The 72,089-nt window shown below is 45.1% G+C and overlaps 3 protein-coding genes across 5 annotated transcripts in view; 2 read left to right on the top strand and 1 right to left on the bottom strand.

The window, feature by feature from the left end:
- LOC120699327 overlaps positions 1-631 on the bottom strand; it is a 3,745-nt gene extending 3,114 nt beyond the window's left edge. Inside the window, exon 1 of one of the 2 annotated variants that reach the window (XM_039983288.1) lies at positions 330-631. The gene's annotated coding sequence lies outside the window, so the exon portion shown is untranslated. Of the gene's footprint in view, positions 1-324 lie in introns of both variants that reach the window. The other variant, XM_039983289.1, reaches the window with a different exon arrangement.
- A 38,837-nt stretch (positions 632-39,468) lies between these two features.
- LOC120701497 lies at positions 39,469-41,589 on the top strand. 2 transcript variants are annotated; one of them, XM_039985519.1, is made up of 4 exons: positions 39,469-39,777; positions 39,864-39,914; positions 40,760-40,829; positions 41,410-41,589. In XM_039985519.1, exons 1-3 carry the CDS (start codon positions 39,493-39,495, stop codon positions 40,775-40,777), a joined length of 354 nt encoding a protein of 117 aa, XP_039841453.1. In that variant the 5' UTR covers positions 39,469-39,492; the 3' UTR covers positions 40,778-40,829; positions 41,410-41,589. The 2 variants fall into 2 exon arrangements, with proteins under 2 accessions (XP_039841453.1, XP_039841452.1); XM_039985518.1 differs by having other exon boundaries at positions 41,430-41,589.
- Positions 41,590-48,138: 6,549 nt separating this feature from the next.
- Positions 48,139-48,606, top strand: LOC120700949 (keratin-associated protein 5-4-like). Its single transcript, XM_039985141.1, has one exon. It carries the CDS (start codon positions 48,139-48,141, stop codon positions 48,604-48,606), a length of 468 nt encoding a protein of 155 aa, XP_039841075.1.
- The last annotated feature ends 23,483 nt before the right edge of the window (positions 48,607-72,089 follow it).

Below are 72,089 nucleotides of genomic sequence, written 5' to 3' on the forward strand. Positions count from 1 at the left end.
CAAAGTCAGATACACAGTAATGATAGATAAGGATATTAAATCACAAAATTTCAGAAAATTAAATATTAAGTTTCTTTAGCAGTAGAGACATAAATACTGAAAAATTCGACAAGCACACTGATCCAAAAGTTCATTGGAGTTGACACACTCTATATTTAACAAAAATTCTGGAAAATATCTACTGAAATCGAAGAATATTATTGAAAATTCTACAAGCCAGGGTGCTGCTGCTGCATAAATTGGAGTTGACATATTGTAGAATCATTCACACACAGCACCACTGATGAAAAATAGAGCACCTTGGCAAAAAAAAGGGGAACAAACCTCACCAAGAAAGGACGCAGCAATGGAGAGTGAGGGGAAGCTCTGCACAGCGCCTTGGAAACCTCTGTCGTGGATCCCTTCGCCGTGGGGAGCAGCCAAGCGGGACAACACCGTGGGGAGCGTGATCCAGGAGAGGTCGCCGCCGCGATGGGGTGCTCCGCATCTGCCTTGGATCCCTTCCGTGGGGAGGAGCGGCCGCCCGCTCGCAGCTGCAGCCGCCGCAGGCGCCGCCGCCAACGGGTTGGTCCGCCACCCGCCGCCGGCGCCGCAGCCAACAGGGTGGTCCCCCACCCGCCGCCGGCACCAAGCGGGGACACGGTCCTTATAGTATCAGCGCAACAATTTTTTGCCTTATCAAGGGTTAAGAAATTAACTGTAATGGCCCTCTGAATTTTCAGCGCTGTGTCAAATAAATCCATAAACATAGAAATCAGACATCTAGCCCCTCGAACTTGTGAACCCGTTCACCCCAGGTCCAGCCCGGTTTTGCAGGGCTTGCATGTCACTGTGGGGCCGGGATTTGCTACAGTGACCCTAGATTTACTACAGTAACCACAGTTTTGTTTTCCCATTTTCTAATTTATTTCGGCTGAATTTTCGAAAAATCATAACTCTTCGATACGACATCGGATGAAGATGATTTTTATATGAAAATTGTAGCCCTCGACGAGATCTACAACTTTCTAGTTTTGAAGTTTTCATTTGACGATGTTAAGGTGCTCAAAAAAATTATACAAAATTACAGCACCATAATAATCGCGTACTTTTGCTTGTCGCATTAGAAAATTAATATATTTTTTTTGTTGTCAAATAAAGACACTTTGTATACTGTAGTTTTGAGTTTTTAGATTTGAAATTGTTAAGATGTTGATAAAACAGTATAAAGCCCCAACGTCTTTCGCGTACTTAATATGCTGCTTTATACTGTTTTATTGTCATCTTAACAACTTCAAATGTAAAAACTCAAAACTACAAGAATCTAGATCGTTAAAAGTGTTAAAATTTTGGTATACAAAATGTCTGCATTTGACAATAAACAAAAAATATATTAATTTTCTAATGCGACAAACAAAAGTACGCGATTATTATGGAGCTGTAATTTTATATAATTTTTTAGCACCTTAACATCGTCAAATGAAAAAAATTCAAAACTAGAAAGTTGTAGATCTCGTCGATGGCTACAATTTTCATATAAAAATCATTTTCATCCGATGTCGTATCGAAGAGTTATGATTTTTTGAAGATTCAGCCGAAATAAATTAGAAAAGGAAAAAACAAAATCACGGTTACTATAGCAAATTCGGGGGTCACTGTAGCAAATCCCGACTGCACAGTGACATGTAAGCCATGCAAAAACGGACTGGACTTAGGGTGAACGGGTTCGCAAGTTCGAGGGGCTAGATGTCTGATTTCTATGTTCATGAACTTATTTGACACAACGTTGCAAGTTCAGATGCCCACATTGTATTTTACTAAAAAATAATATATTGGCGAATGGTCACAAGTAGTGTAGTGGTGTGACAGGTTGTTGCTTTCCGAGAGGTTGTGGGTTCGACGCGCCGAGGAGCAACATTTTTTGCAGTATTTGTGGGAGTTTTTGTTTTACCTTCCTGGCCTGGTCATTTGTGGGACCCTGCTTTGCCACCTGGCGGGAAAAAAAAATTCATGTGCAGCGCGAAATTTTGTCATAGCTATGCATTGTTATATGACAAAATTTTCAAACATCACGGGGGGAACATCATAGATAACACAACTAAAAAACGATTTGTAGCAACGCCTCGTTTTTTAGGGGTAAACCAAAAAGTCATCCGTTCCTATAAATGGCGCGAGAGTAATATAGAAATAGTCCGCTCATAAAGATGACATCTGTAGGGGCGGCTGACCCCTCTGCCGCCCCTAAAAATGGGCCATTTTTAGGGGTGGGCGGGTCAGCCGTCCTTACAAACAATCATTTTTAGGGGTGGTACACTCATTTTCAGAGGCGGCTGAGGGGGTGAGCTGCCCCTAAAAGTATCATTTGTAGGGGCAGCTCATCCGCCCACCCACCCCTAAAAAGGTATATAAAAATCTGTGACTTTCTTCCTCCTCCCGACCCTCCATTATTGGCTCGGGAGAGGTGCTCCCCAAGATTTTAAAAAAGGAAAAAATGGGGGGGGGGGCGTTTTCAACTCGATTTCCTTAAAGTTTGGGGCTCTAGGAGGTAAGTTGATGCTAATTTCTTGTCATTCCTAAGCTCTTTTGTTAGATTTGTGGCTCAAATGGTGCTCTTTTTCTCTCTAACTAGCTCTAGATCTCCATGGTGTGGATTCGCCATTTGAGAAAATATTTGCCTCAAACTTTTGGATGAAGTTGTGCTATTTTAGATAGAGAACAAGATTATCTGATCATTAGTATTGGATCTACATATTTTAGCCTCATTTTTAAGTAAAGTACTCACTAGATCTATGGAGGAGAGCGAAGAAGATTTGTTTTTTCCCTATTTTTACTCACATGCATGATAGATTTTTTTTGCAAGAAATTGTGGTACAATAATATGTTTGGTTTTTTTATTCTTATTTAGTACTATCTAAATTAAATTTTATTAATATCTATGCTTATAGATTAGTATGTATATTTGCAATGCCATTTATGGTTATTATACTTGGAGAAATGAATTTATGTTTTCCCTAAGTATTTGCGTAAGTAGTTATTTTTTTAATTCATTTAAATTATTTATTACTGTTCAGAGATGGATATGACATGGATGTACACTACAAAAAGGAGAGACGCCTATTTTCGTGGAGAGCTTAACAAATTTATTCAAGTTGCCGAGAACCACGCAAGAAATGAGAAGACACAGCTGATGCGTTGTCCATGCTTTGACTACCAGAATTTGAGAGTATTCAGCAACCCAACTACAATCAGATCGCATGTGATAGTGAGGGGTTTTGTCAAGGACTACATGGTCTGGAAGCAACATGGCGAGACTGATGCTCCACCTCCGGCGAATAATCCATTGAGTCAAATTGTAGAGGACGAAGATTTTGACAGAATGATTAGTTCTTATTTTCATGATGGCGGAGTTGATGATGGTGTTAGTGGATCCCATGGTGATGATGGTGATGCTAATGATGTTGGGGTTAGTGGATCTCATGGTAATGATGTCGAGTGTCCCATGGATGGTGATAGTAGTGACGATGAACTTGATGATGGTAATTTTCTCGGCCAGTTGTTGCACCACACTAAAGCGGATGTATTGGTTGCTAGTGCCCGGGGGTTAGCAAACTTCGAGACGGTGAAAAATTCAGCTGAGGAACTTATTTATGACCGCTCGAAGGGATGCCTGAAACATTGGACCGTGCTTCGTTTCATACTTGAGCTGTCGACTCTGAAGGCTAAGCATAGCTGGTCAGATGGTAGTTTCAATGATCTGCTGCGTATCTTGGCTTGGTTACTTCCAAAACCAAATAAAGTGCCAGCCAACACATACAGAGCAAAGAAGCTTGTCAGCCCGTTCACCATGGGTGTGGAAAGAATCCATGCCTATCCTAATCATTGTATATTGTATCGTGGGGACACTTTTAAAGACCTGAAAAAATGTCTATGTATGTTCCGCAAGTCGCTACAAAAACAATGTTGCATACTGTGGTGATGACAATCAGGATCCAACCAATGTGAATAAAGGGAAGGGGAACATGGAGAAGAATAATAGTGCTGCCTCCGTTGAGCCAGATGACGCTACTTTAGGCATATCTGAGAAGCAGAGCAGAATTCCAGCCATGGTTATGTGCTACTTACCAGTTTCCGATCTCCTTAGGCGTTTCTTCTCGAACCCAAAGGATGCTGAGCTGATGCGCTGGTGGGATTCTGATAAGCGCAAAAAGGGTGACGAAAAGCTCCGACATCCAGCTGATGCTCGGCAGTGGAAGGAATTCGATGACAAGTACTATCTGGAATTTGGGAATGACCCAAGAAATGTTCGGTTCACGTTGAGTACAGACGGAATGAATCCGTTTGGTGAAAGAAGTATCACCCACAGCACATGGCCAGTGATACTGATGATGTACAACCTGCCTGTTGGGTATTTTAACGATGTGAATTAGATCCGCAAGCGCACGGATACCGTCGTAGCTTTAACCCGTGAGTATTGAAGGGTATCATTTCCACAGGGAACGTGCGTGCACTAACTCCTAACTCGGTCGGTCCAAGGACACACCAAGACTCGCTTCGGGCACCGGCTTACCCCTGAAATGGTCAGGAGACTCCGTCCAACGACTCTACGCTATATCCGAACGTGGAGGATTACTAAGTACCAACATGGATGACACCACCTACAGCCTACCTCACAGACCGTGGGATATAAGGCAAACGAAGTAACCCTTAGCCTAGACACCACGCCTACGCTACTGTTTACTACTGCAGCCTAACTACGTCTAATATCCCATAGCAAACTACAACACTCCATATAAATACGGAGCGATGAACCCATGAGTAAGAGAACTGATCTCACCCATACGAAAGTACTATGCAATACAAGAATCATAAATACTAACTTACTCATACCAGAGGAAGCCAGCATCCGTAGAGATACAAGTTGGAGAAGAGCGCCGATAGGCCGGTGTGCGTGGATGGCACCGTATCGTCTTTCCTTGAAGGTTCTCGAAAGGTAGTCTACCTTGGGTATAGATGCTTCTTGGTGGAAGGACATAGGTACCGAAGTAAGAAGTTCTATAATCATTTTGATGGCATGCCTGAATTTCATTCTGCTCCGGTACATCGAGATGGGCACTATGTTTTCGAAATGGTTCGGACCATCCATGTCATTTATGGGAAGAAGGAAGATGGGAGGAAGATAAAGAGAGATAAGGAACCTATCGAAGGCGTACCCTTCAAAAAACAATCCATCTTCTACAAGTACTTGCCGTATTAGGCAGATCTTGAGGTCCGCCTTGCAATCGATGGTATGCCCTTGGTGAGCTCCTATCCTTCATCCCCCTTCCCTTCTCTTCCCTTCCCCATCCCATACCGCCGGCCAGCGGCCGACCGGCCATGCCGCGGCCGTCACGAGCCTCCTCCCCACGCGCGCACCCTCGCCGGGCTACCCAGGCCACGGGCAAGCCAGGCTGCCGCACCACCAAGCCGCCATGGCGCCCCGATTTGGCCAAGCCGGGTGGCTTCCCACTGACATGTGGGGCCCAACTGTCAGCCCCTTGTTAGGGTTAGGGCTAGGGTTAGGGTTATAATTATTTTCTAATTTTTATTTGCAGTGTATGTTTCTTATTTAAATGATGTCTAATATATTTAGTTACCAAGTATTTCATATATACTTAGTTTGCAAATGATGTATATTTGGTTTGCAAATAATTGTAATTGAAATGTGGAATTGTGCATGAAAGAGTTAGCAAGTTTTTTTCCATCTTTTTCATGAAAGAGTTCGCAATGTCTTCATTCTATATATTGAATGTAAATTGAATGTATATTTCTTATTTATTTTGTAGTATTGAATGTAGCATTTTATATAGTTTTGTAGACCCTGTAATGTTGTATATATAGAATGTAGTATTAGTTGATTAGAAAATAGAATGTGAATGTGAGTACATGAATTAGTGTCTCCATTATTTATTCACAAAAAGCATGTGTCCTCGATTCGATTATAAGAAAGAGTGTATATTCCAAATGTGAATGCGCATTTGCAGCATTTCTATTTTGACTAAGTGTATATTAAATGTGAATTGTTCATAATCCGTGTAGAAGTCGTAGATGGATCCTCTGCCGTCATCTTCCCCACGAAGGGATGCCGAACTGCAAGACGAGCTTCAACACATTGCATCCCAGATGGAGTTGGATACCCAAGCCGACGTCGATGTCCAATCCGCGATGGACGAGTCTGAAAGTGGGGACGAGGATGGCCCTAGGGCTGGAAAAGGGTCTTATGTGGATGGCAGGTGGTAGGATCCGCTCGATCCACACCTGTTTCCGCAAAGAGAAAGCCGTTCAATGGAGGCACTTAATCCGGATTACGAACCGGAACAACGTCAGGTAATGAATACACGATTAATTACAACGAAGCATTCCATACATTTTCATAGATTGCGCATTAGGACTTGATGAATCGTATTATCCATGTAGGCATCGACTGGACAGGGTAAGCGCCGACGCGGACCCCCAAGCCCCACAGAGGAAGATAATGAAAGCTCGGGACCCGATCCTGCACGTACAACCTCCATTGAATAAAACAAAAGGAAACAGGGTTAGCGAGGAAGAAACCAATACCCCGAACGATAATTTACTATTAATGCAATTAGCCCGGCAGGAGAGCCCATAGATCCTCCGCAAATTGTACCAAGGTTTCGGAATGCTATCGGTGCCATAATAAGAACAACGATGGTTTTGGATCCGATGATCCCCTGTTGGTCCCTTGTTCCTGAGGGGAGAAAAGAAGCGATGTGGCAATTGTTGAGCAGAACATTTATTGTGCCCAGAGGAACTAGAGAACAAGTAAAGCATTATGCTCTGAAGATGCTGGGTGAAACTTTCCGCTGGTGGAAGAGCGAACAGAATACACAGTTGTTGACGCAAAAATCAACACGCTGGAATCCGAGGACAAGTGTTCGCCAAGCTCCAAAAAGTCAACCAAGCATGCCAGTCAATTTGACCTGTAATTGACAAGAGATAAACAAAAGTCAAACTCGAAAGCGTATCAGCTGTGATACCGAATATGTCTCACACAGGAGTATTGGTGAGCTCTGCCGATAGAGAAAATGACAAAAATATATTAAATGCAGGTGCATAGTAAACGAGCGCGTCGGCAGGTTCAGCCGATGCGGAAAATGACAAAATCAGCTTAAAATAGCCGATTGCACGTATGTAACCAAACCTAATCTACGAATGTGTAACTTAGATAATGTAGCTCGAAACAGATCTAAACCGGCTTTTATGATAACAATGTATTATTACAAATTCTAAAGTCGATCTAATATGCTTCTAAGCGGATAGATGTGATAATGGCAAAAAAATCATAGGAAAAATCTACAAATCTAGCCGATATTGATAAATTGTGAATAAATTTAGATGAGAAAACAGCAATGCGCCCGATATCAAAGCCTAGATAAACTCGATAACTTTTGAATAGATCTGAACGAAGCCACATCGATATGCCTGGTAGCTAAAGCTCAAATATATTAGGTAAAACGAAAATTTATCAGTAAATCAAGTCGCTTGAATGTGAGACATCCTTGACCAACTTGGAAGAACTCGCCGAAAAAAGAAAAGTGGCGAAGTCGCCGAAAAAGTAAAGTGCAAAGAAATTGTAAAGGGTTTGTTGTATTTCATGTGTATCAACTTTTTCTGGTCCCGTACAACTGACATTTATAGTCTATGCTAACAAGTCCTAGCCGATTACGGCAAACACATTGTTGACGGTACTTAAGTGCCATTTTCACCCGTCAACTATACTCAATAATAAAGGAAAATTACATGCCTTACTCACATATTTGTATCACTAACCTCGCTCCACAGTTGTTTTTGAGTTTTGTACATTTCAGAAGAGCAAGAGCGAAATAAGATGAAAACACGGAGCAAACGCAGTGCAACTATGCAAAATATCGCATCCGGCGTCACACCCTTACAAAGAGGGCCCACATGTCAGAGAAAACGGGGCCTCCACGTAAAATACACTAGAGGATAAGGATAAGGATCAAAGAATATGCCATCCCGCAGATGATCAGCTCGTTTGGCTGACAGGTAGGGTCGGCCGAACCTGGCCTGCAACGCGTCCAGGTGCATCTCGGGGAGGAGTCACGGCCAAGGCACCTAATCACCTTCCATATGTGCAATTGGCGGGAACCGACCTCTAGAGCTATAAATAGGGCCTCTCTCCCCCCTTCAACACACACTGTAACGAACATGGCACCATTGATGCCATTTCGAGTGATTTTGGTGATCGAATGACAACACAACACTTGGACTAATATGATTGTTAAGATGATCATTCTCAGGCTTTTAGGTTCAAGTGATGACAAAGAGAAAGAGAAGATAGGCGTAGCAAGGCTCGATGGTAGTCGGAAGAACCGACGCCTTGATACTTTGGTGCAGAAGGGAATCGAAGCCAAGTCAGCCTATAGGCACCGGTTGAACCGACGGTCCAAAATAGGGCATCGGTGCAATTGCCGTCCTTTGTACCAGAGACGATGTCAAGTGCCCAGAAGAAGTTTCTTCAGCACCGGTTCAACCGACGGTGCATCGGTGCATACCACCGGTGTAATGACGTCAGCATCCAGGAGAAGATTCTTTCAGCACCGGTTGAACCGGTGAGGCATCGGTGCATTGCATCGGTTCAACCGGTGGTCTCTGCGTCAGCTGTCAGGACTTCAACGGCTACTTCATGTTGTGAGTGACCGGATGAACCGACGCTACCCTGCCAAGAGGCATCGGTTCTTCCGGTGGTAGCAGATTTTCAGCTGACCGTTGGAGCAACGGCTACAAGACTTGGTGGCCTATATATACGCCTCACCCCAGCCATTTGAAGTGTGCTGGAGTTGCTGAACATCCCAAACACACCCAAGAACATCTCCAACCACCATAGAGCTTCATTGTACATCATATAGGCTTAAGCACACTTGTGAGAGTGCTTAGTGCTTGTAATAGGGATTAGTTCTTGCGAGAGCTCCCTTGAGAGAAGTCTTGCTGCGGCAAGCAACTTGTGATCCGTCGTGTGACCCTCCGTCTTGGTGTGGAGTGGCAACGACACTTTGTGCGGGGGAAGAGGAGGCCCCCTCCTTGGTGGAGAAGCTCCGTAGTGGATTTCGGCCGGGTGACCGAGAGAGACGGTGGCGGTGCTCTAGACTCGGTGTCTTGTGCGCACTTGCCTTTGCTTGCCGGCATCGCCTTGGTGGCATAGTGCAAGACGGTGATCGGAAGAGTCTCGGTGTCCCGTGGACGTAGGCGTTTGTGCCGAACCACGTTACATGACCGTGTCTACTCGGGAGTTTGCATCCCTCTTGCACTTATCTCTTTACTTACCGTATTACGTTTCCGCATTTACTCTATCTTGCATGCCTTTACTTTCCTAGTTAGTTTGATTAGGATTGGCTATAGGTTGCAAGTTTTTAGGGGTAAGTAGAGAGTAGCATAGATAAACCTTAGTCATAACTAGCATGTGTAGGACGTGTTAGGTTTATCTTATGCGATTAGATTGAGCCCTAGGGTAAAAAGCGATTAGCGACCCTATTCACCCCCTCCCCCTCTAGGGTCGGACACCCCGGTGATCCTTACACACACACACACACACACACACACACACTCATTCCATCATTCCAAGAAGGCTCTCCTTTCTCTTGATCTCTTAACTAGGTAGTGGAGCTAGGTTAGTTCTTCTTTAGCGAGCAAGTCGTCCTCGGGGTTGTTGAGCAATCCTCGGCTCCAGGTATGGCTTTGTATCCGACTTGTCAGACATCTATTCATAATATAGAGATATGTCATGGTTCCTTTACTATCTTGATAGTTTATCAATCCATGCTTAGTTCATTCATGAGTTATGCTAAGGTCTTGGTTAGGCCAGATGATCCAGGTACGAATAGAGGTTCGTTGTGCTTTCGGGCTCGCTCTAGTGTTTTACTCGTCCATCCGAAGGGTGGGAGACCTGGGGACACTAGAGTAGTGATTTCATACACGAGCGTGGTGCTCGGGTATGCGGGATCCTTCGGATATGACCGTGCTCCATGATGTGACTGGGGTAGACGGCAGGTGGTGATAGCCCTGTCCGTCTGGTGTAACAGCGGTGTTGCGTTTAGCGTACTCCCCGATGTTCGGGTTCAGTGTAGGAGTTCATGCAAAGAGGTAACGGAACTGGACGTTCTCCAGTGTGGGACCTTCTCCCCGCTATCTCATTTTCCTGGCACCTGCAGTCCTAACCATGTCCTAACATAACCCCAACTTTGGATAGAAGCACTAGGACACCTAACCTAGCCTAAGTTCCAGCTGACTTAACGTAGGATAGAGTAGTCTCTTTCTTTTGACGTTTCACTCTTTTATTCCTTCCTCTTGGAGTATGGATGTGTGTTGTGTCGCATTACCCTTGCTTATTCTTTACCTGGACCTACCCCTATTAGAGTTTTGCCTATTGCTTGAGGCACAATGTCATGGTTAATGTTAAGTACAATACCTTTGCTGCTGCCGTCCTTTGCGACACAAATAAATGATGATACCCTTACTTTCCGGGTGAAATGCTACAACGGTATATCTGTGCGCTTGCGGATCAATCTGTAATCGTATTGATTATACCACGAGAGTGACACCCCTTGGGTGCAGTTGCTAGGATGGGTTCAGCGCCCTCATTTCTAGTGATTGCACTAAGGACCGCCAACAGGCAATTCTGAGGTTGTTACCAAGATCATCGCAAACTTGGTATCGACTTAAGAAATGCCAACATGCATTTCTGGCGCCGTTGCCGGGGACGGCATATGAACAAAGTTATTGTGCTGATATTAACTTAGGTTTTGTACTCAGGATATAGTCTTTACTCTTTCAGGCTAATGTCATTTTATGTCTTCTTTTATTTTTGATTTGAAAGAAGACAGGGGTAGTGTATGACTAGTTTCTCCCTGCCGGAAAACTACACAGACAATCCAGAGAGGCTCGTGAGAAGGGCACGACCTCGCGTCGTTCCTCCTCTCGCTATCCTCCCGGCACAGGAACCCATTCAGGAAGCACCACTTGTTCTTGAGGCTATGGTTGAGAAGACTACGCGAGTTCTCCGTCCCCTCCACCGACAATGTGGCCACTGGTCCCAACATCAACGTCGGGGATGTGAACTTCAAGCTCAAATCAAGCCTCATTAACATGGTGCAGGCTAGCCCATTCTGTGGCAAGCCGAGGTGGACGCAAAAGCTCATTTGCAGAATTTTCTGGAGCTTTGTGACACCGTTGTTATACGGGGTGTCGCCGCTGATGTTGTCAAGCTTTGTCTGTTTCCCTTTTCCCACCTGGGGAAGGCGAAACAGTGGTTTTATAAGGAAAAAGACATCGACACCTGGGCCAAATGCTCCAAAGCGTTCCTCGCAAAATTCTTCCCGCTGGGCAAAACAAATACCCTGCGTGGGAGGATATCAAGTTTCCAGGAATACATCCTGGTCTGTCCTCACCACGGCATGGACGAGTGGCTCGTCCTGCAAAGCTTCTACAACGGGCTCACAACGACGTCTCGAGCCAATATTGATGCTACTGCTGGAGGAGCCTTTCTCGATCTGACCATAGCCAAAGCCAAAGCATTGGTTGAGAAGATGGTCTCCAACCAGGGGTGGAGCGATAAACGACTCCAACCCCATACAAAAGGCACACATACCGTCAAGGAAACGGATATGATTGTTGCCAAGCTGGACCTCCTACTGAAGCATCTCGGAGAAAACTATGCTCGTGCCATGGAATCGCACTTCACGTGCGAAGTCTATGGTAATGATGGACATTCGGGGAACGACTACCCCGAAACCCGTGAAGACTGCGCATATCTCAACAACAACAACAATAACGGGTACCGTCCACAACAAGGAGCCCAGGGGTGGAACTAGCCACGTCCACCATTTCAGGGAGGTAATAACTACAATCCTTCTTATAATTCAAATTTCAATTCAAACCAACCTCCCTTGAGAGAACTTGTTCTTGGCCAAGTTAAAATCAATGAAAATATAAATAAAAAGCTTCTAGCCAATGACAAATCCCTGGAAAGTTTAAATGTTAAGCTTGAAACTTTGTCTTCCACACTTAAAAATCAGTTAAGTTTCAATAAAATGATCGAAACCCAGCTTACACAAATTGCTGCTGCTTTACCTGCTGTTGAGAGAGGGAAGATCCTGGGGCGACCCGAGACTCCCGTAGAAAATGTCAGTAAGGTGTTCACCGGACGGGGTAATTCGTCCCGGAGGCCACCACGCAAGAACCATGTAGGCAGGTACAATCCCCCAAGAAACGACATTTGGGATGGCATGGTGGTAGTGGTGCAAGAGGATCCAGGGCCCCCCATGATCAGCTGCTCGATCTACATCAAACACTTCGAGTGATGCCTATGCGATCTGGGGGCAAGCGTAAACATAATGCCCAAGGTAATATATGAAGTGCTTGATTATCCTGCTCTTTCCCCAACAACCATGCTCGTACAGCATGCAGATTCGACCATTCGGTATCCCAAGGGATAGCCGAACACATTTTCGTACGAGTGCGAGACTCCTTCGTCCTTGCCGACTTTGTGGTAATGGATATGGAGGGCGACCTTGGAGTCGACCTCGTGTTTGGGCGACCTTTCCTAAGGTCCACCAAGGCAAGGATCGATGTCGGAAAGGGAGAAATCCGCTTCCGCGTTGGAAGGGAGGATATATTTTTCAGGTTCAAGAAAAGGGAAGAGCCGCGCTTTATGATTCAACAAGACAGCGAAGGGCAAGCACTCTGGGGTGCACCGGAGCCCCAGCCAGAACACCGACCTTCCACACCTAAAAGAAAGATGAAAGCAAAGAAGGTGTGGAGGAAGGTCGAGAGTTTGGCTTCGTCTAGTTCTCCAGGATGAGCCGACCAATGGTAAGAATGATGGAGAAAAGTCGTGCACGTCAGACTATAAACGACACACCCTTGCCCAAGGTAAATTGGTATTTATCTCATATTTACTTTCTCCACCCTATTCAAATTCTCTTTGTACCTCATTTGATTTTTCCACTGCATGTTTGGAATTTTCAAAATTGTTTTCTACATGCTGGAATTTTTCTAGCAATTTTTCCCCTTTCACAAAAAATACCAAAAATATTTTCTGAGTTTTAAAATCCTTTGGGAAAAATAATTTGGACATCTTTTCGAGCAAACTTTTGCCCGTGCACCATATTTTCAAAGTTTATAACCGTTGAGGAATCACCTGGCCAAAGGGGGGCACCAGGGGGCCCACCCTGGGGCCGGCCGACCCCACAGGTCGGCCCACCCAGGGCCAACGGCTTCTGGGCCCCACCTTCTCCAACGGCTACCTGACCATTGTGGCTTGCCTCTCCTCGGGTGCACACGACGAGTTCTCTTTAAATAGAGGCCGAGAGAGGGGTGAGGAGCTCTCATGCTCACTCTCTTCACTCTCACTCCTCACACATTCCTGCTCTGGTTTCCATTAGATTTTGGCTTAAGTTTGATCGCAAGAACACACTCTCTTTGCTGCAAGATTGTCCACACACTTGGAGGAACAATAATCGAGTAAGAGTTTCATTTTCATTTCACTAACGTAACCCGAATCGAGTTGTTCTCGTTCGTTCTTGTTCGTTCTTGTTGCAAGTATGAGAAGTGCAGGACGCAAGATTTCCGGAGCTCCCAAGAGGATGACGGGGTCAGGCTCGTCCCGTTCATGGGGTGAGTCAAGCTCTCATCATTCCTCCGAACCTGCACCGACACCGACCACGATGGATTATGAGCAAGACGAACAAGAAGAACAGCTTGAGGAGCAAGCTGCAGAACCGCAAGCCGAGGACATGGAGATAGATGAAGATGATGCACCGTACCTCGACTTGCATGATGACCGTGAGCATCAAGCCTACACCATGATCAAGAATCAAAGCTTTGGTCATACTAGAGCCTTCGATCTGGACCTTCTCGAAAAAATAGCTATGGACGTTGACTTCGCTCGTGTTTGGCTTGCGGTTGGATGGGATGGTTTTGTGCCCGTTGAGGACAATGGTTCTTGTCTCACCATCTAGTTTCTTTGCACTCTTCAGGAGGTGGATGGTGGTGTTTCTTTCTGACTTTTTGGAGTTGAACGCTATTTTAATTGGAGAAATTTCAGCCACCTCCTTGGTTTTAGCGCACGCTTGCCGGTTTCCCTTGCAAAAGCTTGCTGCGATTTTGATCGACATGAGTTTTGGGGTTCGATTTCGGGTCAAGTTGTTCATGGCAAGTTTGCACCTCGGTGCAGTGACATTCAAAATGCGACTCTTCGTTTGATGCACAAGTGGGTGGCTATCACTCTCTTTCCAAGAGATGATCCACGACCAGTTCGAAAGGATGAGTTGATCATATTATACGCCATGGTCAACAAGATCTGAATCTCCCCCGCAAAAGCAATGGTTAAGCAATGGCTCACAAATTTTTGGATAACGTGTCCTATTGAATGCACTTCTTTGGTTACCCGCATTGCATCAAATATGGGAATCTTTGACGGGAACCTCGTTCCCTTCATTGAGGAGCCCCATGTTATGATCGATGAGGCGTATTTGGTTCAAGGCTACACGCTCAAGAAAGGCCCGGATGACTCCTTGATTTTCTTTTCTCTCGGTTATGCGAATGAAATCCCGTTGACAAAACACAGGGTATCATTTGTATAACTGCCGTTCGCTAACCATCCCTCTTGTTCCATAAGAGGAAAGCCGCCGGCATAGTGTTTCTGGTCTTCCTGGCAGGGTTACAAGAAGCAGGGCCAGAAGGGAGGAATTCATGCAGTAGCAACCTCAGCCTCAATAGCAGCAATATGAGGCTGGAGGTTCATCATGGCAGAGTGCCAGTTCCTCAGAGTGGGCACGACAGGCCTCAGGACACCGGTCCACCAGCTCCAGCTCCAGTGGACCCCCGCGATGTACAGCTTCGTCCAGAGGTTTCGCCACTCTGACTCGGCAGATGGGCGAGCTGAACATGCGCACCACCAACATCGACGAGTCGCTGGGCCAGCACATCGAGTCAACTCAGAACTGGCAGCAATACACAGGCAAGAGGATCTGCAACCTGGAGCAGCAATAGCAGCAGACCCAGGAGGAGTGGAGGGCCTACTACCGTTGGGCTGGGTTTAACTCCAACCAACAGCAGTGAGCTTGAAGCTAGCTTGGGGGAGGACCCCCATGAGAGGTACCTTGTATCAAACTCTATCTTTACCGCTTTCAAAACCATGCATGAAACCAAATAAAAATTTGCAAAATTATGAAAATCCATAAAAATTTGCATAACTAAAATCAAATAAAAATTGGCAAAACCTTTGAAAACCCCAAAAATATATTTACTTGCTTTCCAGTATGTATAGTAAGCATGTGTAGTTTTTCCTTATTGAGATGATGAATAGTTGTTCTGTTAGTTCCTTTCATATGCCTAGTTATAACCTTATGCTCTTCCTAAGTTTTGAGTTTGGTGGCTAGTTGTTCAAACCTTAAGCTTGAAACTTGTGGGTAGCGAAAAGCAGAATTCAAATCTAGGTTGTTGTGGGTTATGATATGGCTGAAAAGAGTTGCTATGATATTCTCCTACGTGATGCTTAATATCCAAAGCCGTTCTTTTGAAAAATACAAAAATAAAATAAAGTTCCTCGGTGATATGCAATTCCCATCCAGAGCCATATGAGTTATAAGTTTGAAAAGCATTTCCACATATGCAACTTATTTTCTCATTGAGCTTTGTCAAATTGTTGTGACCCTTTGAGAGAATCATTTCATACACCCATGATCAAGATCACGTACACGTCCACTCACATGCTATACTTCTATACTTGGAAGATAGTAAGTACATCCTCCGTCCACCCACAAATAAAACTCCATGTTGTGCCATGTCTATCTCTCTCCAAAGTTATCATCATAATGAATGGGCTATACAAAAAGAAATAAAAGATACATACCCAAAGAAGGTATGACACATACCCACAAGGCATGTCAACAAAAAATTAAAAAAAGAAAAAAAAGAGAGAGAAGAAAATATAGCCCATACCAAATATATTAGAAGGGAGAGAGAATTCATATAAAGGAGTTTTCATCCATCATCCACCAAAAATATCCACACACTTGCACATCTTGATCAAGGCTTATGACTTGTTTCTCCTTTGGATCCGGTCTTTGACTTAGCACAATATGAGAAGCAAGTCTGCCTTCATATCCTCCATACCTACAGATCCACCAAAAAAAAAGAGCCATTAGAAGTAGGATGGAAAAGAAAGGCGCATAAAAGCCTTGGTGAGGAATGAAACACAATTGAGCGATCCGAGAGATCACCCGAGGAGCTTACAAATTTCTTTTCAAAAACTTTATAAAACCTCCGGATTGACAGTTGAATAAAGGATTGGTAAGTGGTACTCTACAAGCCGTTCTGACCCTCAACTGCCAAAGATGAGGATGATGCTATAAGCCCCACAGGAGTAAGGTAAAAGGTGCGAACAAGGCCAACTTATTCAGAATGAAGGTAAGAACACTCGGTTGTGCCTTGTGCATAAGTCAGGGATGCGACATTATAGCAACACCTGATCAACAACCTAAGTCTAAAACTTTACTCGGGACGAGCAAAGGGCTTGATTGGGGGAGTTGTTGATGGTGCTTAAGTGCCATTTTCACCCATCAACTATACTCAATAATAAAGGAAAATCATATGCCTTACTCACATATTTGTATGACTAACCTCGCTCCACAATTGTTTTCGAGTTTTGTACATTTCAGATGAGCAAGAGCGAAATAAGATGAAAACACGCAGCAGACGCAGTACAACTACGCAGAATATCACATCCGGCGTCACACCTGTTGGCGCCTACCAACGTCACCTAGCAATGACGCCCGCAGACGCCAATTTGGGACGGCCGTATTTTATGAACCACGAATAGATCCGCAAGCGCACAGAATACCGCTATAGCATTTTACCCGGGAGTATACCAGGGTGTCATTTATATTTCTGTAGGGAAGGCGATGAGTGAGAGAATATATAGATCAGTTGGTGAGCTCTATCTAGATTGGATATTCTCATGCATAAACAGGGGTAAGATAATAACATGGTAGGAGGTAGTGTGTCACACACACAAACTACTCTCTTGGATAAAATAAAAAAGGTTACTTTAGGCCGAGAGCAAGGTAAAAGTCAGAGCTCGAGTCAGTTGTGCTAGGCTAGCTATATCTACACTTTCTCATTAGTTAGCTCGTCAGATATTAAACTACACAATAGGGAGATCGCTATCGAAGTAACGGGAGGAGCCCGTACACCCCAGCGACTTTATGTACCTCCTACCCCCATACCGAACGTGGAGGATTACTAAAAGGCACGGACAGGGCTGTCACCACCTGCCGGCTACCTCTACAAACCGTGGGTATAGTTGACATCCAGCAACTCTTAGCTAATCTAGACACCATGTCTACAATAGTAAGGGATACTCAAGTGTCCTGCGCGGAGCCCCCACCCTTCGGATGGACAGACATCACACTAGAGCAATCATACGAATACTGCAGCAGTTGATAGAGTTCTAAGAACAAAAGACTAACCATCTCCAGCACAGGGCGTTCATGCAATGCAAGCATTGAATAATAACACAACCATGACAAGAAGCATATACTCGATAACTCAGAATATACTTCAAGCAAATATCGATAACCATAGTCTAATTCTATTACAAACGACCGAATATTACAAGAGAGATCTAGAGATGAACCCATACCAGAATCTAGCAACTTTGGCGACTCGATGACTCCTAGACTTCTCCTAAACTCCACTAACCCTAAAGACTATGCAAGGAATGCAAGAGAGGAAGTGAGAGGTGTGGGGTGTGGGGTGTGTGTGTGTGTTCTATTCTCTACAACCCCTTCTATTTATAGCAGGGAGCCACCAGCCGCAGCACCACAAACCGACGTTGTGAGCCAACAGGGAAGTGCCACGTGCCTTGGTTGAGGCGGTGGGGCCCACGGGCCTGGCCGGCGGACTAGGTAGGTCGGTCGGCCTGCCCGGGACGCCAACTTCCCCCAACCTCCTAGAGTGGGCTTGTCTTGGTCTTCCCTTGTCCTAAAGTTGAGACACGGCCTCCTCCAGCTGGGTTCGCTTCAGTTCTTGGGCTTCACTTGGTCCATTTGAGCCTAAATCGGTACTATGATATTTTCTGTGATTTTGTGTCGGGCTAAAGTGTGCTTGTAACCTGCATATTAGCTTGAAAACACAACTTGCATATTCTAAAAGGTAAAGTGTGATTTAGGAACTTTATTGGATAAGGATGCATGTAACAAATGCAAACTCTCATGATTTTCTAATCAAGTTGACGCCTGGAAATGGTCGTTAGATACCATCTGTTTGGAGGTAACGGAAAAATCTATTATTGGTGCTTGGAATGAGGACCAAATCAAATATCATGCTAGAGCCAAGAATGCTTTGTTTGATGCTCTTAGTAAGGAGATATTTGCTCGTGTGCATAGCAAGAAAACTGCTCATGAAATTTGGAAAGAGCTTGAGACCATTCATGTTGGGTCTACAAAGCTTCGTGAGGAGAAGTATCAAGTGCTCAAAGAAAAACTCAATGATTTCAAAATATTTCCTAATTAGCTAGTTGAGCAAATGTATGCTAGATTGAATGTGATTGTTGAGGACATTAATGCTCTTGAAATTTCTCCTTTGTCTAATAGTGACATCATTCAGAAGATTCTTCACTCGCTTCACAAGCCCAAGTACAACATTGTCACCTCATTGCTCTATGAGAAAGATCGCTCAAAGCTTGAAGTGGGTGAAGTGGTTGGAAGAATTCGATCTCATGAGATGTTCCTCTTGGGAGAAGTTGATCCCCCACAAGCCAAGAAGGATCTTGTACTCAAAGCTAAGAGTGATCACAAGTCCAAGAAAAAGAACAAATGCAAGGCTCCCTCACCAAGCTCAAGTGATGATGAAACTAGTGAAGACTCAAGTGATGAGGATGGTGATGTTGAGCTGGCACTTCTCATGAGGAAGACTTACAAAATGATGTTAAGGCTAAACAAGAAAGGGTACAACTATGATCCAAAGAAGAACAAATTCCGTACCCGAAGAAGCAATGATAATGCCAAGAAAATGTGCTACAATTGTGGAAAATATGGGCATCTCTCATATGATTGTCCCGAACTCTCAAAGCTCAACAAGAAGCAAGATGATGATGACGATCAAAACAAACACTCAAAGAAAAGTCATGAGAAGAAGGACTTCAAGAAGAAAAGGTCTTTCAAGAGAAAGGAAGACATCAAGGCTTTTCTTGGTGAGTGGATCACCGATGGAGAATTCTCAAGTGATGATTCAAGTGATGATGATTCCAAGAAGAAGATAGTGGGGATTACCATGCATAATGATGGTGATGATGAGCCACCTCTACCTCCACCACCCATGTGTCTCATGGCAAGAGGTAACTCTAAGGTGAGTGATGATGACAACTCCTCTAGTGATGAAAGTGAACATGATTTATCTTCTAATGAAGTGCAAACCATCCTAGATGAGTACCAACAAGTGATCAAGAAGTATAAATCTAAATGCAAACTTCTTGAAAATGAATATGCTAAGCTTAAGGCCTCAAATAATGAGTTGCTTATTAGACACAATGAGGTAGTAGAAACACATGATACATGTATTATTTCTAGTAAGCAACTTAGAGAGGAGCATGACAAGTTACTTGCTAAGCACAATGAATTTAATGTTAAATATGAGGAAGTAGTTGTGCTTAATAAGTCACTTACTTTATGCAACAAGAAACTTAAGCTTGATTATGCTAACTTGAACATAAAATATCAAGAACTTGACCTTGCCTCTGATGCCTTGGATGAAGAACTAAAAGAAACTAAAAAAGAAGTCATCAAAGTCAATGTATCTACTTATTGTGATGATCTTGTGGAGTTGCCTCACCCTACTACTTGTTATCATACTTCTCCTTCTTGTTCAAAGACTAACCATGATAGGGAGAAACAACTTGAGGAGGAACTTGAAAGCATGACCAAGTGCATGTTCAATGTGACAAGGGGAGAATACTTGCACAAGGAGATTCTCTTCTACAATGCAAGGCACTTTGGGACAAATGGGCTTGGATCATTCCCCAAGCCTCCGGAAAATTGTCCCAAGTCTCCTGAACTCAAGGCATGCTTCAACAAGGAAGTTGGCTCATATTGCCAACATTATCAAATCACCGGGCATCATACAAGAGAGTGTCTAATTCCTACTCGCCCACCTCCTACCTTGCCTCCTAACTACAAGTCTCAATTCAATGAACATCATTTCTTGTTAAGCAAGCTTAAGAGTGGCAAGATTGAGGCAAAGTTCATTGGCACTCATATGAAGGGAAAGCTACCACGCCAATTATGGGTTCCTAAAGCTTTAGTAACTCATGTCAAAGGACCCAAACTTGCTTGGGTTCCCAAACCTCAAAAATGATTCATTTGTGTGTAGGTGAACTACAAAGCCGGTGTAAAGCATTGGGTGCTTGATAGCGGATGTACACAACACATGATAACATTTACCTTGTTGATTTTTCATCTAATGATGCAAACTCGGCGACATGTCTCTTCTCTAAGAACTCCATGGGTTGGCTTTGGCATCACCGCATTGCCTATATTGGCATGAGCCAACTCAAGAAGGCCTTCAAACGAGGTATGGTGGTTGGTGTCAAAGATGTTACATTTGACAAAAAACAAATTGTGTAGTGCTTGTCAAGTCGGGAAACAATTTGCATCATCACATCCCATGAAGGCTTATTTGTCAACATCAAGAAGCTTGGTGCTACTACACATGGATCTCTTTGGACCAACCACCTACAGAAGTCTTGGCGGTAATCTCTATTGTCTTTTAATTGTTGATGATTACTCTAGATATACTTGGACTTTCTTTTTAGAGGACAAGAGCAAGACCATGGGGATTTTCAAGACTTTTGTCAAGCAAGCTGAAAATAAACTTGAGTCAAGTGTTGTGAATGTCCGGAGTGACAATGGCACGGAGTTTAGAAATACACAAGTTGAAGAGTTTTGCAATGACATTGGTATCAAACATGAGTTCTCATCTTCATACACACCCCAACAAAATGCAGTGTTGGAGAGGAAGAATAGGACCTTGATCACTCTTGCAAGAGCAATGTTGGATGATTATGGCATCTCACAAAGATTTTGGGCGGAAGCCATCAACACCGCATGTCATGCATCCAACCGTGTCTATCTCCACCGCTTCTTGAAGAAGACGCCCTATGAGCTTCTCATTGGGAGGAAACCCAACATCTCATACTTCCGGGTCTTCGGTTGCAAGTGTTATATTTACAAGAAAAGGAAGCACCTAGGCAAGTTTGAAAGTAGATGTGATGTTGGTTTTCTTGTTGGGTATTCATCAAACTCCAAAGCATATCGAGTATTCAATAATGCCACTCGCATGATTGAAGAAACTTGTGATGTAGAGTTTGATGAGAATAATGGCTCCCAAGGAGAAGAGTTTTCTTGTGATGATGTAGGTGATGAACCACTAAGGGAAGTAATGAAGAACATAGCCATTGGGCAAGTCAAGCCAAAGAAGGAAGTTGAGGAGCTACCAAGTTCATCCACTCAAGTTGAAGCCGCTTCCAAGGATGACTCCAAGGTTGAAGAAAAGAGTTCACCATCACATCACCATTATGAGTTATCTAATGAAGAATATGGCGCCTCACATCCTCCTCATGACACCCAAGATGAACAAGTGGTTGAAGAACAACTTCCATTTGATGACACACACATCACAAGTGAACAAGCCCAAGCTCAAGCCCAAGATGTTGAACCACTAGAAGATTCATCATCTCAATCACAAGAGAGGCTCACAAGAACTTCAAGGAATCATCCCATTGATTTGGTCATGGGTGACCCCTCCGGTGGAGTAAGAACTCGTAGACATCAATATGCCTCTTTTTGTGAACATTACTCATTTGTTTCTTGCTTGGAACCCACAAATGTAGACGAGGCTCTTAAGGACCCAGATTGGGTAATGGCCATGCAAGAAGAGCTCAACAACTTCACCCGCAATAAAGTTTGGGTTATTAAAGAACGTCCTCAAGACAAGAATGTCATTGGCACTAAGTGGGTCTTCCGCAACAAACAAGATGAGCATGGTGTGGTGGTTCGCAACAAGGCAAGACTTGTGGCAAAGGGATTTGCACAAGTTGAAGGGTTAGATTTTGGTGAAACATTTGCCCCCATTGCAAGCCTTGAAGCCATTCATATCCTTTTAGCGTACGCTTGACATTATAATATGAAACTCTTTCAAATGGATGTGAAGAGTGCGTTCTTAAATGGCTTTATAAATGAGTTGGTGTTTGTTGAACAACCTCCCGGGTTTGAGGACCCTAGGTATCCTAATCATGTTTATAGATTGCATATGGCACTCTATGGGCTCAAGCAAGTGCCAAGGGCTAGGTATGAACGCCTTCGTGACTTCCTCCTCAACAAGGGCTTCAAGATCGGGAGGGTGGATACAACTCTATTCACAAGAATCATCAATGAAGAGCTATTCGTATGTCAAATCTATGTTGATGATATTATTTTTGGTTCAACTAACCCCACTCTTTGCAAAAAAAATTTGGAGAAACGATGGCTAGGGAATTCGAGATGTCCATGATCGGTGAGCTCAATTTCTTCCTTGGTTTTCAAATCAAGCAATTGAAGGAAGGGACATTCATCCATCAAGAAAAGTATACGAAGGATATTCTCAAGAAATTCAAGATGAATGATTGCAAGCCGATCAAGACTCCAATGCCAACTAATGGACATCTTGACTTGGATGAGTGAGGTAAATCAGTTGACCAAACTCTTTATCGTTCTATGATTGGGTCACTTCTTTACCTAACCGCATCTAGGCCCGATATCATGTTTAGCGTATGCATGTGCGCTCGCTTTCAAGCTAATCCTAAGGAATCACACCTTAGTGCCGTTAAGCGGATTCTTAGATATCTCAAGCGTACGCCTAGCATAGGCTTGTGGTACCCCAAAGGCGCTAGTTTTACACTCATGGGATACTCGAATTCGGACTTTGTCAGATGTCGTGTGGATCGCAAGAGTACATCGGGTGAGTGCCACTTGCTAGGGCATTCCTTAGTCTCTTGGTCGTCAAAGAAACAAAATTCCGTGGCCTTGTCAACCGCGGAGGCGGAATACATTGCCGCCGGGGCTTGTTGTGCTCCAATCCTCTACATGAAGCAAAGCCTCTTGGACTATGGTGTTGTATTAGATAGGATCCCGCTCCTTTGTGATAACGAGAGTGCCGTTAAAATTACCAATAACCCGGTTCAACACTCTCGCACCAAGCACATAGATATTCGCCATCACTTTCTAAGAGATCATGTGGCAAGGAATGATATACTACTTTGTGGTGTTCGTTCCGAAAATCAATTGGCAAATATCTTCACAAAACCTCTAGATGAGAGCACCTTTTGTAGGTTGCGAAGTGAGCTTAACGTCTTAGATGCTTCTAACGCCATGTAAATGCCTTGTCATATAGATGCATTTCATATGTACATATGCTAGGGGCTTGTCTAACCTTGTCAAGATAGTGATGAACATGGGTCTTGCATGAGCCGGTGGTCTTGGTTTCGCTCATGGCGTAAAGAATGGTTCATCATGAAGAAGTTTGCCAAGGGTTCAAACTTGACAAGATATATTTAAATTCTTGCAATGCATGTGCTTGTCATTTAGAATGCATCCATGTTTAATTTCTCGCTTTGCATTTGCATTGCATCATGTTAGTAGCATCACAAGGGAGCAAATCACACTTCGAGATGGATATTCATGCTAAATATGATATATCAACTCTACAAGGATGATAAGATCAATGTTGCGCTTTCATGCCTATTGAGCCACGTCCTATCGAACTTAAAGTTTCAATCTCTAAGTTCATAGGCAAAGTGGCTCATACATTAGGTTTTTGTGTTTAAACCTCGCTTGGATCTTAATTGTCCTATGTTTATGTAAAAGCTTGTGAACACTATAAGTATGAGTGTTTGAGGGGTGAGGTTGTCTCTCAAAAATGGTCCAAATTGAGTGTTTATGGCTTTGGTTTTGGAAATTTGGATCATAAGTAGAGTTTGTAGTTCAGTAGAAAATTTTCTTAACTACCGGTTAAACCGACGCTCTATTTTCTCCTGCATCGGTTCAACCGGTACTTAACTCTTTGTGGCATGGTTTCTACATCGTCTCTAGAACAAACTCCAACCGTTACACCGACGACCATCGGTGCATCCGGTGGTTGGCGGAAGAACCGACGCATCCTTGCGGTTCTTCTGGTGCTTATGCAAAGCATCTCTGGCCCCTGCAACGTCTCTGGACTATCCTCCGGCCTATGCACCAACGACCATCGGATACTCCGATGCCCCTCTGGCGGTTCTTCCGGTGCCCCCTCTGTTTACCACGATTCAAACTAGTTCAAATCCAGTCAAAGTTACTCTGATATATACACCGATGCTCCATTCTATGCAACATCGGTTCTTCTGGTGCCTTAGGTTTTGCGGGCCCGCGCACACCATTTCATTTAACTCGTTTGTGGGCCCGGCTTGTCAGCTTCACACCCCTCTTCTACTTTCCAGTTTGGAATTGCTGCCGCCGCCACACCCCATGCCCGCGCTCCACTACGCCGCTGCCCGTACGCCGCCGCGCCGCCGTCCGCACTCACCTCCGCTGCCACCAAAATGCCTACTCCACCGCTGTGCACGCACACCGCGCACACCCGCTCTCTCGTGCCCTCGCGCCACCGCCCATACACAGTGCCGCCATCCACGCACTGCGCCTCTGCTCGCCGACGCCAACGGCCTCCTCCACGCGCCCTTGACCTACTCCGTGCACACCTTCACCTTCCAGACCTCGAAGCTTGTGAACTTGACCTCTGCCCTGTCCTCTCCACCTTCTTCTCAAGTGCTCACTAAGTGTTCGAGGAATTACTCCTTAGGCATTTTCTTCGCTTTCTTCTCGACTGCCTCACTGATTTGCAAGGGTATGGTGTTTCCACTCCTTGACATGACATGTGTCACATGATCTTTTCACATATGTTCATATATGTTATCCTTGCACACACACTTGCACTCGACCTATCCATTTATAAACAATGTGTTATTCAAGTACTTATCCACTAGAGTTCATGACATAGGCTCAATCAAATCCATGCTTTGCTTAAGGCCATTCTCCCCTCTAGTAAACATCTAGTATTATGTATAATTCCTTGTCTTAATCTATTATCTTCCATCGATTCTCTATGACAGATGGTAGGAGATAAGAAGGGCAAAGGCAAGTAGGTGGTGCAGCAGAAGAAGAAGCGCACCCGTGAGGACCGAGAGCGAAAGCGAGCTGAGGCAGCTGTAGATGCTGCAGACAGGTAGGGTTCGCTTCGTATCAGGGATCCTCAGGCTCAGGGGGAGTAGCTGTTACGTCGCTCAGGGCGTACTCATCAGCTAGAGGCTACACTGACCACACCCCAGTCCCGCTCTTATCCACGAACTCGAGGTGGAGGTACTCAGAGGGGAGCAGGCCGTACCCAGCAGCAGCACACCGACAGGGGCACCGAGGCAGATGCTCAGCACAGCAGCGAGTCAGAGCCACCTCAGGTTGAGTTGCTGGATCTCAGGGGGATACCAGGGCCTCGAGTGAAGAGATTTAGATATGTCACCCCAGAGACGTGGTTCCCTTTGCAGAGGGATGTTGGAGTTGACCGTCGTTTTCACACTCTGCTCTAGGAGTCTTTTTACCACGCTTACTGCCAGATGGACATCAAGATCAGTGAGCACAAGATGCTTCACTGGGTCGATTTGCGTATGGCAGCCGGTGGAGTTCCAGTACTCCCTTTCTTTGAGCACTATGATGGACTATCTACTCTGCTCAGTGAGAGGTCCAGATACATCAGAAAGTGGGTTCGCATTTTCTACGCCACCCTATTTGTCGAGGAGGACCGCCAGTTCATCGACTTCATGTTCCAGGAGAGGCACTATCAGTTGACTCGTGCGAGATTGGCCACTCTCCTTGAGTTAAGATTGCCGAGGAGCCACACTTCTTGCACTATCAGGCTTACGTCAACACAGTGCCTCCTTGTCGTCCTCACAAGACTCACTTCCCGTCTGATGAGGAGGTCAGTGTTCTCTTTCAGCAGCCCTTCCTACCAGGCACACCGAGGACCCCGGATAGGCTGACTCCCGTGGCACACACTATCCATCTTGCTCTGAGGAAGACTCTGCTATTCGGGATAGGCTACAATGAGGGGATCACAGCTCTGCAGCATTGGCTACTTCTGTACATCATGACAGGTCAAGACTTTGACCTAGTCGACTTCTTCATCTGCGAGCTAGAGGGATGTGATCATGGATGGGATGACAGTTCACCGTCGCCATCCCTTTGCTCACTGGATCTGCTGGATTCTTGCCTAGCTTGGACAGAATGCCTATTTGGATGTGCTAGCACAGTCGAGGACATATTTCACAGTTTACTCACCTACTACTCCTCGAGACGGACGTCGCGGCCAGAGAGGCCAGCGCAGAGCACAGCACATTTTGGATGAGTGTGCTTTGGATGAGGGCAGAGTTGTGGATGATCCGATGGCAGCCGAGGACGCTTCGCTTGCTGCAGCTGAGGCCAAGCTCCCGCACTACCTGGCCACAGACTCAGAGGACTCAGAGGATGACGAGGACTACATTCCCACTGTTTTCGTCCCCCGAGGTGCTCACGATGACGAGGCAGGATCCTCTATTGCAACCCGAGACTCTGCTCCTCCAATTTCAACTGCTCAGGTCACTCAGCCCGATTCACTCGCTGCCATTCTTTCGAGGCTTTCTGACTAGCAGGAGGCCATGAGGATACAACTCTAGCAACAGTCCCAGATTCAGCAGCAGATGTTCACCTTCTTCTCGAGATGCTTTGGACAGCTGTACCATCCCACTAGATTGCCTGAGCCTCAGCTCCCTACACCCCAGCAGCTCCAGTTCGACCCTACTTCTCCTGCTCCACCTACTGGAGGCTTTGTGCAGACACCCTTGGCGTCTTTCCCGATGTCACCTCTTCTTCAGAACGGGGTGTTTGCCAGCCCAGCTCCTTCTTTTGCTCCTTCTCCTTAGCTGAGTGTCTGGACAACCGAGCAGCGTGCAGAGTTCCTTAGGCAGCAGCAGGTTCTGCATCAGCTTCAGCACCCGTTAGCTCAGTCGCTCTCTTTCGAGTCACCTTCTCAGCCTGAGGTGCTTCGTCCGTCTGCTGTTATCCCCTCTCAGCCAGACTCGACTCCCGTCACGTCTGCTCCTCTGACGGACTCTACGGTCGTCACCAAGCCAGCTGCTACCTCTACCCCGGCTACTTCTGCTGCCCCGATGACTCGGTCGAGCAGAAGTCCTCGTCGGCCAACGACGACTGGATGGACGATGACGCCGACGACTCAGCCACACAGTTCTCCACCTGACCCAGCATGAAGACTCCGCCCTCTCCAGCCCAAGACTAGATCGCCTTCCTTTTTGGTGCTTTGTTGCAAAAGGGGGAGATAGATAGGGGGAGTAGAGATAGGGGGAGCTTTGGTGGTTTGTGGCGTGTTTTGGATCTTCATGGATGTTTTGTATGGACATGTTATTTGGATATTGTGTATGCTCTGTGATAACATGTCCCTACATGTGCTTTATTTCTAGTAATGCATGTTTGTTTATCGCGTTCAATTTTATATCTTTGTATCTCTACTTTGTGTTGTCATCAATCACAAAAAAGAGGGAGATTGAAGCGCATCTAGGCCAATAGATGCTAATGGTAAGTTTCGCTGATTAATGACAACCGTATGCAACTAATGTGTGTTTTGAAGGAAAAATCAATGATCGGTTTAGTCTCATATGAAATGTGAAAGGAGACCCCTCAATTCGAAACAATCATGCGAGCCAAGGACCCAATTTCAAAGATTAAGGACCTTTCTAGTCTCAAGTGTCACAAGGAGATGAAGGACACTTGATTTAGCTAGGGTTTATAGTTTTTAGTTCTTGACCGTCTATTAAGAGGGGTTCATGAGTTAGTAGCTTGACCAAATTGAGTTGGCCTTAGAAATCTTGCACACTCGCTCTAAAACAGCCCAAGATACTCAAAAGAAGTCAACACAACACTTGAAAGAAGAAACAATCGAAGTTACATTCAACTCCAAGTCAATTTAGCTAAAAACCAATAAAAACAGTAGCACCGGTTTAACCGATGCCTTAGCATCGTTGCATCCGAAGCTTGGCGGAAGGTCCGATGCCCTGTCGGCCTATCTTCTCTGGATGCAAGCAGAAGTCAAGTCAACACACTCTACAGTACCGGTTGAACCGACGGTCCCAAGCTAAGCACCGGTGTAATAGATGTACTTTGTTCCAGAGAGCATGTTTGGTGGACCTTAACTCGCCTTCATCACCGGTTGATCCGATGCTTCAGAAACAACCATCGGTGCATTGGATGTACTATATTCTAGAGAGCTTGTCTGAGTTGATCAGTGATCCTCTTCAGCACCGGTTGAACCGATGCCCCTTCGGAGCATGCACCGGTGTAATGCGCAAGCCTGGATACTGTGTCAGAATCTCCAACAGCTAATATTTGGACACAGAGAGACCGGTTGAACCGATGCCATCAACTTCTAAACGGTCGGTTCTTCCGATGGTCACGATTTTTCTGCAGTGGACTTCTAACGGCTATGTGACCCTCTCCACTCTATATAAGGTCACCCCCTGGCTCATTTAAGCTGCCTTTGAATACCTGAGGCCACCCTTGAGAAGTGAAGAGAGTGACTTGAGCATTAAGTGTGTTCCAACCTTGAAGAATTCAACCTTTGCAAGTGTAGCAAGTGTGCTTGAGCTAGGGCCAACTGAGTGTAGGTCAAGTGAAGGCTTAGGAGCTTGTTACTCCTGGTGTTTGACGGCACCTAGACGGTCTTGGTGATCGGGAGGTTCTTGGTGAGCTCTTGGAGTTTGTGGGAGCCCCAAGAAGAGAAGCTTGTACACAGTGTGAAGCTCACCATTCCGGAGATGGAGAAGTAGCATTCTTAGTGATCACTTGCTCCTTAGTGAAGCAAGAGAGCAATACCCTTGTGTGGGTGCTCCAACGTAGATTAGGGGGGAGCGTCAACTCCTCGATACCACGGAAAAAATCCGATTGTCTCGTGTCGCTTGCATTTATTTTCATAGCAATTAAGTTTCTTTGTTTGTTACCTTGCTCTTGATTGCTTGCTACTTGACTAGGACAACCGCATGATAGTGTGACTTGTTGTATAAGATTTGATCTTGCTAGTGTGTCTTTCCTTAGGCAAATTGAACATGTTAGTGTGTTTACCCACCTAACGATTATTTGCTATTGTGCTCTAGTGATTAGGTTTCAAATTTATAGATTGGGCAATACTAGTCTAGGTTAAGGATTGGATAGAAATTGAAAAAGTCCCAATTCAACCCCCCTTCTTGGGCCTCGATCCTTTCACTCCCGCTGCTACCCATGGAGGCGGCGCCGGTCCTCCACCCCGTCCTCCTCCCGCGCCCTCCCATGGCACCGGCAGCAGGCCCACCGCCCCATCCTCCTACCTCCTCCCACGCCCTCTGTAACACCCTAATTCAAAATTCAGTATTTAATAATAAATTTAATTGGCTTTATTTAATTTTCTAAGGTTTATTGTGTTTAGTTGGCATTTAATTTAATTTTGTTTCATAAGTATTAAAATTTTGCCATAGGTTTAAATTTTGTGTTGCATTCATGCTGGTGCATAGCTTTTATTTGATTGAGTGTGGTTTGAATTCAAATTGGTATTTGAATTCAACCTTTGTTTGAACTAGAAATAGAAAAGATTAGAAATGGAAAAAGAATGGCAAAACCCAAAACCCAGCTAAACCCAAAACCCAGCTAAACCCAAAACCCCAGCCCAACCCAACAGCCCAAGCCCACTCCTCCCCGGCCCGACCTCAGGCGGCCCACCCTCTCTCTCCCCCGCTCGGCCCAGGCGAACCCCGTGCCGACCCAGTCCGTCTCAGCCGGCCCAAGGCGCCTCCCTGCTCCTTCTTAAACGCCGTCAAGTTCACCTGAACCCTTGAACACAGAGCCGCCACGCCACGCGCGCCCGAGACCCTCGCACCGCCCTCTCCTTGCTACGCAAATCGGAGTTCTGCCGCCGCCGCAGGTGAGCCCGTCTCCGAGCCATCGCCCAACCCCGGCAATCCTCCAGCCTTGCTAACTCTTCTCCGGGAATCGCAGACCAACGCAGCACTCGCCAGTGAAGATCCGGAGCCAGAGAGCCGCTTCCACACCATCTTCCCCGAGCCCCGCCACGGCCGCCGCCGGAACCCGACGTCGCCAACTCTGCGCGTCAGCACAGCCCAAATTCGGGCCTAGGTGAGCCCCACCCCAACCTTCCTTTCCCTCTGCACCCGATGTTTTGGCCTGTGAGTCACCCCAGAGGCCGGGCACCGCCCGCCGGCGGATTCCCGATGCCCAGAGTCGCCGCCGCCGTCGCGAGCGCAGCTCCGAGCACCCGCCCCCCCCACCCGCGCTTGGCACGGGTGGATTAAGCGTGCCGTGCTGAGCCTCCCTAGCCCTTCTCCCGCTCGGATTAGCCACGAGAAGGCCGAATTTGGCCAACTCCGGTGACCTACCGTGCCGCGCCGCCGCGGGAATTGGTTTCCCGGCGAGCCGCGCCGCCGCCCGCACGCCCCTTCTAGGGCTGGAAAAATAGCTCGTGGCTCGTAGCTCGGCTCGGGCTCGGAACGGCTCGGCTCGGCTCGGAGCAGCTCGCGAGCCTCAAACGAGCCGAGCCGAGCCAGATTTTTTGGCTCGCAAAAATAGCGAGCCGAGCCGAGCCGGCTCGTTCAGGCTCGCGAGCCGGCTCGCGAGCTCGACCCAATACAGTTTAAGAATAATTTCACGATGATTGATGAATTAATTCTTCATCATTAGTGATATAAATTAATATTTATACACATAACATAGCAATTTGTATGTACATAAAAAATATATGCCACATAATTATTGTTATCATTCAAAAAAAAGTAAATTAATTTATTTTGAGTTTAGTTCACATTGTTTAGTGTGGCTCGCGAGCCGGCTCGAGCCGGCTCGCGAGCCTCCACCGAGCCGAGCCGAGCCTGATTTTCTGGCTCGCAAAAATAGCGAGCCGAGCCGAGCTCGGCTCGTTCACTTGCCGAGCCGAACCGAGCCGAGCCGAGCTCAGCTCGGCTCTGCTCGTTTCCAGCCCTAGCCCCTTCGCCCGTGGCCGCCAGATCTAGAATCAGCGACCCAGATTAGAACGTGATCAGATCCAATCTACTCCGCCAGATCCGAATCCTACGGCCCAAAATCAAAGATACCGGTTCGGCCGGTACTTTTTGCTAAAGAGCCCTCAGTCTTTTGGTGAATTAACCCGCAGTCCACCGCCTTTGAAAAATAATTGCAGTTAAGCCCAAAATTTTGCACGGACCCCCCTGAGTTTTCCAGGAATCAAACCCGCCGTCCACCCTTGGCAGTTTTACGCGCTAGACCCTAGAACTAATGGATAATTACGTTTAGACCCTCGGTTTTTGCAGGAAACCCCCTGAAGCTTAGTTTTTATCGCAGATAAGCCCCTGAACCTTGTTTTTGGCCTAGAATACGCGTTTTAGCTCTGTTTTTAGCGTTCTTTGTATCCACGCGATCGTTGTAACGCGTAGAACAGTATTAGAATAGTTTAGTGTGCTGTTTTTATGTATTGATGTACTGTTTCTTAGTTTTTTGTTAATGTTTGTTTGTATGCTTATTTTCGTGCATTGTTTTGGCCATGTGTTCGTGAGTAGACGTTGATCCATCTGAGGAGCCCCAGTACCAGTACCCGGAGCAGCCGTCTTCGGAGCAGTTTGAGCAGCAGCCAGAGCAGTACGAGGAAGGCAAGTATAACATGAACAACCCATCACTTTTAAATACTTCTTCATACTGCATTTAATACTGTATGCCTATAAGGACTTTCCTAGCCACTTTATATCCTTTATATATATCCTTTGGGTTGCATCTTGGTTAGTTGTGCTAGGTTGCTGCGCTACAACACACTCTGGTCCTTTTTAATTAATTTGATTAATGGTTTACTTGAATTTAATTCTGAGAGTGGCACTCTGTGTGGCTTGAGTGGCTCACGTCTCGTTAAAATTGGCTTTTGTTAGAAACATGGTTTAGGGGGCCAGCACGGTGCTTACTGCCTGGTTGGCCACTCTCCATAAGGACCGGTTCATAGAGCGACAACCTGGGACAACAGCGCTACCACAAGGCTAGAATGGGATAGACTTGGCTTATTAATTAGGTCTTTTTGGTTTGGAGTAACTTACCTGCGGGGTAAGAGTAGCAAGCTTCAATGGTCCCTGCTCCTCCGGCTGGTCTGTGCTTGGATTGCGCTCCTGTGCTTGTACCCCTGGAGGTGGGCCCCATCGTCGCTGACCTATCTCTCGCGGTTACGCCTTACCAACGAGATTCTTTGTAAAGGCCTCGTAGTGAGTCGCTAGTCATCTCACCTAAGGAAGTGTGATGAACCCCTGGCGTAGCTCACGACTTGTGAGTAAAGATGTGCAACCTCTGCAGAGTGTAAAACTGGTATACTAGCCGTGCTCACGGTTATGAGCGGCCCAGATCCTCCTTTTGATTAGTGAAGTTATCTCCTTCCGACGAGGGAGGTGCTTCTCGGGGTTACCTTGGTGGCTTGGTTTCGGTTTGGTTCCCAGTAGTTTCTTAATTTAATCCTGATTAATTACTATGTAACCGGGTTAATGGTAATTCATCAACTCGTAGTAAATAGCTTTAATAAAATCTTGCCAACACTTAAAAGCTAATGCAGTTGAGTCAGCCAGCATAGAGCCTCATAGTTTGTGTTATACTTGTTGAGTACAAGTTGTGTACTCACCCTTGCCTCTTCTCTACTTTTTCCTCTTGGCTACGCTACTGCTGCTCAGTTCCTGCCGACACGAGGGAGTTCGTCCAGCGCTACCAGGACTACGAGGACTTCTAGGTGCTTCGTCTCCCAGTCGACGTCCCTGTGGCGCCCTGCTTCAGCTTCGGAGAGCTTTATTCGTATTTTGTACTTCGCTTCCGCTGTATCAGACATTTTGTCATTAATGTAATAAGTAACATTCGTATTCGCTTTAATATGTCTTTTAACGTGATATGTGCTATGATATACTGTTCATTCTGTTGTATATACGTGTGACTTGATCCTGGCACGTATATGATTGCTCGGTTTATGTCCTTTTATAAACCGGGGTTACAGAGTGGTATCAGAGCCGTATCGACTGTAGGACGAAGCCTAGATAGAACTGGTCGAGTTTTAGGACTTCTTCTCACCAATCCTTGACTGCTGAAATCATTTTACTATTATACCCCTTGACTTCTTTGACTTTTACCCTTCTTGCCTTGATTTCTCTCTCTGAAGAATAGTTTCGTAGATTTTGGCCTGAATCAGTCATATGACCACCATGAGTATTGGCTAGGTGACCCTTTTATAATAAAACGATAGCACGTTCTGCGACGCGTTGTGTTAGTCGAGTCGTATGTTAAACTCGGCTAAGTTGTGAAAATTGTCTGTTTGTTATTATGCTACATGTTTGATTTGGATTTTTGAATGACTGCATAGCTTAGTAGTTTAAATTTGTTTAAAGAAAATCACTCTTATGTTAAAGTTAACTAATTAATAAAATGAGTTAGATCGTTGGGGGTAAAACAGTCAACTCTATCCTGTCTACTTTATCATGGCTGAGTCTTTTTCCGCAAAGAGTTATCATATCCATCTGAATTTATTCCTGCAATATCCTTACTCATGAAATCTTTTGTTCAAATCAGATGGTGAACACCAGGAGCACCGGTTCTGGTTCTGGCCAGCAGCAGGGTCAGAACAACTAGGGTACCGGGATCCCGATGCCGCCGCCTTTGACTCTGGAGCAGTACTTCCCGCTCCAGATGCAGATGATGGCTACCCTGAACAACACTGTTCAGGCTCTTCAGCACGCTCACACTCAGCCTCCGCCTCCTCCACCGCCGCAGCCTCGCGACAGGCGTGCTGAGTTTCTGAGGGGTCACCCGCCGACGTTTTCTCACATGTCCGACCCTCTTCAGGCTGACGACTGGCTCCGCGCAGTGGAGCGTCAGCTGGACATCGCCCAGTGCGATGATCGTGAGCGCGTCTTGTACGCAGCAGGACAGCTGCGAGGGGCAGCTTTGGATTGGTGGGAGTCCCACCCAGTCCATGACCGTGAGTCTCTCACTTGGCTCCAATTCAGGGAGCATTTTCGCAGCCACAACGTCCCCGCGGGCGTTATGAAGATGAAACAGAAGGAGTTCCTTGCACTGAAGCATGTAATCTTAAGTATAATCATTCAGCGTTTTCTTTTGAGCTAATGCCCCTTGTTCTATCCTTATGAATCTTGAGTTAATCTTTCGATATCTATCTGTCTGTGAATTCAGGGGACCGGGATCCCGATGCCGCCGCCTTTGACTCCGGAGCAGTACTTCCCGCTCCAGATGCAGATGATGGCTACCCTGAACAACACTGTTCAGGCTCTTCAGCACGCTCACACTCAGCCTCCGCCTCCTCCACCGCCGCAGCCTCGCGACAGGCGTGCTGAGTTTCTGAGGGGTCACCCGCCGACGTTTTCTCACACGTCCGACCCTCTTCAGGCTGACGACTGGCTCCGCGCAGTGGAGCGTCAGCTGGACATCACCCAGTGCGATGATCGTGAGCGCGTCTTGTACGCAGCAGGACAGCTGCGAGGGGCAGCTTTGGATTGGTGGGAGTCCCACCCAGTCCATGACCGTGAGTCTCTCACTTGGCTCCAATTCAGGGAGCATTTTCGCAGCCACAACGTCCCCGCGGGCGTTATGAAGATGAAACAGAAGGAGTTCCTTGCACTGAAGCATGTAATCTTAAGTATAATCATTCAGCGTTTTCTTTTGAGCTAATGCCCCTTGTTCTATCCTTATGAATCTTGAGTTAATCTTTCGATATCTATCTGTCTGTGAATTCAGGGGACTATGTCGGTCACGGAGTATCGTGATCGCTTTCTTCAGCTGGCTCGCTACGCCCCTGCCAAGGTTGCGGATGACCGCAAGAAGCAGGAGCACTTCATGGAGGGTCTTGAGGACTACCTCCAGTACACGCTGCTCAACCTCCGCTTCGACGACTTCAACCATCTGGTTGACAGCGCGCTCAACACTGAGCGCAAGCACATGGAGATGGAGGACAAGAAGAGGAAGGTTGTCCCCGTTGCTTCCGGCAGCAACACTCGTCCTCGACTCCAGCAGCCCCAGCAGTACCAGCCTCAGTACCGGCCTCCTCAGCAGTACCAGCAGAGGCCACCGCAGCAGTACACGCCTCGACAGCAGCAGGCAGGTCAGGGCCAGAGGTTACCGGCACCTCCGGCTCGTGCTGCTCCACCGGCACCGCAGGCTCCACGTCCGGCAGCTCCTACCGGACAGCAAGCTCAGGGACCTCCTCGCACCTGCTTTCACTGCGGCCAGCCGGGGCACTACGCCAACGCTTGCCCCCGGAAGGCGCAGGCGGGACAGCAGGGGCGCCCAGCTCAGCCCAGGGCGCCAGCACAGGGCAGGGTGAACCACGTGACGGCCGAGTCAGCGGCCGAGGCTCCTAATGTGGTTATTGGTACATTCATGGTCAACTCTTATCCAGCTATGGTGATTTTCGATACCGGTGCTACTCATTCTTTCATTTCCAAGTCATTTGCCGAGCAGCATCATATACCAGTTTCGTGTATGAGGACAGCTATGGTAGTTACCTCACCTGGGGGCCAGGTACACACATGCTCTATATGCTCTAGAGTCAGTATTATCATAAGGGGGGCGGAATTTCGCACTGGTTTGGTCGTCATTGATTCCTCGGGGATAGATGTGATTCTGGGCATGGAGACCCTTACCAGATGGGGAGTCCGTATTGATTGTGCTCAGCAGACAGTTCACTTGTCAGCATCTGATGGCCAAGAGATGACAGTCAGTGCTACAGAGCCTTCTGGTTTTCTTCATCAGATGGAGGCTAGACCCACGGATGGTATTCGCGTGGTGTCTGAATTCCCGGATGTCTCTCCGGGGGACTTGCTACAAGAAGGAAGAGGAGTTGATGAAGACATACCCGGATCTCTTTGCTAGCCAGCCCAGAATCTCGGGACGAGATTCCTGTAAGGGGGTAGGATTTGTAACACCCTAATTCAAAATTCAGTATTTAATAATAAATTTAATTGGCTTTATTTAATTTTCTAAGGTTTATTGTGTTTAGTTGGCATTTAATTTAATTTTGTTTCATAAGTATTAAAATTTTGCCATAGGTTTAAATTTTGTGTTGCATTCATGCTGGTGCATAGCTTTTAATTGATTGAGTGTGGTTTGAATTCAAATTGGTATTTGAATTCAACCTTTGTTTGAACTAGAAATAGAAAAGATTAGAAATGGAAAAAGAATGGCAAATCCCAAAACCCAGCTAAACCCAAAACCCAGCTAAACCCAAAACCCCAGCCCAACCCAACAGCCCAAGCCCACTCCTCCCCGGCCCGACCTCAGGCGGCCCACCCTCTCTCTCCCCCGCTCGGCCCAGGCGAACCCCGTGCCGGCCCAGTCCGTCTCAGCCGGCCCAAGGCGCCTCCCTGCTCCTTCTTAAACGCCGTCAAGTTCACCTGAACCCTTGAACACAGAGCCGCCACGCCACGCGCGCCCGAGACCCTCGCACCGCCCTCTCCTTGCTACGCAAATCGGAGTTCTGCCGCCGCCGCAGGTGAGCCCGTCTCCGAGCCATCGCCCAACCCCGGCAATCCTCCAGCCTTGCTAACTCTTCTCCGGGAATCGCAGACCAACGCAGCACTCGCCAGTGAAGATCCGGAGCCAGAGAGCCGCTTCCACACCATCTTCCCCGAGCCCCGCCACGGCCGCCGCCGGAACCCGACGTCGCCAACTCTGCGCGTCAGCACAGCCCAAATTCGGGCCTAGGTGAGCCCCACCCCAACCTTCCTTTCCCTCTGCACCCGATGTTTTGGCCTGTGAGTCACCCCAGAGGCCGGGCACCGCCCGCCGGCGGATTCCCGATGCCCAGAGTCGCCGCCGCCGTCGCGAGCGCAGCTCCGAGCACCCGCCCCCCCCACCCGCGCTTGGCACGGGTGGATTAAGCGTGCCGTGCTGAGCCTCCCTAGCCCTTCTCCCGCTCGGATTAGCCACGAGAAGGCCGAATTTGGCCAACTCCGGTGACCTACCGTGCCGCGCCGCCGCGGGAATTGGTTTCCCGGCGAGCCGCGCCGCCGCCCGCACGCCCCTTCGCCCGTGGCCGCCAGATCTAGAATCAGCGACCCAGATTAGAACGTGATCAGATCCAATCTACTCCGCCAGATCCGAATCCTACGGCCCAAAATCAAAGATACCGGTTCGGCCGGTACTTTTTGCTAAAGAGCCCTCAGTCTTCTGGTGAATTAACCCGCAGTCCACCGCCTTTGAAAAATAATTGCAGTTAAGCCCAAAATTTTGCACGGACCCCCCTGAGTTTTCCAGGAATCAAACCCGCCGTCCACCCTTGGCAGTTTTACGTGCTAGACCCTAGAACTAATGGATAATTATGTTTAGACCCTCGGTTTTTGCAGGAAACCCCCTGAAGCTTAGTTTTTATCGCAGATAAGCCCCTGAACCTTGTTTTTGGCCTAGAATACGCGTTTTAGCTCCGTTTTTAGCATTCTTTGTATCCACGCGATCGTTGTAACGCGTAGAACAGTATTAGAATAGTTTAGTGTGCTGTTTTTATGTATTGATGTACTGTTTCTTAGTTTTTTGTTAATGTTTGTTTGTATGCTTATTTTCGTGCATTGTTTTGGCCATGTGTTCGTGAGTAGACGTTGATCCATCTGAGGAGCCCCAGTACCAGTACCCGGAGCAGCCGTCTTCGGAGCAGTTTGAGCAGCAGCCAGAGCAGTACGAGGAAGGCAAGTATAACATGAACAACCCATCACTTTTAAATACTTCTTCATACTGCATTTAATACTGTATGCCTATAAGGACTTTCCTAGCCACTTTATATCCTTTATATATATCCTTTGGGTTGCATCTTGGTTAGTTGTGCTAGGTTGCTGCGCTACAACACACTCTGGTCCTTTTTAATTAATTTGATTAATGGTTTACTTGAATTTAATTCTGAGAGTGGCACTCTGTGTGGCTTGAGTGGCTCACGTCTCGTTAAAATTGGCTTTTGTTAGAAACATGGTTTAGGGGGCCAGCACGGTGCTTACTGCCTGGTTGGTCACTCTCCATAAGGACCGGTTCATAGAGCGACAACCTGGGACAACAGCGCTACCACAAGGCTAGAATGGGATAGACTTGGCTTATTAATTAGGTCTTTTTGGTTTGGAGTAACTTACCTGCGGGGCAAGAGTAGCAAGCTTCAATGGTCCCTGCTCCTCCGGCTGGTCTGTGCTTGGATTGCGCTCCTGTGCTTGTACCCCTGGAGGTGGGCCCCATCGTCGCTGACCTATCTCTCGCGGTTACGCCTTACCAACGAGATTCTTTGTAAAGGCCTCGTAGTGAGTCGCTAGTCATCTCACCTAAGGAAGTGTGATGAACCCCTGGCGTAGCTCACGACTTGTGGGTAAAGATGTGCAACCTCTGCAGAGTGTAAAACTGGTATACTAGCCGTGCTCACGGTTATGAGCGGCCCAGATCCTCCTTTTGATTAGTGAAGTTATCTCCTTCCGACGAGGGAGGTACTTCTCGGGGTTACCTTGGTGGCTTGGTTTCGGTTTGGTTCCCAGTAGTTTCTTAATTTAATCCTGATTAATTACTATGTAACCGGGTTAATGGTAATTCATCAACTCGTAGTAAATAGCTTTAATAAAATCTTGCCAACACTTAAAAGCTAATGCAGTTGAGTCAGCCAGCATAGAGCCTCATAGTTTGTGTTATACTTGTTGAGTACAAGTTGTGTACTCACCCTTGCCTCTTCTCTACTTTTTCCTCTTGGCTACGCTACTGCTGCTCAGTTCCTGCCGACACGAGGGAGTTCGTCCAGCGCTACCAGGACTACGAGGACTTCTAGGTGCTTCGTCTCCCAGTCGACGTCCCTGTGGCGCCCTGCTTCAGCTTCGGAGAGCTTTATTCGTATTTTGTACTTCGCTTCCGCTGTATCAGACATTTTGTCATTAATGTAATAAGTAACATTCGTATTCGCTTTAATATGTCTTTTAACGTGATATGTGCTATGATATACTGTTCATTCTGTTGTATATACGTGTGACTTGATCCTGGCACGTATATGATTGCTCGGTTTATGTCCTTTTAAAAACCGGGTGTTACACCCTCCCATGGCTGCAGCGCCCGACACTCCGCGCCCCTCCTCCTCCATCCTCACGCCCCCCACCCATTGCGGAGGCAGTGGCGGATGCCTGCGCGGCGGCCATGGCGGCCGGATGCGCGCAGGACATGGAGGATCTGCGGCGGCTGGCCCTCCACCCCCTCGTCCTCCCTTCTCCTGTGCCCTCCCATGACGTCGGCGGTGGTGGAGGCCTGCGCGGCGGCCATGGCGGCCGGATCCGCGCAGGGCATGGCGGATCTACGACGGCCAACCCTCCGCCCCCTCGTCCTCCCTGCTCTTGCGACCTCTGGCGACGCAGTTCTTGTTTCTCGCTCCAGCGCAAGCATGTGGATGAAGCACATGCCTACATCTATCTTTCAATCGGATCTGACTAAAACTTCCGTCTCTTCCTTGGCATGGGGCGGTGCAGATCTAGTTCATCCTGCTGCAGAACCGGCAGGGGAAGATGCGGCTGGCAAGTACTACATCCCGCACAAGGTCGGGTACGAGGTGAGATGCATGGATCAGCGCTGCTTTCAATCCTGTTCTTGATTTTGTATTCGGCTTTCCTAATTTGTTTTCTTGCTGGCCCGTAGGTGCACCGGCTGGTCATCAATCAGGACCCCAAGTTCACCAATTTCGTCGAGGTAAATCTGGTTCCTGGATCTTTGCATATTCTTCTTAGGTTAGAAATTGAGCATGGTTAGGAGGGTCGTGGCATGTGGGAGGTAGACCAATGTGAGTTTGGGAATAAATGCTTGTTCATTTCCATTTGGGGTTGTTGATCAAGAATTAAAGACTTCTGTTGTTGATACTATCGAGTGAATATGTGACCAATCTGTGAATGAATGACATATGCTGTATGAATAGTTTCTTTTCTCTCAGCATTTCGATTTCATTGGGGAAATTCTATTAAAGCTGTCAGCTAATATGTTGATCTGTGGATATATATGTCTGGTTATCCAACATAACGTACTATCAACCAATTCTGTTGGTTGGCCATGTGACTTGGGACAGTACAGGTCAATCTCTGAGACTCACCACTACTCTTATATCTAGTGACCATTGTATTTTTTGAATACCAATGAAGCAACCAGATCTAGATCTTCGTCAATGCAAGCTATATGTACAGGGTTATACTTGTGAAAAACATACAAATCCTTTTCATTGATTGTTGGAAGATTTGTCACTGGGTTCAATATTTTGCAAACAAAAACTCAATCCAGGGCATATTGAGTCCAAAGTGAAGCTCAGGTTTGCATATAAACAGTAGAATTTTTTTATGACTGGCATAGATACTGTAACTATGATCCAGTAATTATAAACCAGTTGGTTCAACTTGTTTTTTCATGTAACTGGTTTGGCTTGAATCCCCAGTACCTTGACTAGTTTTATACTACTTTGTAATGCACCCTGGATACATGTTAAATATTCGTGAAACATGTTTTTTTTACATTGGAACTCTTTTTTTATGTTCTCTTTGTTTATGCAGTGCCTTGCTCTTCCATGAACGATAATTTGCATGACGAAAAGGCTATTGTACGCACCATTATCTTCAGAAGGTAAATTTTGTACACCTTCACTTTCTAATATGTCCTCATAGCATTAGTTTCCAAACTTTTACTTTTATTTGTAGTGAAGTTCTTAGAAATGTGGCTGATGATAGTAGAAATGTTAGTGAGGTTCAAGTTCCTAGACTTGTATTCCATCATCTATGTAAGCCTACCTTTGCCTAATTTCAAAAAATGGCATTAGTTTGATGTTGCAACTTTGTGTAGTGTGAACCCAACAACATTTATGATTAGACTGGCATTATTGTGATGGCTCTATCAGTCATTAGTGTGAGCGCAACAACTTTGTGAAGTGGACATCTTTTCCTTATTACCATGGTATAAAATCAGAAATGCAGCAATCTAATTGATGAATGAAATGTGGATAAAATTGATAGATAACCTGAATTACCTTCAACCAGGAAGTGCCAATATGTGTTTATTTGATGCGAAGGTCATGTGTTTTTCTAGAAGTTGGGCTTGCTTTTAGTTGAAGCAACTTCGATGTCAAACTAACTTCTATGTGATGTGATGCATAATCATTATTGTTTCATCATTTGTGTTTCATGATTTCAATTTTGATATGATTAAGGCCTTTATATGTGTGAGCAGATCATCAGTTTCTGGTGCAGAGCTAGAGGCATGAGGGATGGCATTGCTCATCTACTTGTTTTGTTGGATACAATTTATGTTTTCTATAAGACATGTGTATGGATGTAACTGGATGTAACTGTTCTTGGATGTAATAAAAGAATAGAAGATATTTTGATTTTTTTTTGTTTTCTAATTTCATATAGGTAATGGGCATTACCATAATGCCCATTACCTATGACTGATGTTGGTAACGGGTGTATTGATGCCCGTTACAGATGTTCTGTTATCAGTAACGGGCATATTGATGCCCGTTACCAAAGACTATTAATGGTAACTGGTGATGGGTCATTAGTAACGCTAAAAGGGTAACGGGCGCTATGCCCGTTACAAATAGCAATCTATGGCCGTTACAAATTAGGCTTTCTCACGTAGCGTGGTTTGGTCTGTCTTGTGTCATTGATGTGTGAGTCTTAGTCCATCCCATATGCAGGTCGGACAAATCCTCCATCCACGACTCGATCACTTAAATCCTTATACATAAAAATACGGACAACTAAATGTATCCGATACCTATACCAACTTTGTCCTTAGCACCCATTGGGGCATATATGCAATCGAAATCCTAATTGAAACCCGAACAAATCAATTCCAATCAAAATCGAAAACTGCACAATTAATCGATATCTCACATGGCCACCACATGGTTTGTACACGTAGTGAAAGAGAAAAAATTTGATGGACTCATGTAGATTTGGATAAAATTTATATTACCCGTAACAACGCACGGGTACTATGTTAGTAATGTCCAATATATGGGTGAGTTTAGCTGTGCGTCCGTCAAGTCTGAATGTCGATGTTCAGATTTAGTAATTTGATCTCTATCACCAAGTTCACAGTACACAGACCTCCCAATGCATTCCTACAACCATATATATACCGTTCTACAGTGCTCTCAGGCCCACAACAGAACCTAAATCGCCCTCACCCCAACTTCGGGGCACGTCCGAAGCCCCAGCCGACTCAGCCCGATTGCATATCTGATTTAATATTATCAAAGCTGCCAGCGTCTGAAATGTCCGATCTGAATGCTAGCATCGCGCAAACAGTCGAGTAACAGTAAAATTCCCTCCGCAACATGCATCTCATGTTGCATGTAAAATATTAGACTGTCGCAACAATTTTTACGAGCGAGTTCTTGCGCATCGAAAATCACACGTGAACACTACATCACCGCCTGTTTGAACTAAAACCATGCATGAACACTACATCACCATCTGTTTGAACAGAAACCATGCATGAACATCACCGCCTGTTTGAACTGAAACCAAAGTGATAGTCTATGACCATTTTATTTTTTCTCTCTCTTCCTCCCCCTCTCTGAGCAAAAGATTGGATCTTTTCCTATCTCTCTCCGCCCGTTCTCCTCCACACTCCCCCGCTTCCTCTCCCTTCCTCCCTGCCGCACCTTCCCCTATCCGTTGCCACCTCCCCTCCTATACCTTGCCGCAGCCACACCCCTCCTGTCCCCTACCCCCACCACCTCCCTTTCCCCTCCCTGCCGTCACCTCCCCTCTCCTTCTCTCCCCCACAGCAGCATCTCCTCTCCTTTCACCAGCCACCGCCTCCCCTCCAATCCCAAGCCACCTCCCACTACTACATAAATCTTTACCAAGGCAGTCAAATAAGCATTAACTGACTGGCGGTTTTTGCAACCGCCTCGAATCCAAGGTAACAATAATGACCTATTTTCCGAGGCGGTTGCTTGCCCACCTCATTTAATCGAATGGAAAAAATAAAAAATTAAGAAGCCCGTGGACAGGCCTGCCAAGCCCATCCACAGGCCCGCCGAGCCTATCCACGGGGAGACGGATCCACCTCTCGCACCGCCAGATCTGCCCCCATCGCCACATGACCCACCCTGCATGCCCCACGATCCGCACCCAGCGCCACCGGATCCGCACCGCCTGCCGCCGAATCGGCCTCGGCTGCGCCCGCCAACCGCTCGGACTAGGGGCGCGATGTAGGGAGGGGGCGTGTCTAGCACCGGGGGCTGGAGGTGGGGCGGCGTCGGTGGTCGAAGATGCCGCCATGCCATGCCGAGCCACCGCCGGTGGCGTCCCAGGCCGCCGTTCCGTCGTGTCCCGCCGCGGCTCCGGGCCACCACGCTTCATCGCCGCTCCTGCTGTGGCTCCGGGCCACCACGCCTGCCACGGCTCCAGGGCGCCGCAACAGCCGCCACTCCGGGCTGCCACGCCAGTCGCGGCTCCGGGGCGCCACTCCGGCGCCGCACCGGCTACCGCTCCGGGCCACTGCATCTGCCGCGGCTCCAGCCCGCTCCGCCGCTGCAGTCAAGAACAGAGTGCGGGAGGGAGAGGAGTGTGAGAGGGAGTGTCGGCGTGTGACAGGAGTGAGGGAGGGAGAGGAGAAAAGAAAGGAGATCCGAGTTCGAAATCCTAACTCGACTATATATATGGAACCCTGGTAATGGTCTTTCCGGGTCTTTTTGGGCCTCGATATTTTCCAAAGCGAATCCTATAGGTTGCCCGTCTCGGTTAATTGATTAATTGAGGAGTTTGCGTTAGAACAACTGCCTGGGGTAATCGATATTAATCGAGATAGACATTTTAAAAATGAAGGTCCCAGTTAATCAATTTATGAGGTGGTTTTCTATAACCGCTTCGGTTAATACTGGCCATTAACCGAGGCGATTATTTTTCCCGCCCCCTCCGAAGGCTTTTTTTAAAGCTCGCCGTTAATATTTTTTTGTACTAGTGTCCCCTCCTTCCCCAGCCTCTCCTCCTCTCTGCAGTGGTGTGCGGGGCTGCGCGGTGCTGAGTGTGAGTGATCGCACAAGGCCATGCACCGTTTGCGAGCGCGGCGCTAGCACGCATGGGCAGGCGAGGGTCATCAACATCGTCCTCCCAAATTGGCGGTGATTGGGGCATTGGATTAGTGTAACTATGCAATGAAATTATGCATTAAGACTGGTCTAATATGTCTAGAACTATTGAACATTAACCACTTCAGTTTATAGAGTACTGCTGCTTATGAGGTGTGGCAAGGACTAGTAGATGAGAAATTACTTTCTCTTCTAGTTACATCATGTGATAATAAATAAATTTTTTATTGGTAGATTGGAATAAATTATTGATTGGTAGATTAGAAATTATTTTATCTTCCAGTTACATTGTGAGATGACAAATAAATTTTTAATAGATGCAGCCATCCACGAAAACTAGGAAGTTGTAAAACCTTCTCATCGGTACTAGAAACATTTGTTTGTTTCTTCTCATCGGTCTTTCTATTTTCAATTTAAGCACTAAATTTGATACAATGTAAATTTCTTTTTTTTTTTCAGAAACTGAGGTATTTGTCCTTTACCAGTAAAGTGTAATCTAAATTTGATCAAATTTGAAATTATTTGATTTATCCGGAATCGAGAGTTGCATTGTTTTTAGGATGGAGCACTAGTACAGAACGACCCTTTTGTCCCGGTGGACAACTCCCTTTAGTCCCAATTTCTGAATCGGGTCTGGGAGTCTGGAACTAAAGGGCCAAGCCCTCGTACCTGAGACCTCTCACCTTGCGTATAGTTTTCTTACGACCTCCACCTACACAACACATGCATGTTACTCTACTGGGAATGTTTTCCTTTTAAACTAAACCGTGGATGACTTTTTGTCCTAGGTGAAATCGGGACTAAAAGTCACCCTTTAGTCCCGGTTGGTTAGTCCCGATTAATGCTCCAACCGGGACTAAAGCTCTCTGCAGCCCCCTAGCCGTTGGACTCGAGACTAAAACTTTCAATGGTCCTGGGTCCAACTTTAGCCGAGATAAATGTACAGAACCGAAGGTTTATTCTGTACTAGTGGAGGTCGAGTATAGAGGAATTGTTTTTGGCAGTGTACAGCTGACATCTGGAACACAAACTAATCTTAAAGTCGAGTTTCAGATCCCCTATGAATATATATTATCGAACTCTGTGATAGCTTGCTTCTTCCCAGGGATATATATGTTGCTAGTTCTAACATTCATGGCATTACACTGCCTCTACGCAAAGTCACGGTGTGGCGTGTTGAACTAATTCAGTCTATAAGCTCATTAGCTTCCGCGAGACCATTTAGATATGTGTCGTGCAGCTGAAGATAACCTCGCATCTTATGATCTTATCTTAAATAAAAAGTCGGTGCAATGTTGGTTGACTTTCACGTGCGTGTCAGCGTGACCGAGTCGTAGTAGCAGAGATGGTCTAAAAAAATGTTTAATCCTATTAAGGAATAACATACACTATACACAGAGAAGTTTTAGTGGTAAGCATAAACAACAAGAGTTCCATGTGACGGAAATCAGAAAGTACGCAATTTGTTAGAGCACTTAACACGCTGAATATTATACACCCACCTTCTATTACTAGCAAAAATAGTCATCAAAATACTGAATAAATTTACCAAATTATTGAACAATGCCTAGTTACAGCTTGCCGATTATTGAACTACTGAAAATTTGTCTAGTAGTTTTGCTCAGTTTGGCTATTGGTGTAGAATAAACTGCTACACCTAAAATATAGATTAGCACATTCATTCCTACGTACATACATACATACATGCATGCATGCCATGACGACTCACCTCTACAAACCTTTTTAGTTTTGCTGTTTTCATCTTTTTTCAATTATTTATTTTGAAAAATTAATTTATAAGGACGGATCATACCACGACCCACCTCTACAGATCACTTGCTAGAGGCGGGTGACACCCAAAGAAATAAATGGATTTAAAGGGGGTGGGTATATTATCCGCTCCTATATAAACAACTGTTTTTAGTTGCAAAAATTAGAAGCAAGTACGGCTGACGAGTCGGGCGACCAACGCCGGAAGCTGGAGTTAGAGCACGGAGGCAGGCAGCAAGGCCACCAGAGCGGCCCGCGCGGTGGCACGGCTTCGGATTGGCCCTGCGTGGGCATGCGGCAGGGTGGCGCTGGAGTTAGGAGATGAATCTGACAGTGGGTCCAGTATGTAAGTGGAGGACGGAGAGAGATGAGGAGAGGAGGCTAGACTGTGGGTAGAACTGATCGGTGGGTCCTACTATTTCTAATGGTGATGACTAACAGAAGCAACAGTTTGGCAACAAAAAATGGACTTGGAGTCATATAGGTAAGAAATGAAGATTGGATGTCAAATAGGCAAGAGATATTTTTTGTAGTGTCGAATTGGCAATTTTCTCTCTAACATTCATGGCATTACACTGCCTCTACACAAAGTCACAGTGTGGCGTGTTGAGCTAATTCATTCTATAAGCTCATCATTAGCCTCCGCGAGACCATTTAGATATATGTGTCGTGTAGCTGAAGATAACCTCGCATGGTCTTATCTTAAATAAAAAGTCGGTGCAATGTTGGTTGACTTTCACGTGCGTGTCAGCGTGACCGAGTCGTAGTAGCAGAGATCTATGGGTCATTGGTCTAAAAAAATATTTAATTCTATTAAGGAATAACATACACAGAGAAGTTTTATTTAGTAGGAAGCATAAACAACAAGAGTTCCATCTGACGGAAATCAGAAAGTACGCAATTTGTTAGAGCACTTAACACGCTGAATATTATACACCCACCTTCTATTACTAGCAAAAATAGTCATCAAAATACTAAACCAAATTACTGAACAATGCCTAGTTGTAGCTCGCCAATTACTGAACTACTGAAAATTTGTCCAATAGTTTTGCTCAGTTTGGCTATTGGTGTAGAATAAATTGCTACACCTAAAATTTAGAATAACACATTCATACATACATGCCACGATGACCCACCTCTACAAACCTTTTTTATTTTGCTGTTTTCATTTTCCATTTTTTTATTCTGAAAATTAATTTGTAAGGACGGATCATATCATGACCTACCTCCTCTACAGATCACTTACTAGAGACGGTGACAGCATTATCAGCCCCAAGAAATGGAATTATAGGGGCGGGTATATTACTAGCTCCTATACAAACTACTATTATTTTTAGTTGTGAAAAGTAGAAGCAGGTACCGTACCTGCTCCTACAAATGGTGTTTCACCTGTCCCTAAAAATTATTTTAATAATAGTGATTAATAAACTTTGTATGTGGTTTACGGATGTCCCAAAGTTTTTTGACACTACATGTTTGCGGCCTATATATGGCGTATGATGTGTGCCAATGTGGTGTTGGCTGACTAATCGGACATTTTGGGTTCACTTTTGCATGGAAGCTGCATTTTAAAGAAATTTCTCTTGGCAAATGCATTGAAAGAATTAGAGGTAGCGAAAGTTTGAGGAACGTGGGAGCAAGAAGGTGGCAGTGCATGTCAGTGTTATGTGTAATGTTGGTTGCCGATACAACGTCCAAGGGAATTTTCTCTGATTTCACAATAGTATAAATTGTATTTTTATGTGGAGAATTGGTCTCCATGTGCCCGAAGTCTACTCTTGACTCATTCAACGTAGAGTTCCTAGACTTTCCGACAAACCTTGCTAACATGTGGCAGGATCCCATCTGGGAGTGTCATGCACTCATCATCCCGTCAACATGTAATAGTCTGTACCAAACTGGGCTCCTACGTAGTTGGCTTCAAGGATTCAATTCGTTAGGTTTTGGCGCCTATAAATAGCACTAATTGAGCTGCCTCTCTATCTCCTCCCATACCGCATTATACCATAATAAGCATCTAATCTTCCCTAGATCACAGCTTGCTAGTTCACTTGTACCATGGCTTCTACTGCTGCCACTGTCAAGGGGGCCTTGGCCGTTGCCGCGTGCCTCGTGCTGTTCCATTCTTCGATGGGGCTGCAGCCACAGCCAGCACCTGCACCACCATTGGATTGCGGAAACTACTGCTTCTCGATTTGCAGCCCGAGGTGCCAAGCCCAAGCTGAGTCCGAGTCTGGCAGCTGCAATACCACGCTCGATCTCTACGGCGATTGCTTCACGGGCTGCACTAGTAACTGCAAGGGCAACTCCTATGCCCGTGGTTCCTGTAAAATGGGTTCTTGTTCCGCTGGTAGCTGCGGCAACCCCTGTGCCCGTAGTTGCTGCGACTCCTGCAGTAACACTGCCCCAGATCTGTACTCCAAATGCATGTCGTCCCGGGGCATGGGCATGATCTCCTGCATGCCGACCTGCATGAACGAGTGCACCGACAACTGCATGAATGGAAAAGTTCCACCTGCGCCCTAAGATCATGTGCGCCGCCGCCGAATAGCCCAATTGTGTACATTGTGTTTTCAAGTTCAAACAATTGTGTTTCAGGCTTGAGTTGGAGTTTTGTTTCTGGGAGAACTTTGTGAGTTGAGTTAATCTACCTTGGTTTCTAAGACATGTGTCAGTGGAGTCTGGATGTTGTTGTTCACCTTTGCGTTGTCATTGTTCCGCGTTGTTGTAAGCTCTTGATCAAATAAAACAAGCCTTGCGTGCTCTCTGCAATGTTTAAATAAAACTTTTTGTACGTATCTCCAATGATCGATCAGTGTCTGAAGTCCATGTACCAGGGTATTTGTTAAAATAGAACCTTGATATCCAAAATAGGTGCTTGTTAAGTAAATGGCTGTTCAAACTTATCAATGAAGAGGGCATTTGGCAAAGTTTATTAAGAAACAAATACCTAAAGAATCAGACTATTGCTCAAGTGGAAAAAAAAATCAGGGGACTCTCATTTTTGGGCTGGTCTCATGAAAGTTAAAGACACTTTCCTGAATCATGGGTCCTTTCATTTAAATGATGGTAATCAAATAAGATTCTGGGAGGACAAGTGGATAGGCAATCATACATTTAGAAAGCAATATCCTGACCTTTATAATATTGTGCGCAAAAAAGCAATTGACTGTAGCATCAGTTTTTAGTAGAGTACCGCTCAATGTATCTTTTAGAAGAACTTTGACAGGTCACTTACTTACATTGTGGCATGATTTGGTTGCTCAAATCAGTCATGTTCGTTTGAATAATAATGCTGATGTTTTTTGATGGAATCTGAATCAGGCTGGTGTGTTCACTGTTAGCTCAATGTATAATGCACTTATTAGCAATGGTAATGCACAGTTTGACAAACATCTATGGAAAGTTAAAATACCACTTAAAATTAAAAATTTTATGTGGTATCTAAAGAGAGGTGTTATTCTTACTAAAGACAATCTAGCAAAACAGAATTGGAAGGGTAACAAACAGTGTTGCTTTTGTTCTAGTGATGAAACTATTCAACACCTCTTTTTTGACTGCCACGTAGCCAAGTTCCTATGGAGAGCCATACAGTTTTCTTTGGATTTAAATCCACCTCATAGCATTACTCATTTGTTTGGCAATTGGCTTAGGGGGGCTGGAACCAAGTTAAAAAGACAACTGTTAGTAGGAGCATCTGCTTTATGTTGGGCTATTTGGCTTAGTAGGAATGATGTGGTGTTTGACAAATCTCCAACGAAAACTTATATGCAGGTACTTTATCGAGGCACCCATTGGCTCAGATTTTGGGCACAGCTATAAAGGCGTGATGAAGACAAGAAGGCGTTACAGAAGGTATGTCAAACCATAGAGGTTTTGGTCATGCAGTTCTTTGCCAACCATGGATGGAGATTTAGCAATAGGATTTGCTCTTAATAAACGTCTTTATCAAAACTTTCGGATTGGCTGATAGTCTTATCAGTGTTCTAGCAGTCAGATGTTTTGAAAAATTTGTAATAATTGGCTGTAGCCTCTTTTGAGGTCAAGGCTGGGTACTCTCTTTCCCATTATCTAAAAAAATGTACCAGGGGTTTGTGTGCTTCATCTTTGGTCAGAATTCATCAGATTATTCTTTCTCAGTACTAAAAAAAATAGTCATAATGTCGTTTGTATCGAATCAGCGGTGAAAATAAAATTGATTTTCAGCTCCCATTGATAGCTCTAACCGAATGTGATAATCATTTTCACTGCCGGGTCAAGCCACGAATTGTCCGAATCTCACCGAAATTCACCCATTTCGGAAGGGTCCGAAACGAATTTAGTGCTTCAAAATTCGAATATTCTAAGGAATCTATCCAAAAACCGACCGAAATTTGTCCAATTCGGTTGGGACCGAATTTTTTTCCGAAATTGAATCCCAAAACCTTGGGTTATATCAAGGACTATTTTCACTACTAGGTGTTGCTAGACTGGGCCATGAAAACCCACCCATCCACTCAAAAAAAATTCATAGCTCTTTCATGTAATGGCAAATAAAGATAAACTTTATATAAAAATTGTAAAGAGCCCGTTTAGTTCCCAAAAATTTTTATGCGCTACAGTAATTTGCAATGTTTGACCACTAATTTGGAGTATTAAATATGAATAATTGACAAAACCCATTTCATAACCCCTGGGTGAAATCACGAGACGAATCTAATGAACCTAATTATGCAATGATTAGACAATGTTGTGCTACAGTAATCAACCTCTAATGACAGATTAATTAGCCTTAATAGATTCGCCTCGCGATTTCCCGTCCATCCGTGTAATTAGTTTTATAATTAATTTTTATTTAATACTCCTAATTAGTGGTCAAACAGCCTAAAAAATTTTGCTCCAAAAATTTTTGGGAACTAAACGGCCCCAAAGCTCAACGAGACCTTTGTTCGATAAATCAGAAAGTATGCATTTTGTTAGAGATAACAAACCTAGCTCTCCGTCGTTTATGGAGATAATTCCACGATTTGCTAATTCAGCTACTTAAGAGGTGTACAGTATACATATTATAATCAGCTTAGCCTTGCATAGCTGTTTTTGTTTCGATAATTCTTCATCATTTTATTTCTCCGATTTCAACGAGATTCAGTAAACCCTATATACATGACTAATTTGCAAAGGCAGCGTGGAGATAATGCCGCTGCAAACATATAAATTCTAATTAATATGTACGATAATCCTAACTGATAGCACTAGTTTTTTTTAGCGTAATAAGCACTAGGTTTTCAAGTGAAGAGATTATTAGCTCTGCATTTTCTTTATAGATCAACATTCTTTCTATCATTCTAGCACCGGGAACTTGCCTTCGGTAGCACACAAGCACTATATAAAACACCTAATCCGGGAACTATTTAAGCACTATATATGTGGTCCAACAAGGGCGCAGATGCAAATTCGGGCTGCAACATGAATAAGTTGACAGTCATCAGAAATTTGTTGCGGAGACTCGTAATGCTCTGAACAACGCTTAAAAGGTGCTTTGCATAAAATATACATTTGCTAAAACTGTCAATGCTATTTCAAAAATAATAAAACGAACTGGTGCGCGCCATTGCTTGCTTGTGTGTTATTTGGGTGCATGATTTTAAATAGTTTTGGACCAGTAGATTGTGTATGTGGTTTACTGGATATACCCCAAAACGCTTTTAATAATATGTTGCTTGCAGCCTATATGGCTTATGATATATGTGTGCCAAGCTTGATTATTGGCTGACCAACCTAAAATTGTGGGTTAACTAGCATGCACGGTACATGCATGACACTTATATAATTTGGAAATGCGTTGAAGGAATAATATGAAGCAGCCAAACATTGTAAGAGGAAGCAGGCAGCAAGAAGGTTTTGCCGCAGCAAGTCATTGGCATGTGTAGTATTGATGCTGGGTAATCGAAGTTCATGTCCTTCACTACCGGAAAACCCATGTGTCAAAGATCTGGCACTCGGCAAACTAGGTGCCTTTGCCGAGTGCCAAAGATCTGGCACTCGGCAAAAGGCACCTTGTTTGCCGAGTGCCTTTTCATCTAGCACTTGGCAAAACCTCCGTTAACGGCCGCTTTGCCGACGTCTTTACTTTATTCTGCCGAGGGCGTTTTGGCACATGGCAAAGCTTTGCCGAGTGTCTGAAAAAGGCACTCTGCAAAGCCTGCTTCGCCATCAAAACTGTCACCGTGTGGGGTTTGCCGAGTGCCGCACTTGGCAAACCCTTTGCCGAGTGTAATTGGGGCTTTGCCAAGCGTTTGGGATACTCGGCAAAGAGCCTGTGTCCCCTAGTGCTTATTTGCTCAGCTGTAGAATTTATATTATTAGGCATAGAATTGGTCAGCATGTATGACTTGTTCAATCTCGATTGCCGACATACCTTGATAATATTTATTGTATAGTTCTGCATATAACTGAATCTGAAGGCACTTCTGAAGTCAACTCCAAACATGTGATAATGATGACATTAGTGAACTCTCAACATGTAATAATCCATACCAAAATAAGTCTCCTAGAAGTCCGAAGGTGTGGTTTGGTTGTGTACGGTAGGCGCCTATAAATAGTACCGAATGGTTGATATAGGGTCACCGATTGAGCTGCCCCCCTATCTCCACTGCATTGTAGCTTTCATTCTGTACTTCCTCTTCATCACAAAGTTCCTAGCTCACCGGTACCATGGCGTCCATTTCTCCCGCGGTTAAGGGAGCCTTACTCGGTGCCGCGTGCTTCGTGCTGCTCCATTCTTCGATGGGGCAGCAGCCAGATTTTGTTTGCGGAGATAACTGCAACTCGAATTGCACCCAGAGGTGCGAAGCCAAATTCGAAGCTGAGCACGGCAAGTGCAATACAACTATCGAGCTCTTTGACAGTTGTTTTGAGGGCTGCACTAGCCAGTGCAAGGGCAACTCCAATGCTCGTGGTTCTTGCAGCATGGACTCCTGTTCCGCTAGGAGCTGCGGCAACCCCTGTGCCCGTAGTTGCTGTGAATCTTGCAGTACCAGTGCTCCAGATCTATTCAACAGGTGCATGTCATCCCGGGGCATGGTCATGATATCCTGCATGCCCCCCTGCATGGAGGAATGCACTAGCAACTGTGCCAACAGTTCAGTTCCACCAAGCCCCTAAGATGAGCTTCGCCACACACACCGTCGGTGGACATGCGGCTTCATCCATACGTGAACTTGAGGCTCAAGAGCTCAATCTATGTATACGTTGTGTTTTCCCGTTTGGTCGTTCAATTTTGATTCTGCTGAGTTAATTCAAGTCTTCAAAATAATGTGTCTAGGTGTGCAGGCTTGTGTGTGCCAGTTGAGTCTGAATGTTATGTTCACATGTACACTGTCATAGTTTGGTTGTAATCTTTTAATCAAATAAAATTAGCTCTTTGCGCTCTCAGCAGTGTCAGAAAATAAATTCATGTGTGTACTTCCAACAATCCGTTGATGATAAATCCATGTACGGCCAGTTTTGGGTGAATAAATAATATGTATCCGGGGGGGGGGGGGGACCGGCTGCCAATAGCATGCCAGGCAGGAGAAGGAAATGCAGAAGCGGGTTGGTGGGAGGAAACTAGGCTGAGAAGAAAGGAGGAGGAAAGAAAAGCAAATAAAGGAAAAAAAATAAAGATAAGGCATTTTCTTTAAAAAATTAGATTAAGCTTTAGAAATTGGAATAAATTTCAAAGAAATTCCAAAAAAGTTCTGGGAAGCCTTAGAAATGCAATAAAAGACCAATAAAAATAAGAAATGCATGGGTGAAACAATCAATTATATAGCATGTGATTCGTTCATTAATTTTGAAAAAAATAAATTAATCATCATATGTGTAGAGTGAAACGAACTAAAGCAAAACACTCAATTAGTTATAACTATTATGAAAGATAAATTTGTACAGTACTAGCAAAAGAGCTATATATCCATCCACTTCAAAAATACTGGTTCCAATTAGACCCGGTACTATACCGATACCAACTAGACCTGTTACTAATGCTCAACAGTACTGTGTCTAGTTTGTACTAGTATTTTTTGGGTGGATCAAAACCTACAGATACCTTTAGTACTGGTCGAGGTCCACATTAGTATAGAGTGGTGCTACCAAATAGGTACTAATGTTAGTACCGGTTGGCAACACCATTTGATACTAATATGGACCTTATAGTACCATTTGGTGTCAATACCTACGAGTTAGTTCAAATGGAAAGCATCTCTCTCAATCACAACTGTTATGTAGGTGAGATGTAAGGAGACTACACGCACGACAAGAGTTTCTATCTTCGAATCGTGGTGCCGCACGCACACGTATTTCGTGTGAAAAATCGCGTGGCGTGTGATCGATATGTAACACTTTAGTACTGAGTGGAAACATCACCCGATACTAAACAATCATTTTAGTACTGCCCGGTGTTAATGTCCGATACTTTTAGTCTCGGCTGCCGAGTACCAGTTGCATAACGAGTAATAATGCTCTATTTCACACTGTACTGATCAGTATTTTTCTAGCAGTGTTAGGTTGTTATAGCTTAGGCGGATGGAGGTAAAAAGATTAACTTTATGGAAAACAGATTGTGTGAACCGAGCCTAATGACTTAACTTATGAGGACCGGAGTCGTGCCTTTATTTGTGTATGATTCCGAGAAAGGGTAAAATTAAAGGGAGAGAATAATGTGAGATAAATGAAGAGCTTAACCCTCCATGGAAATTATATATATCTTCAATTCAGAAATTATACAATTCAAGCCGTGTTCTTAATAGTTTTAAAATTTATTAAGCAATTCACTGCCGCACAAACGGTCAAAAGTAACTAGATATAAACATAAGCACATTTGTGATAATGGTATTAATGAATGCTCCAAACCAGACACCAGATGAAGTTCCTCAAACATACACTACCGGAAACCGAACGTTTGCCGTGTGCCATTTCACGGGCACTCGGCAAACCATCTATTTGCCGTGTGCCAGGAAAACAGCCTACGGCAAACGTACGGCACACGGCAAACATAATGTTTGCCGTGTGCCAAATCAGCCTACTCACGGCAAACTACAACACACGGTAAATATATTCCGTTTGACGTGGGGTGACAAGAAAAAACGCACGGCACAAAGGGGCACACGGCAAAGATGCCTCCTTTGCCATGTGCCCACCGTTAGGCTCACGGCAATGATGCCCCAGCTGTTACGGCAAGCGGTGGCCCGTTTAGTTCGCCATGTGCCCAAGAGAACACATGGCAAATCAATATTTTTGCCGTGTGTTTTACGTGTTCGCCAGTGCAAACCTCATGGCACACGGCAAAGATCTAAATTTTTTTTTATTCTTCCATCCCAACTTTTCTCATATGTACATACACTACATATTGCTCCATGGTAATCTTTGGTATTTTTCTTGATAGTTTTCCTATATTTAGTCATTTAATTTGTGTAATCAAATTTCTTGAAATTAAACTGGAAGTGTTTTCAATTGTTGGATATAATGAATCAAAAAATGTTATTCAAGTTCATGAGCTCAATGTGAGGACGTATGCCTAAAACATAAGTAAATTTTAAAGATCTTGTTCACGAACCATGATCGGGAAGGTTTGGCCGAATCGTTTTAAAAAATTTATAAATAACATATGAAGTCAAGAAATCATAAAATTTGGCTTGTTATAATAATTTCATGTGTGTAGTCTATGAAAAAAAATTGAGAAGGATCCCCACACGTTTTATTGTATGATTGTTACAAATCCAAGAATATGCTTAGAAAATCCGTAGAGTTGAGAAGTACTAGTTCAGATTTCGAATGAAACTGAAAGTCGAATTGGGTTTTGACTTCTAAACTTTTTGTATATGCAATATCGAACTTAGATTCCTTGATTCCAAAATTTGGTAATTATTTGTTTTGGTTTGTAATTTTGTTTTTTTTCAGTGAAGCAAAATCATGTGATATAATTTAGAAATGCATGAAATAATAAGGATTTTGGCATAAAATCATAAAACATGTTTGGTGTAGTGTCTTTGACAATGGATTTTCAATGTTCATTGGATGAAATTTTGTAAAACCAATTTTGAAATCGAATTAGTTGAGGTAAATTGTATTTTAAAAAAACTTTGGTTTGCCGTGTGTTAGGACAGAGGCACACGGCAAACCAAGCCTTTGCCGTGTGCCTGGTACCGTGGCTCACGGCAAAGAGCTTATTTGTCGTGTGCCATAGATCTAGGCACACGGCAAATAGTCTACTGTGGCACTTAGCCGTTGCTCGCCTCCTCCCTCTCCCTTCCACACACGCATACGTACAGCACACAGGCACAGCACACAGGCTCTGCTGCCGGCGCCTCCCCGTCGCTCGACCGCCCACGCTACCGACCGCCTCCCCGCCACGCTGCCGTCGGGGCGGGCGTCTCCTCCACGCCGCCTCCCTGCCGCCCTCGCCACCAACCCACGCTGCCGCGCCGCCATCCGCCCACACCGACGGCACTCCCGGCCCACCGCGTCTCACGCCCGCCCTGACACCACTCCCGCCGCACCTCACGCCCGCCATGGCGGCCTGTGCCAGGCGCCCCGCCCAAGCGCCACGCCGGCCCCGGGGCCCGACACCCCGCCCCAACGCCATGCCCGCCGGCGGCCCGTACCCGAGGCCCCGCCCTGACACCACGCCAGCCGGCGGCCTGTGTCCCACGCCCCGCCCCGGCGCCACACCGGCCCCGGGACCCGTTGCCCCACCCCGACACCATGCCGGCCCCCAGCCCGTGGCCGGCGCCCGGCCCCGTTGCCACGCCGGCCATGCATTGGCGCCCTGTTACGGTGTCCCACCGGCCACACCTTGACCGCGGTCGAATGCCACGCTTCCCCGGCCACCGATGCTTTGCCGCCCCGCCGTGGCTCAAGACCCCGTTACACGGCGTCTCGGCCCCGGCATCCCATAGGTGAGCCAGTGTAGGAAGAGTTGTGTTGCTCGGTATTCATGCCACTTTTTATCTTGTAGGGTTTGGAAACTTCAGTTTGCAGGGGGAGTTGCTACCAATTTATTCAATTGACACCATTTTTCTCTGTTTTGATAGGAGAGGCTATTGTGCACACCGTCCTCGAGCCATCTGCACCAACACGCGCGACATCGCCTCGCCCGCCATCGAGCCCTAGGTGAGGACGATGCAAACTGCCCTTCATTCCGTTTCATGTTCGTATAGGACGTAACTGAGTTAGGTCTCTCCCGTTCGAAAGAGATACGGTTAGAAATATACAGAACTTTGTATATCTATAAACGTATCTGTATAAAATTTTCAACATTTTTTGGACAGCCCGAGAAGTGTGTAGATGGGGTTAGTTTTCATGGTCTACGCCGATCCGAGACGGAGTCTCAGCATCATCTCCTTGTTGTTCTCCGGATACACAATCTCCTTTTTCGGGACATGTATTTGGAGAACAGTGGGGAGGTGCTGCCGAAATTCTGCCCCGGATCGGTGTAGAGCATGAGAACCAACCCCAGCTACATATCATCTCGGGTGGGATTAGGACCTATCTTAACCTATTAGAAATGGTAGACATCGTGTAGATGTAAGGATGATCTTTTATATTATATTATTCATTGATATGATAGAGGATGGATGACCGTGCGTGGATGTATACTGGATGGAAATGTGGGGGTCAATTGTCCGGGGAGTGGATTGACAAGACCGAGGCTTTCTTGAACAGAGCATTTACAAAGCTCAAAGGAGGCATATGTGGAAACATGCGTCGACAAACACGTGAAGTCATGATGAATCATCTTTGCAATTATGGATTTACGAGAGACTACACCCGGTGGACCTACCATGGCGAAGCCAATCGTATGAGAGACGAGGTCGTTAGGCAACGCATCGAAGAACATGGTGCTGATGCCGGGGTTGCAGACATGTTAGATGACTTTCATGAAGCACACTTTGATGAAGGGCATAGGGAGGAGGAGCCAGAGTCAACTACGAAGGCGTACTATGACATGTTGGCTGCAGCTCAGCAACCCCTTCACGGGCATACTAAGGTTTCACAGCTGGATGCCATTGGCTGTCTAATGGCCGTGAAGTCCCAGTTTACCTTGAGTCGAGACGCCTTTGATGTTATGTTACAAGTTATTGGCAGCATGCTTCCAGAAGGGCATATTCTTCCAAAGAGCATGTATGAGGCACAGAAACTCCTTCATACACTGAAGATGCCATATGAGCAGATACATGCCTGTCCCAAGGGATGCATTTTATTTAGGAAAGAACACGCTGAAGCAAAGTACGGTCCAAAGTGCAAAACCTCTAGGTTCGTGGAGGTAGACTCTGGTGGTGGTCAGAAGAGGTAGCTCGCGGTCCCCGTGAAAGTCCTACGGTACCTGCCACCCATACCAAGGATCCAACGTCTGTTCATGACAGAGGAATCTGCGAAATAGATGACATGGCACAAACAGGGAACTCGTTACAATCCTGATAAGCTTGTGCATCCATCCGATGCTGAATCATGGACCCATTTCGATGGGATTCATCATCACAAAGCTTTGGAGGCTCGTAATGTACGTGTTGCGCTGGCGACAGATGGCTTCAATCCCTATGGAATGTCGGCTGCCCCTTACACTTATTGTCCTGTGTTCGTTATCCCACTGAATCTCCCACCCGGCGTCATTTTCCAATGACAAAACATATTATTGTCTTTGATAATTCCTGGACACCCTAGTAATAATATGAGTGTATACATGGAGCCTCTGATTGACGATTTGCTCCGTGCTTGGGAGGAAGGTGTTTGGACATACGATCGAGCTACGAAGACAAACTTCAGAATGTATATTTGGTACCACTATTCCCTGCATGACCTGCCGGCGTATGGGATATTCTGTGGCTGGTGTGTCCACAGAAAGTTCCCTTGCCTAGTATGCAAGGCAGCTTTGATGTTCATTTGGTTGCGGAAGGGTGGCAAGTATTCTTCATTTGACAAACATCGACAATTCCTACCTCTTGACCATCCATTCAGACGAGATAAGAAGAACTTTACGAAAGGTGTTGAAGTTAAAGACCATCCACCGCAGATGATGACGGGTGCCGACATTCGTGCTCAATTAGATGGTCTCGTGATCAATGCTGAAGGTGGGAGTTTTGTGGGATATGGTGAGCAACATGCTTGGGCGCAGAAGTCGGGCTTGTGGAGGCTCTCCTATATGTCGGACCTTCTTCTTCCACATAACATTGATATGATGCACTCCAAAAAGCATGGCGAGGTATTGTTCGGAACAATCATGGACATTTCAGATAAGACAAAGGATAATGTTAAGGCCAGAGTGGATCAAGCAACGTTATGCGATAGACCAAAGCTAGAAATGAGGCCTCCCGGATCAGGCAAGGCGTGGAGAAAGCCTAAGGCCGATTTCATTCTGACGAGGCCCCAGAGGAGAGAAGTTCTAGAATGGTTCCAAACCTTGATGTTCCCTGATGGGTATGCGGTGAATCTGAGGAGGGGAGTGAACTTGACCACTATGCGAATCAACGGGCTCAAGAGTCATGACTACCATATATGGATCGAGTGGCTTCTTCCAGTTATGGTTCGAGGCTACCTCCCTGATCAAATCTGGCAAGTGCTGGCAGAGTTGAGCTTTTTCTTATGCCAGCTTTGTGCTAAGGAGTTCTCTCTAAAAGTAGTTGAAGAAATGGAAAGAATGGCGCCTGTGTTGCTCTGTAAGCTGGAGAAGATTTTTCCACCCGGCTTTTTCAATCCGATGCAGCATATGATTTTGTACCTCCCGAACGAGGCACGAATGGGTGGGCCCGTGCAGCACCGTTGGTGCTATTCAATTGAGAGATGTCAAAAGATACTTAGAACTAAATATAAAAATAAATGCAAAATTGAAGCTTCCATCGCAAAGGCATACATTCTGGAGGAGGTATCAAACTTCACATCCAAATACTATGCTGACAACCTTCCTAGCGTCCATAATCCACTCTCTCGTTACAATACTACGGAATCTAACTCCACCCAGAGCCTTTTCTGAGGCCAACTCGGAAGTGCAAGTGCTGCAACCATCAAGACCTTGGATATTCAAGAGTGACGTGCTATCATGCTATATGTGTTGACTAATCTTTCTGAAGTTTTGACTTACATAGAGTAAGTTCTCAGCATTCATTTAGTTCTCACGTCATTTCCCTTTTCTGCATCCAACCCTATCCTTCATCTTTTGTACAGAGAATTTCATATGCAATTCTGGCATCGATCAAGGGCACCTAGCCTCCATGAAACTGAGACCCTACTTAGATAGGGTGCGGGAAATGGAAGTCCTGATTTCATTTCTTGGTTCAAACAGAAGGTAATGTCCAATTCAGCTCATTTATAGTATATGGCATTACAAGTTGCTCGTACGTGAGAATAATATGACGAACTTGCAGGCACAAAACGATGTGTCTAAGAGTGCCGAGTTGCGGCAGGTTGCCAATGGCTGTGCCTATAGGGTCAAGTCATTTGGAGCTTATGACGTGAATGGATATCGCGTTCATACAACAAAGCACGAGCAGATTCGTCCCAATCGAAGAACAACAAATACCGGAGTTTTCATGCCAGGAGACAATGGGCTCGAGTACTACAGAACACTTGAAGAAATATACGAACTATCATTTCATGGGTCCGTACCTCTGAAACATGTCATATTCAAATGTCATTGGTTTGATCCTTAAGTTGTGAGACGTACCCCAAATATTGGGCTAGTCGAAATTCAGCGGTCATCCGTGTACCCAGGAGACGATGTGTATATTGTAGCTCAACAGGCGACACAAGTTTATTATCTGTCATACCTGTGCTAAGCCGACAATCATCTCAAGGGTTGGGATGTTGTGTATAAGGTGTCCCCTCACGGTAAACTACCTGTCCCGAATAATGAAGATTACAACATAGACCCAAACATATATGCAGGAGAGTTCTTTCAAGAAGATAGGCTACAAGGGAGTTTCCAAATAGATTTAACCGAAGCAATCAGAATGGAAGTAGACAATGAAAGTTTTGTTCAAGACGATGCCGGGGATGAGGTTCACAATGTGAAGGACTTGGAATTACTTGAGCAATTACATTTAGGCAATGACAGTGATGATGAAAACGTTCCTCTTTTGGAGCACGTCGTTGATGATATCGACGGACGTGATAGCGATGATGAGACTTACGATCCAGCTACTCCCAATCTTGAAGAGTATTTCTAATACATGTAAGATCCATATTTGCAACAATTATATCAGTTTTTCACTTGTTCTAATTATATTTGTTTTTTATTACTTCCAACAATTAATTTGTAATACATGTTCGGATTATGTTTATTTTTTTACTACTTGCATTAGTTAATTTGTAATTATTGTTCTGATTGGTTTGCCCCTTTTAATTTCAGGTGATAGATCAAAGATGGTGGGGCGCAGCAGAGGTATGATGCAGTCGTTGGAGGCCGTGCTGCGCATAGTTGCTGGGACAGGTGAGTCCTCCCAGACGGCTGGAGGGAGGACGAGGAGGAGGGGTGAGGCAAGTTCGTCGGTGCCTCCACTAGCTGAGGATGCTGGCACGTCACGGATGACGAGGAGGAGCGGTAGGAGCAGCAGGAGGACGAGGAGGCCTCGCGCGAGGTCACCCTCACCTGAGGACGAGGAGGAGCCGCCGTAGTAGCAAGAGGAGGACTAGGAGGAGGAGGAGGAGGAGGACGGGCAGGAGCAGGAGCAGGAACAGGAGCAGGAGCAGGAGGAGGAGGAGGCCTCTAGTGAGGAGGAGGACGACCAGGGAGGGGTGGCAGGAGACATACCTACCGTCTGGATGCGAGGCCCCACTCGTCTCCCGAACCGACCTATACCGCTCGAGCAACGGCCGATTATTCGGCCGGACGGTAAAAGGTTAGTAACTTTAGCTGGGATTTCATTACGTTCCATACTTATATATTTGAATTCCAATTTTACATGATTATTTTTGGCAGGAACTTTGTAATCGTCGTTCCAGGTGTTCAAAACGCATCCCCAATGGCATTCTGGGATTGCTTTGCAAGGACCACTACCTTGGATGCATCGAGATTGACGGCCGTCTTCAACCGGCGTAGGCGTGGGAGCACTACATCCAAGCCATCGATAGATTGGACCGGGAAGGCAGGTGCTTTGCGAGCAGGGCAGAGCGGGTGTTGCAGGAACTATGGGTAAGTCTTGTATGCTCTATAATTGTCAATACATCTCATTAATCGGACATTCTTTATATAATGGCTTCGTTCATCATCATATGATGACCGTGGCCCGCGAGGTGGCAAACACGGCCTGTCACAAGCTGGTGGCGGATATGCTCTACGAGGCACGCATCCAGGCCAACTGTGATTACAAACGTCGCATCAAAAAAGTGAAGACCAACAAAGGGGTTATGCGAAACCTCAGGCTGACTCGGGAACAATATATGAGGGTAAATATACAATATTATTAACATTGACTTTTGCTAAAATGGAGTACGCTACAGTTGATCTTCTTATATGTCATGTACGACCTGCAAGTGATACCTTGGTGGTTAGCCTGGAATGATCAGTGCTGGGACATGATAATCGACAGGTGGTATGCGGAAGGTTGGGTGGAGATGCACGAGTCTTGCCGGCAGCGGCGTTTGATGATGCCAGGTGCACCGCACAATCAGGGCAACAGTCACATACGACAGTACGCGGCCAGATGGGTACATGAATTCATTTCTTCATTTTAATGCTCAACCGTACACAATTTGTAATCATCTTCCATTTTTCGCAGTCGGCGTCACATGGAGGCGATCCTTGCCCCCCAATCAAGGTGTGGGCTTTGGCCCACACGGGGAAAGCGACATCCAATGTCACCTACAACCCTAATGCCCCTCCAGAAGCATATAGCAATGCGACCATCCACAGCCGCCTCAGTCAATACAACTTGATGGCAACGGAGGTCCATGGGCCGGAGTTCGATCCGAGCACGGCGCCCATTGATGGAGAAATCATCATGAGGGTGGGAGGAGGCAAGAAGCATGGCCGGTACTGGATTGGCGACAGCGTAATCGACACAGCTAGTACTCCCACTCTCGCGCAGATTCGAGCTAGGAGCACCAGCTCAAGACTGGCCATACGCCCACGGCCAAGCACTACGGAGATGCAGATGGCAGAACTGAAGGTTATTTCTGTTTCATTCATCTTTCCTTGATTGTTAAAGATGTTTGTTTTGAATTCTAACCATTTAATAACATATTGTAGGCCCAAATGCAAGCTGAGTTCCAAGCACAGCTCCAAGCACAGCAGGAGGAGTAGGAGGCGAAGTGGCAGGCCGAGCGGGAGATGATGCAGCGAGAGTTTCAACAAGCACAGGAGACCGACCGCCATAAGCTGGATCAGGCTCTTCAGTACATGCAGACTATGGGCTCGATGATGGGTCTTTCGCTGCCGCCATTCACTCCGTCTCCTCTTCCTTATCGTGGGGATACTCCTGCTCCTGTGAGTGACATCACATTCTTCTAGTTTCATTTATCATAGTGATTTAGCAATTTGAATGATAGCAAACTCTAGCATGACATATAGCTAAAGACTTAGAACTACAGACTTAGGAATTAGCCTGACATAGAGCTAAAGAGGTAAATTAAATCTTAGTGAGTTGCTGTAAGGATCACTGGGGTGTCCGACCCTAGAGGGGGAGGGGGTGAATAGGGTCGCTAATCGCTTTTTAACCTAGGGCTCAAACTACTTGCATAAGATAAACCTAACACATCCTATACATGCTAGTTATGACTAAGGTTTATCTTTGCTATTCTCTACTTACCCCAAAATACTTGCAACCTATAACCAATCCTAATCAAACTAACTAGGAAAGTAGAGGCACGCAAGGTAGAGTAAATGCGGAAACGTAATATGGTAAGTAAAGAGGTAAGTGCAAGAGGGATGCAAACTCCCGAGTAGACACGGTCATGTAACGTGGTTCGGCACAAACGCCTACGTCCACGGGACACCGAGGCTCTTCCGATCACCGTCTTGCACTACGCCACCAAGGCAATGCCGGCAAGCAAAGGCAAGTGCCCACAAGACACCGAGCCTCGTGCACCGCCACCGTCTCTCTCGGTCACCCAGCCGAAATCTACTACGGAGCTTCTGAAAGCATCTAGGCCCCTAATTCGAGTTTTAGTAATTAATGACAACGGTTTGTGGATTAACGATTTCATTTGAGATAATGAGTATAGGTTGATCCATGGATGAAAGAGATTTGATTGTGAACGTATGGAGTTTTGGAGATGATGAGCAAAGCTCGGGCTCAAGGCAAAGGTATAAAATAGGGCTTTTGCATTTTCCCGGTCACAAGGCGTTTAGTGGATGAAATGTGACCGGATTTGTTGGATAGATAGCCGTACTATCAAGAGGGGTTGTGTACTCATGCTTGATGGGTCTTTAGTGCCATTTTGCTCAAAACGTCTAGGTGCATGCATGAGGGCTAACGGCGTTTTGAAAATATTTGAAAAAGACTTAGCTTGAGAGCTGACTGAGTAACGGTGGACAGTCCGCACCAGAGGGGCGGACAGCCCGCAACCGTTCCAGAGAGCTTGCAGCGACTCTGGTGGTCTGGCGGACTGTCCGGCCCAGGTCGGCGGACGGTCCGCCACTGTATTTCAAATTTGTACCAGAGAGGTTGTCTCTGGTGTGGGCTTCAAAGTTGAACGGCGGATAGTCCGCCCTTGGGGCACGGACGGTCTCCGGCTAATTTCAAATTTGTACCAAAGAGGTTGTTTCTCTGGTTTGGGCTGAATAGTTAAACTGCGGACGGTCCGCAGGCTAATCTCAAAGTTGTTCCAGAGACGATGTTAGTCTTTGCTGGTGTGGAACTCTTAACGGCGGACGGTCCGCCACTGGGGAGCGGACGGTCCGCCAGGGCTTAACGGCTAGTTCTGACACGCATTAAATGCACTCTGACTCACTGGTTTATAACGGCGGACAGTCCGGTTTTTGAAACGCGGACGGTCCGCGACTTCGCAGAAAAGAGTGTAACAGCTAGTTTTTGGAGGGATGTCTATATATACCCATTGCCCGGCCTTTGGGAGGATCTCTTGGCCATTTGGATAGCATTCTTGACACATTAGAGCTAAGGCATCCCTCTCTCACACACACTTGCTTAGAGATTGCATTCTTGAGAGTGTGAGAGCTTCCTAGTGCATTGCATCAAGGTTTTGAGCTTTGTGGCATTAGGGAAACTTCAAGCAAGCGTCATCAACTTGTTACTCTTGGGAGTTGCTGCTCCCTAGACGGCTTGGAGAAGTGGATTTCATGGAGCTCCTCCAAGGAGATTGTTGAGGAGCCCCGATTTCGGTTGTGAGAGGTTTTGTGCTCACCTCACCGGAGTGGTGAAGAGCAACTCTAGTGGAATCGAGGTGTGGAGCGATTCCTTGATTCAAGCCGGCGCAAGATCAAGAGGTTCTTAATAGAGGAGCGGTTGATTCTTGGAATCCACCTCAATGTGGATTAGGGGTGACTGGCAAGTCATCGACACCACGGGATATATTCTTGTGTTATGCTTGGTTACTTCTCTTGCTCACTTTTATTCTTGTCTTTACTTTGAGCAATTTACTTTACTAGAGCTTGATTTGTGTCTTGCCACCCTAGGTTGCAAGCCCATCTGGAGATAGTAATAGCTTGACATAGGGCTTTCATTTGTTACTAATTAAATTTCTCTAGTGTTATTGGTTTTAGATTTTAAACCGCCTATTCACCCCCCCCTCTAGTCGGTGTTCTTGATCCTACAAGTGGTACCAAAGCTAAGTACTCCTTTAATTGCGGATTTAACCATCTTGGAGTAGAACAATGACTAGTGATCATGGGATTCATGTTGGGAAGCCACCATTCTTTGATGGGAACAATTATGATTATTGGAAGACTAGGATGTCGGCTCATCTCAAAGCCATGAGTAGAAAGCTATGGAGAGTAGTAAATGATGGATATGTCATTTTGGACCCAAAGAGTTTGACACTCTTAGATGAGGAAAATTTGCAATAAATGATCAAGGGGTTAATGTGCTCTTTAGTGCTCTTGATGTAAATGAATTTAATAGAGTCAAGAGCCTCACAAATGCTAATGACATATGGAAGAAGCTCATGGAAATTCATGAGGGTACATCAACTGTGAAAGAGGCAAAGTTATATTTGCTTAAAGGGAATTTTAGTGAATTTACCATGAAGAAGGATGAGAGTATAGCCGAGATGTTCAACCGGCTAAATGACATTGTGAATGACCTCAAGGGACTTGGATTTGAGGTACCGGATGGGGATTTCAACCACAAGTTTCTTAGATGTCTTCCGGAAAGATATGACACAATTGTGACCTTACTTGTAAGGTCAAATGTGAAGACCGCAACTCCCACACAAATATTGGGAGAAATTCTCACCCATGACATGTTCAAGAAATCTCAAGATGAAGCTCATGGTGGAGAAATTGATGTGAAAAAGAAAAGTGTGGCATTAAAAGCTCAAGATAGCAAAAATGAAGAAGAAAGTGAATGCCAAGAAGAAGAATCGGATGAGGAGATGGCTCTCTTTGTCAAGAGATTCAATAGAATGATGAGCAAGAAGAACTTTGGCAAGAGAGGTCAATCATCAAGAAAAAATCCTTTTGTAGACAAGACTTGCTTCAATTGTGGTGAAGTAGGTCATATCATTGTAAGTTGTCCAAACAAGAAAAGGACAAGAAAAATGATGAAAAGAAGAAGTTCATCAAGAAGAATAAGAATGGCTAAGCTTATTTTGTTGAATGGGATTCCGATGCAAGCTCCGATGATGATGATGATGACAAGCCATCCAAGGGAGTTGCCGGGATCGCCATCAAGGAGGCTCCATCACTCTTCTCTACACCACATTGTCTTATGGCAAAGGGTGGTGAAAAGGTACAACAAGATGGTGAACTTGATGAACTTTCATATGATGATCTTGTTGAAATGTTTAATGATGCCGATGAATTCATGACAAAAGAAAAAGCTAAGTTGAAGGACTTGAAGTTGAAGTTTACTTCTCTTCAAGATTCCTATGAGGAGCTAAAGACTTCTCATGAGAATCTCAAAGAAACTCATGAGAAGGTTGAGGAAGCTCACAATACCTTGCTTAATCATGAAAGAAAAGCAACTTTGAGCATTGGTGTTAGTTGTGATTTAATTAATGATAAATCTTGTGGCTCTAGCTCTACTAGTTCTCTTTGCACCAAAATTGATAACCCTTCTTGCAATGAATCTCTCATTATGGAAAATGATTTGTTAAAGAAAGAGGTTACTTGCTTGACTAATGATTTGAGAAAATGCTATGATAGTAGAGCAAAGTTTAATCATTGTTGGGCAAGCCAAAAGTTCACCTTCAACAAGCAAGGGTTTGGATATATTCCTAAGAAAGGGAAGAAGGCTTTTGTGCAAACCAAAATTACTTTTGTGAAGAGTAGTGGCAAGCCATATTGTGAAAAATACAAGAAGGTTGGTCATGTTGAGAAGAATTGCGCCAACAAGAAAGTTATATCCTTTGATTCAAGTTACATGCTTATGAAAAATTCAAATGGCAATGTTAGTGCAAAATTTGTTGGGATACCTATAAATGGTGCTAAAAAGAATGCCATTTGGGTGCCAAAAGTCTTGGTCACTAATGTGGTCACTAACGTTCAAGGACCCAAGAAAGTTTGGGTACCTAAAAGAGTTACTTCCTCTTTGTAGGTGAATTACAAGTCCGGAGAAAGACATTGGGTGCTTGATAGTGGATGCACTCAACACATGACCGGAGATCAAATGATGTTTTCCTCTCTAGATGAGAATGTGGGTGGCTATAGTGACATCATCTTTGGTGACAATAGCCGGGGCAAAGTCAAAGGAGTTGGTACAATTCCTATCTCAAGCAATCATTCTCTTTCAAATGTATTGTTGGTTGATTCTCTCAAGTTTAATCTCTTAGCGGTCACTCAACTTTGTGATTTTGGATATAAGTGTAGTTTCACTAAAGATGACGTTGTAGTGACTAGCTTGGATGGAAAAGATCACATCTTTACGGGATTTAGACATAATGATGTATATCTTGTGGATTTTGCTACTAAAGAGGCAAATTTGTCCACTTGCTTATTCACTCAATCATCTTTGGGTTGGTTATGGCATAGAAGGCTTGGTCATGTTGGCATGAAACAACTCAACCGACTTTTGAAGCATGATTTAGTAGTTGGCTTGAAGAATGTGAAGTTTGATAAAGATAAGCTTTGTAGTGCATGTCAAGCCGGAAAGCAAGTTGCAAATACTCATCCCACTAAGAGTGTCATGTCAACCGAAAGACCTTTGGAATTATTGCATATGGATTTATTTGGTCCTACAACATATAGAAGTATTGGTGGAAATAGCTATTGTCTTGTGGTAGTGGATGATTACTCAAGATATACATGGGTTTTCTTTCTTCATGACAAGGCCGATACATATGACACATTCAAAAAATTCTTTACAAGGGCCGAAAATGAATTTGAGCTCAAGTGAAGAAAGTGAGGAGTGACAATGGAAGTGAGTTTAGAAACACAAGAGTTGAGGAATGGTGTGATGAGAAAGGAATCAAGCATGAATTCTCAACCAAGTACACTCCGGAACAAAATGGTCTTGTTGAGAGGAAAAATAGAACCTTAATTGATATGGCAAGATCAATGCTCTCCAAGTATAATGTTTCGGATAGCTTTTGGGCCGAAGAAATCAACACGGCTTGTCATGCCTCTAATAGATTGTATTGCCATAGATTTCATAACAAGACCCCATATGAGTTGCTCATTGGAAGGAAGCCAAATATATCATATTTTAGAGTGTTTAGTTGCAAATGCTATATTCTCAAGAAGGGAACTCGGTTATCAAAGTTTCAAAGCAAATGTGATGAGGATTTTCTTCTTGGATATTCATCTAGTAGCAAGGCTTATCGGGTCTACAACAAAACACATGGCATTGTTGAAGAAGCATATGATGTTGAGTTTGATGAAACCAATGGGTCTCACAATGAACAAGAATATCTTGATGATGTGAGAAGTGATGGTTTGAGAAAAGCAATGAAAAACGTGTCAATTGGTGATGTTAGACCAAGAGAAGAAGATGAAGATGAAGATGGTCCTTCTATCTCTATTAGAGTTAATCCTTCAACTTCTATCTCAAATGATCAAGCACAACAAATTATACAAGATTCAAGTAATGATGATTCTCAAGTACAAGATCAAGTTGGTTCATCTAGTGCACCTTCTTCATCAACTCAAGAACCCATTGTTCCTCAAAGAATTCATCATGTTCTTGCAAAGGATCATCCGGTGGATCAAATCATGGGAGATATTAGTAAGGGTGTCCAAACTCGATTTCGTATTGCTTCATTTTGTGAACATTATTCCTTTGTATCTTTTCTTGAACATAACCGTGTAGATGAAGCATTGAGAGATCCGGATTGGGTGAATGCTATGCATGAAGAATTAAATAATTTCACCCGGAATCAAGTTTGGGATTTAGTTGAGAGGCCCAAGAATTATAATGTTATTGGCACTAAATGGGTTTTTAGAAACAAGCAAAATGAAGATGGAATGGTTGTGAGAAACAAGGCAAGATTGGTAGCTCAAGGCTTCACTCAAGTCGAAGGTTTGGATTTCGGTGAAACTTTCACTCCCTTTGCTAGATTAGAAGCTATTAGAATTTTATTAGCTTATGCTTGCTCTCACAACATAAAAAATTTTCAAATGGATGTGAAAAGTGCTTTCTTGAATGGCAAGATTAGTGAACTTGTTTTTGTTGAGCAACCTCCCGGTTTTAAAGATCCAAAGAAGCCAAATCATGTATACAAGCTCTCTAAAGCTCTTTATGGTCTTAAGCAAGCTCCACGAGCTTGGTATGAAAGATTGAGGGACTTTCTTATCTCTAAGGGCTTCAAAATTGGTAATGTTGATACTACTTTGTTCGCTAAAGATATTAGTAAAAATTTGTTTGTTTGTCAAATTTATGTTGATGATATTATTTTTGGTTCAACTAACCCAAGTTTTTGTGAGGAATTTGGTGAAATGATGTCTAGAGAATTTGAGATGTCCATGATTGGTGAATTGAGTTTCTTTCTTGGACTTCAAATCAAGCAACTCAAGGAAGGCACCTTTGTGTGTCAATCAAAATATGTGAAGGATATCTTGAAGAAATTTGGTATGGAAGATGCAAAACCAATCAAGACTCCTATGGCCACCAATGGGCATCTCGACCTAGATGAGGGAGGTAACCCGGTTGACCAAAAGCTTTATCGTTCTATGATTGGTAGTTTGCTTTATTTGACCGCATGTAGGCCCGACATCATGTTTAGTGTTTGCGTGTGTGCACGATTTCAAGCCGCACCTAGAGAATGTCATTTGACCACCGTCAAAAGGATCTTGAGATACTTGAAATATTCTCCAAATATTGGTTTATGGTATCCCAAGGGTGCACATTTTGATTTGGTTGGATTCTCGGATTCGGATTATGCGGGGTGCAAGGTTGATAGAAAAAGCACATCCGGTGGTTGTCAATTTTTTGGAAGATCTCTTGTATCAAGGTCATCAAAGAAGCAAAATTCCGTGGCTCTTTCAACCGCCGAAGCGGAATATATCTCGGCCGGAAGTTGTTGTGCACAATTATTATGGATGAAGCAAACTCTTCTTGACTATGGTGTGAAATTTGATGAAATTCTCTTGTTGTGTGATAATGAAAGTGCCGTGAAGATTGCCTCTAATCCAGTCCAACATTCAAGAACCAAGCATATTAATATCCGCCATCATTTTCTTAGAGATCATGTGAACAAGGGTGATATCAAGATTGATGGTATTGGCACGGATGATCAATTAGCCAATATATTTACCAAGCCTTTGGATGAATCTCGGTTTTGCAAGTTGAGAAATGAGTTAAATATCATTGACTTCTCAAATGTGGCTTGAAAACTAGCACATGTGGCATATGGTTCTTTCATGCACTAGTTGTTTCATTTTTCTGAATTTTTGAGGTATTTTTGAGCCATTTATGAGTTTTCATGATTTTACTCGATTTATTTTTGAATTCTTGTTGAAACTTGCTCATATGAGTCTTTTGAAGGTTTTCATGCAATATTTGAGATTTTTGGATTTTTATATGAGCAATGATCCCAAATTGGAGTTGGAATTGAAAAAATTAGCAAATTTCTGGGCTGGCTGAAATTTGGTACTGCGGACAGTCCGCGGGTATGGGGCGGACAGTCCGCCGTTCATGGAACTTTTCCACCAGAGGCTCAGCAGAGTTGTTGTCAACCGCAAAAGATATCGCGGACAGTCCGCCAAAGGACCGCGGACAGTCCACCTGTGCTGGGCAGATTTTACCAGAGGCAGTTTCAGTCAGTTGGCAGTGTAAATATTCAAAGGCGGACGGTCCGCCGGATTATCGCGGAAAGTCCGCGAATGGATAGAAAGGTGGGGTCGGCCAGACTTGGTTTATAAGGGGTGTCCCTCTCACTCTCCTCCACCAAACCACACACATCCTCCAAAAGTGTCTCTCTCTTTCTCTCTCAAGCACGTGGGGGAGACGACAAGGTCAAGCCTTTTTGGAGTGGTTCCCGGACGGTCCGAGAACATCCCCGGACTCTTCTCATGATTGTGCATCATGTCCTCTCGGTATTTCGATGAATCCCTAACTCTTGTTCTTGGATTTCTTTATTGGAAAGAGTTAGGGTTAGATGCTCCGATCTATTTTTGGACCATGGATTCTTGAAAATACTTGGGGGATCTTATTCCTAGTGATGAGGAGATGCAATAGTTAAAATTTGGTTGGTGGATTTGAATCGAAACTCAAAATATGGGTGAATCAAATATGAGGGCGATTTTGTGTTCCTGCGCAGAACAGATGGGTCGCGGACAGTCCGCCTGCTGGACGCGGACGGTCCGCAGTGGTAATTCATTAACCGCGGACGGTCCGTGTTCAGAAGTGCGGACGGTCCGCTAGTCTCAGATTTTTCAGAAATGCTGAATTGAGTTATATCATTATGGTTAAATCTTGAACTCAGACCACCCCGGAAGATCATCA

This window comes from Panicum virgatum, chromosome 3K, assembly GCF_016808335.1.
Source record: "Panicum virgatum strain AP13 chromosome 3K, P.virgatum_v5, whole genome shotgun sequence".
Classification (NCBI taxonomy): Eukaryota; Viridiplantae; Streptophyta; class Magnoliopsida; order Poales; family Poaceae; genus Panicum; species Panicum virgatum.

Coding starts and splice junctions, on each gene's coding strand:
- LOC120701497 (XM_039985519.1), top strand. CDS start 39,493: ATGGCGGCCGGATCCGCGCAGGGCATGGCGGATCTACGACGGCCAACC. Junction 39,778..39,863: donor CGCACAAGGTCGGGTACGAG/GTGAGATGCATG, acceptor GCTGGCCCGTAG/GTGCACCGGCTGGTCATCAA.
- LOC120700949 (XM_039985141.1), top strand. CDS start 48,139: ATGGCTTCTACTGCTGCCACTGTCAAGGGGGCCTTGGCCGTTGCCGCG.